Source organism: Ylistrum balloti, unplaced genomic scaffold, assembly GCF_031769215.1.
Source record: "Ylistrum balloti isolate Yb309-2 unplaced genomic scaffold, AGI_CSIRO_Ybal_v1 Utg369980, whole genome shotgun sequence".
In the NCBI taxonomy this organism is placed as follows: Eukaryota; Metazoa; Mollusca; class Bivalvia; order Pectinida; family Pectinidae; genus Ylistrum; species Ylistrum balloti.
In genome coordinates, this window is record NW_026782068.1 from 857,317 (window position 1) to 929,405 (window position 72,089).

General features: G+C 35.2%; 1 protein-coding gene across 1 annotated transcript; it reads right to left on the minus strand.

Annotated features, from left to right (window-relative positions):
- Nucleotides 1-8,591: 8,591 nt before the first annotated feature.
- LOC132547822 (fibrocystin-L-like) lies at nt 8,592-53,412 on the minus strand. The gene is made up of 46 exons (XM_060211624.1): nt 53,333-53,412; nt 52,827-53,065; nt 52,464-52,652; nt 52,061-52,252; nt 50,125-51,609; nt 49,485-49,634; nt 48,533-48,704; nt 47,801-47,972; nt 47,390-47,552; nt 46,893-46,972; nt 45,912-46,041; nt 45,147-45,515; nt 43,475-44,952; nt 42,591-42,756; nt 40,587-40,820; nt 39,608-39,886; nt 39,013-39,261; nt 38,358-38,525; nt 37,753-37,986; nt 36,561-37,208; nt 36,100-36,262; nt 35,480-35,712; nt 35,137-35,382; nt 34,318-34,854; nt 33,630-33,937; nt 32,969-33,340; nt 32,322-32,721; nt 30,785-30,936; nt 29,973-30,024; nt 27,968-28,218; nt 27,451-27,502; nt 25,469-25,677; nt 24,951-25,002; nt 22,966-23,174; nt 22,448-22,499; nt 20,463-20,671; nt 19,945-19,996; nt 17,955-18,168; nt 17,437-17,513; nt 15,452-15,660; nt 14,934-14,985; nt 12,968-13,176; nt 12,284-12,335; nt 11,384-11,845; nt 10,964-11,169; nt 8,592-8,678 (listed from the first exon to the last, which is right to left on the minus strand). The coding sequence occupies exons 1-46, from the start codon at nt 53,410-53,412 to the stop codon at nt 8,592-8,594; spliced, it is 11,994 nt and encodes a 3,997-aa protein (XP_060067607.1).
- Between the last annotated feature and the right edge of the window lie 18,677 nt (nt 53,413-72,089).

The window sequence follows — 72,089 nt, forward strand, 5'->3', positions numbered from 1 at the left end:
ATGATATGAGGCATAGGCTTTCCATGAAATTGAGAAATACTGGAATTTTATTCTGGGATGCAGAGTAGCTATAATAAGTGATATTTGGGTACAGAAATAGCAATGCGTATAAGGGGAAAATCCAAATAAAAATAGACCCACTTACACATTCACTTCAGTAAACACACTCTAGGAACTATTTATCGCACATTTACCTTGATTTATAGCATGAGGTTAAAAAATAAACACTGATATTCAGTTTTGTAACGTACTATGATGATGTTGGACGGTGTGATCAAGAAATGACACATAACAGCAAATACCTTTACTGAGACACAATATTCGTTAAAATATACACATGTTATTACAAAGAGACATCGAAACAATATTACCCTGACTCTTCACGAGGCGACATATAAAACAAGAAATATACTGTGTTATAGATATATGTGAATCTGTCAGATAAGAATTAGTGCGATTACCATTAGGAATATTTGTGTATCGCTCCGTACAAGTAGATATAGCGCTAATATTTAATGAAATTTCGCATTCTAGTTGTTTCTAGTTAAAACCTACAGGCGTAACAAAATATTATGTTAAATGGGTTAAGTTTATTCACTTGATTCATTTTCAGTTTGAAATCAAACTAGAATATATTCATAATTTAAGTGTTATATGGATATTCCTGGTACCAGAGGTACATAATAAGGGCTAAATTTTGAAACCTTGGGGGCGACTGAGGAAAATCCATATTGACTTAAATGAATACCAAAATTATGTAGGTGTAGTGCGGTGGATGCGTATTACCATGTAATACGAAAGTCTGATTCATGTTTATATAAAAAAAATCTGAAAAATGGAATGAATTAAGGAATTTTCACAATGACAACAATTGTGATACATACAATATACACACGGTCTATAAATATACCTATCACTTTTCAATCGGGTGTTCCATCTTGTGAGATTAATTTCTAGTGATATATAAACAGACATACGGCTATCGAGAACAGATATATTTAGTTACACGCAGAGAGAAGACTGCTATGCGGATTTTGTTTAAAGCAAGGCTCTGGCCAAGCGCTAGATCTTCGATTGCAAGGTAAGTTAGTGTGTATCAGCCTGTCTGTCCTTACGTACCCACTTTTGTATACCGATATGTTTATAGGTAAATTTGTGTCCGTTTGTGTTTAAATAAAACTAACAGGTAGCTCATCCCAAATACACGTGTACTTGTAAATTAAAAACCTATCAATAAGCCTTTTACACATTTTTCCATAGTGTAACCTGGACGAGCACGACTTGCAAAGAATGGCTTAAAACAACCAAAATACAATATGTACAAGTTTATTACACTATATACACATAACAAGATATATCTCCATAACATCTCCATCTAACATAATTAAGCACACCTTACTCACTCACTCATAAACACTCTCACACTATAATCACTGGCGTAGGCAAGAGGGGGGGGGCAACTGCCCCCACCCAATTGTCCCAGAGGTGACTTTTGTGAAACGTGTAAATCCGTTGAGTGTTTTAAGGGAGGGGGGTTGCGAGACAGCTTTGAGCTTGAATATTATTGATCGAAAAGAAAACGCCAGCTAACTCTCCATTTGACCCTAACAAACTCGGTTTTTTTACCTGATCAGTAGTCTATGCTGATTTTTGATGTTTATGTATGTTGTCATTTACTGATATTTCTTATTGTTATGTACATGTAGTCCGACATTATTTTGTTTCCATTTGTATCTTTTCTAACTTTGATTTATTTCAATACATTATATCGACTTATCCCAGTATTATTGTGTCGTTATTTTCCTTTCAAAATTTTCTGGGGGGAGGGCCCCCAGACACCTCGCCAAAGCTTCGCGCCTTCGGCGCTCGCGACGCACGGCTTCGCCGGCATTGCCAGATTTTTGCCGCCCCCAACTTCAGATCCTGGCTACGCCACTGACTATAATTATAGAAATATATAATACAGTCTATAAAGCCAAGCATCTAGACATGTCTCTGGTAAAGACTCTGAAAACGTCTCTGGATGACCTGCTCGTGCACCGAATTGAACAAATGTCCTCCCTGTTAACAGATTCAATGACGACACCAAGTACTGTCCACAAAGGACATCTCAATAATTGTCCACGCAGGACATCTCAGGACTGCCCACACAGGACATCTTCATAATTGTCCACACAGGACAGCATATACAGCTGATAGGTCTGCCTCCAGACTGTATACAGCAACAGTCCACACCAGACCTCATATGATTACAGGACTGCCCACACAGGACATGGGATCAGGCTACACTGCCTTGCCCACACCGTACGTTAACAACAGCTGACTTGGCCAACATAGGACACAAGCATGTACCATCTCTGTACCAGTAGTATCATCATCGTCCTCACCAACATCATGGGGTAGAAATGTAATTACATAATATAACCATGTCTAACCAAATATCCCATTCCTATTACTAAGCTATACATATATTCATTTAGTATCTCATAATATACACAAATATTCTATTATTACAACCATATCATACTGTCTGCAGTTAATTAACTGATATAATTCCATTAGCAAATTCTAGTCTAAATTTCAAGTTTCTGATAAATAAACTGACTATTTCTGATTATAATAACTAAATACATAATGCAATTCACAAATATTAGTTATACTAAACCCATAACATATGTATCTTGAACTGTACTCATCGGCCGTTATAAGCATATATATATATCTCTTTAATATTCGGCCAAAATACCAAGCACAACAGATTCCGGGAAAACATTGAAATATAAGGGTGTTATGAAGGTTTAAAAACTTACCGCAAACTGTATTTTGCGCTGGCTAACGCCATACAAGCAATTATCGACCTGCCGAAATCTACACCGCTGCTCTCGCTTACATGTACATTTCCTTTCTCGCGAGACTAAATTAAAATATTAAGAACTCGGATCCGGAGAATCCGTAATTAAATCTTTTACGTGGAATTATTAAGAAAAACAGATAGACAGTATTTAGTTGATATATTATCGAAATTATTTCATTAAATTTTAAGTACGAAAGGTTCAGAATAACTGGGATATTATTTCATACATGTAAACAGATAAAATGTACAAAATTATGGTTTGGACTGTGACACATAGCAGTACTTGATGATTACGTTAAAGAAAATTATTTGTCAAAACATTCACGTGAAATATTAATAATCTGCCTCACCATATTTTCCATATCTACAGAGACCTAATCGGTGTCAGTTTCTGCTAACAATTTTTGGGATCACACTTAGCCTCAACTTGAAATCTTTAGCATATATTAAGCAGTCCATTATCTAAATTATGAAGTAAGCACTTGATTATTAAATAAGTGTTGTTATCAATGATTATGATCAGGGAGCTGAACTGTGAATTTTCATATCTAATTGACTCGAAACCAGTAAAATTCACTTCATTGTAGATTTTGGGAGTAAATTGTTTTTTTTTTTTTTTTTTGTGTGTGTGTTTTTTTTAACAAGGTTATTATCACGATCAATCGGTTATTAGAACTGTCTTATGTTAAGTAACCGTCTCAGAATAATACATTTAATAGGAGAACATTTAAATCAATATGCACGAGTGTTTGTTAGGCAAAGTTTCTGGCAAATAATGTTCAATCCGTAATGTAAATATATAATCCGTAGTATAAACCACGTGAATGAAGCTACAAACTATACACCCTGTATTGGTCCGCCCTGCCCCACGGAATTCACGTGCTTCCCGTCACACGTCGTGTACGTCCAATCCCCCGCCCAAAACTACACACCTGTGTATTCGAGCACCCAAATAACCCCAGTGATACCTTACCATTGATAAATATCTTAGCTTAATCTGTTTTTGTTTTAAGGAAAACTATTTCATTTATCAAAAATAATTATTTTATTTTTTTTTCAGTCAGTTATAAAATGACGTTAACAAGGAGAATAGCCTTGCAAACATAAAATCATGTAAATAGTTTAAAATAACAAAAAAATCAGAAGCTGAATTAAGTTGGTTACAGACCTAAACGATACAAATTGGTTGCCATATTATCACGACTAAGATTGTTATTACGTAAAAAACAAAACCCCCTCCCCCCCTCAAAAAAAAAATTAAAAAATAAAAATAAAAAAGAAATGAAAATAAAAATTGGGGGAGGGTTTATATGTAAAGTATTATCAGTAACTGTGGTAATTCACCATATCAACACAGTAACGTTACACTGTCGCTGATGTCACAAGCTATCCTGTATATGAAATTTACTTTCATGTGTGTTTGTAACGGCTACTAAAATACATATTTTGAAATCGATTTTTTTATTGGCAGGCTGTTCACTAGGTCTGGTACTAACTTCTGTGTGAGAGATATGGAGAAAGAAGATCTACCGAAGGTTCACGAGTTACTGACTGTGCTGGACTGGAACATGGAAAAGGCGTATCTAGACTGCGCAATCAAGACTGACCCCCGGGGATTCGTAGTGGCAGAAACACCATCAAAGAAACTCATCGGTAAACAATGATGATGATGATGATGATGATGATGATGATGATGATGATGATGATGATGATGATGATGATGATGGACACAAGAGTACATGTTTAAACACATAATATATAATCTAAATAGATATGTAGATAATTTGAAAAACGACATAGAAACAATCATCAACATTTAGTGTTACAAGGGAGACAACTCCAATTAAATTCTTATGATAAGTTTACTCACGACTTCGAATAACAGATCACAGGAATAAATAAAATCTAGATGAGTTATTGACTTTGGTTGAAGGATATGGGTCACAGGTCGATGGGTAAAGAACCCATGCAGACAGGTTTGATATAGCTGACCGAACACAGCTAGGAATTCCTTGAAAATGATATGGAAAGAAATATATAAATTAATTTTATCAGAAATGACATTATGTTTTATAATGAATAACGTATGAGGTACGGCTTCATGGGGAAAATTGATTACAATTAAATTTTCATATTTTCAGGTTGCCATGGTTTTCTTGCACATAATCCGTCCATGACCAACATGGGATTGTGGATAGTGGACAAAAGTTACCAGGATGATCAGGTGGGACATCAGTTGTTTGGAGAACTCTGTACCAGATTTCCTACAGGTACAAACATTGGTACCTTTATCTGGCCTCATTATGTTGATAAGATTAAGGAACGCTATGGTATTAGCGTCCAAAAATCATACATGACCTGGTATAATTACGGACTCATCAACCCCGACACTTTAAAACCTTGTACTGAGGAACATTTCCAAGTTCTATCTGTTTCGGATATCGATATGTCCGACCTTTTTTCTTACGATGCAGAAATCCACCAAGTTCCACGCGAGGTATATATAAGGAATTGGATTCGTCATGACCAGTCAAAGACCTACGTTGCCGTGCGGAATAACAAAGTATGTGGTTATGGTGTGCTTCGGTCTCAAGATTCGCACAATCAGATCGCTCCGCTTTACGCTGATGGTAAAGACATTGCTAAAGCTATCGTTCGCAACTTAGTCAAACATATACCAGGACAGATCGTAGGATTATCAAGTCCGCTTCAGAACTCGTCTGCGATTGAATTCGCCGCAGCCAATAATATGATGAAATGTGGAAAGCCTTTGTTGATGGTGTATTTAAGACCAGGTGTCTGTGTGAACACTGACAGAGTCTACGCTGTCTCCTCGAACTCGTTTGGAAACTGCTGATATCTGTCTCAGTATTTTGTCATAATGTATTTTTAACTTTGTGAAAATACTGTGACATGATCAAAAACATTTCGTGATTCAATATTCGTTATTTCGAATGAAAATGACAATCAACACTAATGTGACGTATTCATTTACACAAATGTAATTCCTGCCAGGGTAGAGTATCCCATACTGCCTTATCACCAAAGAATTACCTCAAGCGTTTGTCCATATGACGAATTTCTCGGATTCGAAAAAATGACGTCATAATTCATACTTAACGCGATTCATATATTTTTTTATTGCATTTAACATGTTAATATTTCAACTGCATTATTTATTTTTTTAAAAAAAGCATAAAAGCAGAGAGGGCCCACAGATATGATTCCAATCGATTGTCAAATGCTAATCTGATCCACCACTAGCATTCTATTGAGTGTCATCTGGTGACGCCGTTTGATGGAGCTTACAAGTCTAATGACCGTTTTTGAAACTGTTGAGATTTGTAAAATTCTTGATTACCTGATTGATGTTGGCTTGATTTATGGACTATGACTTTAAATTTTAATTTTTTGTGTTAATATACCCATTTAAGATTTTTAGCATTTGTGTTTTACCTTTTAGTTTGATGTTATTTCCTTTTGGATCGCTATGTGTTTTATCGGTTGATGGCCCTAATGACCTTTTATGTGTTGACGGGCCGTTAAGACTGTAATAATAATAATAATAATAACAATGATAATAAACAAACTGGATTCAGATCTTCAAAACACGTACAAAATTATAACACACTATTTCAACTGGAGTTACTTCCCCTTAAACCGCACACATGATAATTAGACATAACGTAGATTCAAGTGTGATGTCGGTGCTCATATCTTATGAACGATGTCTCTCACGACTCGTATTTTTCCAAAGGTCTCCCATCTGTTTCACGTCAGTTCTTACAACTCTGGATTGACAGATAGATATCTTGCGTGAAGGCTAGTTTACTTTAGAAACTGCCGCGGAAGGGGTGGAAATGGTGAAATGACGTCACTTTAATACTTTCAAAGGGTTTCTTAGCCTGCTGTTTTGATTGTTAATGCTACAGATAACATAAACGGGCCTGATACCCGGTAAATCTATTTCGATTGAATTAAGAATCTTTCATGGTCAAAGATGAACCCAAATTATGATGCATGTTGTCCTTTGTCATCAGGGACCTGAGGGGCGGGGCAAAAAGTAGTCAAAATGACTAAAATGTCCGAACACTTTTCTTCTTCTCAGCACCAATATATGGTTGAATCATGGGTGGAAGGATGTTGAGGTTAATTTAATTACCATAATGGTGAATTGTACACCTCAAATGTCGCACATTTCCCGTTGTGGAGGGGTAAAGTTGTCTATACTTTATATGGAAAAAAAACATTTACAAGTATAACGTTTTTGGTCGATAATAACATTTTCATTAAAATTGTCCAGCAACACAGGCATTGAGGTTAAAAGTCAAATCTATACTTCTCATCACATACAGCACGAGTCTGGCGTTCCGTTCAGGAATATATCAAATAATGATTTAGGTAACCAGTGTTAAACGAAATTCTTTATTTACTTAAATATGAAGTATATATGTAACAGAGATCATTATTCATTTCAATGCTTCCTCTAGGGTTCGAAAACATGAACTTCACACTTGCTAGTCTGAGACTCCGCTGATCAGGTTAAAGAGACATTTTCTTCAGCCGACCAATTGATTGCGTTAAGGATCTATATATACAGGAGCTGGAATGAAGTTTCATTCAACGTGAAATTACATGAAACGAGCTTTATATGGTTTTTTTATGCAATTACAAGGGAAATTTATCCGCTGATCTCTGACAAATTGGTGTGCAGGTACGTCGTAGAGTGATCGGTAAAAATGACCAGACAAAATGTCAAATTCACAGTAACTAGAATGTCAGGATATCCAGGGGTCAGATTACAAAGGATATCAAAATACTCAGAGGTCAGATTAGTCAGAATGTCAGAATATCCAGGGGTCAGATTATAAAGATACCAAACCACACGCGGTCAGGTTATCCAGAATGTCAAAGTATCCAGGATTCAGATTACTATGGATATCAAAGACTAGGGGTCAGATTAGTCAAAATATCAGGATATCCAGTAATTTTATTTCACAAGGTATAGAATATACAATTCACAGATTAAACAAGATGGAGGAATGCTCAGGAGTCAAACTATACAGGACATGAGAATATTCAGGTGTCAAGTTGGACACGTGATCAGAGCTAATCATCAAGAGATGGCAAATTTCCCATCCCAGGCGCTGTCCATTTATATATGTTTGTGAGGTTTAGGTCATTTATTGCTTGTAAACACAATATGTTGCCATAGAGCCAAGATCTTGTCAACAATGGCAATTATTAAGGCTTTTTTTTTTACCAGGGTATCGATTTCAAGGGACATAATCTTACAATGCAGCAATTATTTTTAGACCGATTTTCAGGATATGTATAATACCAGGATGTACATTTACATGGATACAATTCCAAATAAGAGGCATGATATGAATATATATATTAAGTTTCTGGTTTGGCCCAGTATATTCGGTTTATCACCTCCTGGAATTTTGCGAAATAAATGAGGTAAAAGTGGGGCTTTGGGGTACTAAAAGGGGGCAGGGTAAATCACAAATATGATCTGTTGTTTACAGAATTAGAAAACGATCAATATAATGCAATTTAGATAGGAATATAAAAAATGTGAAAGTTCAATTGTCACTGAAGACATCATTTGTATATAATGGTGTATTAAGTCAGGAGATTATTTAAGATCATCTTCAGTTAAAACATATATTGTCTACTCAATCATTTCCTTTCTGATTCATATATGATTTTAAATTGGCAACTTTCCATATTAGCTACACTGTTTCTTTGTATTGAGTTTTGACTTCTCAAACATCTCAAACTTGGTAATTTCAAATGTCACTGCACCTGAAATGGCCTGAAAGGCGCAGGACATCCGTTTTATGTTATTAGTGTAAGATTTAGTATCAGTAAATAATGTATAATATACGCGTATCATTTGTTCTGCACCTGTGGCTGCAATGTGTTTCATGTCCTTATTTGTTTTAAAAACCTATATCTTATAAATACAAAGTTTACAACTACAGTGGAAAGATAAATTTGATATGTCTTATATGCAGGTAATTTAAGTCTTCTAGCCATAAGGAAATAATTTGTTTTAGTTGTTAATGTTAACCCGTCTCATCGTCTCCATGTTGATGCCTTTAATAAGCACACCGTTTAATACAGATTTTGGAAAACGTGGCTTGGAGTGCATGTCCTTGCACAATACCAAGTATTTCCTTTATATTATCTAGATATTACATATAAATGTATGTACACGTTACTGAAACAAGTTCAGAGTGTAAGTATAGCTTGTTTACATGACCAATATTAGGCATTGGTACTACTGCTTATGTAAAGATTTTTCAAAGTTGAATTTGCACTTTGCTTTCTTGGTCACTATCAGCACTTCCGATAAATAAACAAAAGACATTGCTATACTGCCATCTACATCCACGGTTGACAGTATTAGTAAACTTGCTTTCATGGACAACATTGTCAAATTGCTTTCTTCCGTCCCATTGATAAGTACGAAAGCAATTACAAATCATCCCAATATGATTGCTTTGCAGTTGCCTTCCATGATAGTATGCTGACAACGATATTTTATGTTGTGAAGTTATACTGGATGAACATTTAAGCATTGGTCTTTGTTTACATTGCTCTCGTTTGGGAAAGAGACATTACTTAATTTAATTGACCAATATTTACACAACAGTTGTCGTCGAAGAAGTTGAAGACGCTTACTTTTCCAGATCACCTGGTCTTAGTCTCCTCGCCCTTTTTCGGAAGTCTACATGTAAGTCTTTTATATTTTGCTCTAGTTTCAACGAATTTAAGTTTAAGTTAACATTTTGTTTTACAGGTTGACATTTTCTGTCTTGTTTTCACAAAATAAGAGGAAAAAGATAGAAGATAATTTTATTAGAAATACAATAATTTAAACAGTTATAAACATAGATAATCCAGTTCAATTTATTATCAACAATGATTTCCATGAATGCTGCTTGACATTTGGCAATGGGTTCTAGAAAGCATGCCTAAAATCTTCATAACAGTATTAACAAAACCAGATAAAAATTGATCTTTCTTCGCTACATAACACGTGGTCAGTAGAAAGCAGTTACTTAAAATTTGTAACGTTGATATACAAATAATAATATATGAATGTATTTATATATATCAACCTACTCTTCTTAATTGCACATTTTTCAGACAAATATCTAAAACTTTAGTAAAAACATTATCATATCGTGATATACCTCCATGGTGTATATGAGTCATTATAGAAATACAGAAAACAATTGGGTATTTTTTAGATTTCTTTTTCGTTTTCAATCACTGAATGAGGGATATGTTATGACACATTTTGTTATTTTTGAAAGAAAAAAAAAGAAAAAAACCATTTTCGAACACCAACAATTGGTCCCTTCCTTGATTCTTCGTGCTTTTGCAAGGAGGCATGCTATTAATCCTAGAAAGTAATTAGATTATCGCTCACAAATTATCAGAGAATCATGTCAGTTTAGGTTTTCTAAAAAGTTTTATTCTAAATTTTACATACAACTATTTTTGAGCAAATTTGACCAATCAAATACAAAAACTGTTTCAGGATTAGATCGATATAATTTTGTCTTCATTTCAAGCTCAAAGAAGAAAATAAGAGGTTAAGATTATCAATTATCTGGAAATAAATTACATTTATGTTTGAATTCGTATCAATTTAAGCAAAAACTATATTGTATATTTCTGCAACAGATGGAAACTGATCAAATGTTCTTTATATATGTGCATAAACTACAAAATTAAAAAAAGAAAGCATCTGAATGAAAACAGCATTCGGCAAATAGTTTGATCTTGCTATAAAAAGAATAAACACTTCATTTCTTTTTCCCAGCACCATAACACTGTTCCAAATATTCCAAATTCAATGGGAAGCACTCTAAACGTATGAATTCTTAGATATATGTATACTACAGACAAGAAAACAGTATAAAGATATAACACATCCATTACGAGGGATGAATGTCATGAACGAGCCGTTTATTTCCTTTTGCCGGTGTAATATGTTAGTGACGAAAGCGTGTCGTTACTGATCCAATGTGGTTTGTCACTGGCGGAAAGTTGATACAGCCTATTGTTATATGCCATACTACCCACCATGGACGAAGGCATTTGGTTTTCACTTTCAAACGTCGGTGTTGATGTCCTCATATCTCCAGTGGTTTGTAGTCGTGGGATCAGTTGCCGAGGCTTCATTTCATTTCCAGACTCCACATGGGTCAGGGATTCATATCTGCGCCAATTGTTTTCGCCTGTTCTCGTGGTACAGTCATCCGATCCCACTGAAGTTTTCGTCAGATGTTCTGATGAAGTATAGAAAAGCAATATATAACATTTGTAGGTTTACATTTGTAAGAAAAGGAAACAATAGGTATCGTAAAAAGATATTTATACCTGATAGCTCTTGTTTCCGTATCTTCCAACATTTACAGACGATGACCATGAAAATAATCCCAAAAAGAACGACAACAGGAGTCACCACTATCACAATAACCACGGGAAAAGATATTCTCTCACTTTCCGGTGAAGATGTCGTCTCTGTAGCCGCTTTGTCGCTCGTCGAAGACGATGTCGTCGTGTACGTAGCTGCTTTGTCGCTCGTCGAAGACGCTGTCGTCGTGTACGTAGCTGCTTTGTCGCTCGTCGAAGACGCTGTCGTCGTGTACGTAGCTGCTTTGTCGCTCGTCGGAGACGCTGTCGTCGTGTACGTAGCTGCTTTGTCGCTCGTCGGAGACGCTGTCGTCGTGTACGTAGCTGCTTTGTCGCTCGTCGGAGACGCTGTCGTCGTGTACGTAGCTGCTTTGTCGCTCGTCGGAGACGCTGTCGTCGTGTACGTAGCTGCTTTGTCGCTCGTCGAAGACGCTGTCGTCGTGTACGTAGCTGCTTTGTCGCTCGTCGGAGACGCTGTCGTCGTGTACGTAGCTGCTTTGTCGCTCGTCGAAGACGCTGTCGTCGTGTACGTAGCTGTTTTATTGTTCACTGAAGGAAAAAGTCATTATGACAATTTCATAACCCTAGAGGTAGTATAACAATGTTAAATGGGAGGTGAACTGGCCATATCATTCAGTAAATATCATAAATTTCATATACCTACTAACGACGATTATGTACGTACGTGTGTAAATGACAATGATAACCAAGTCAAAGTTAAATTGTTATGAGGTTCTCTTCATAATCATCATACATTCAGTCTTGTGCCACGAAAGTGTTTTCGCTCATTGGATATACTTATTTCTCCTCAACACACGTTTTAAAAGATATCTTTATTTGGATTACTTCAAAAAAGTGAGATATTTCTATAAAAAGGTTGATAAGTTTCTAGAATGTTTTTCAAGCCTTTTATTACATTTTGGAAAGGAAATAATGTTAAAATTATCCGAACAACGTCATTCAGATAACTCAATGAAAATGGCCTACCTGTGGTACTTGAGGATGACGTAGAAGGAGTCGCATCGTTTCCCTTAGTTTTCTGGTAATTCATATCAAAATACATGCTGATTATGAACATTATATGAAAATATGAACTTTTTTTCGCGATGACATAAGGAAATATCTCTCATTCCATTCCGTAAATGATATATTAACTGAGACAAAGTTTTTTTCTTATCATTATTTTATTTCAACGAGTCTTTGTTAATCTACAGATCAAATATGAACTGTTGCGTAAATCAAATATCAAATGGAAATGAAATAAACATACTTATCCTTGAATTATTAAGGAAAATATTTTATCAATTTCTGAATATATACATATATGGTCTCCATTGCTACTTTACAATGCAATGTGTAACTATGTGACGTTATTCGATTATCAAAAACTATCATAAAAATATGGAAGGTTATTAGATACATGTGAAACACACAAACAATATATATATGGGAATATTCAATGAACAACAAGGCAAGCAAGTGATAAATGTATATTTATACTAGACAATATCGTTCACTCCATGATTTTATATATATTTTATATATATAGAAGGTTATTAAATACATGTGTAATTCACTAACAATATATATGGGAATATGGGAATATTCAATGAACAACAAGGCAAGCAAGTGATCAAATGTATATACTACTGTAACAGGGTTGTCACTCACTGAATACGATGCCGTTGACACCGTAGCAGTTTTGTCACTCCCTGAAGGCGATGCCGTTGTCTCTGTAGCAGTTTTGTCAGTCCCTGAACGCGATGCCGTTGTCTCTGTAGCAGTTTTGTCGGTCCCTGACGGCGATGCCGTTGTCTCTGTAGCAGTTTTGTCAGTCCCTGAAGGCGATGCCGTTGTCACCGTTGTCGCTTTGTCACTGACTGAAGGAGAAAATCATTACGACAATTTCATAACCCATAGAATTGCAAATATATAGAAATATGTAACCGCAATGGCACACATCATTTTTTTCAATTGTTACTAGTGACGACAAACGATTTATATGTAAGAGTACGAGAACGAAAGAAACAAAGAAATACATAGAAAAACCTACCTACAAAATGGTAAAGACATAGAACATATACAAATGACATTTCATATCACTGACGACAAAGATATGACCAGCTTGGACTTTTCAACATACGACTTGTGTTAGTTCCCTCTCGGTTTTGGATACCGCAATTCACTTATATTTCGCTAACTTAACTCTTCCTTCGAACATATTTGCAAATACACAATTTCTTTGCCGTTGATCTAGATCTGGACATTTATTCGAGAATGATTCGCTATTAGAGACATGAACACTTTAAAACTCCAGTGGTGTTATTCGAATCAACACCCACACTTATTTTCATACAAATAGGTTATTTGAATTCGCTAGTGACTCACTTCCCATGCGAAATATTAATGATTAACAGTAGTGCATTTGAAATCTGTAACATACTGGTAGATTTCACTTTGAACATTTGGTGCTGTAGGAAACAAATACGAGATACAGTATATTGTAAGTACATATAGATTGTTGTACACATATAACTGATGGAATAGGTCATTATTGCCAATGCCGTAATTATATGCATGGTGACTTTATTTAATTCAGCGCGCTACTCACATAATCACTTACCTTTATCAAAAATATCGTTGCTTCAGGAGTATGCTTACCTTTGTAACAGTATGACCTTCCAAATTGAATTTCGTTATAAGTCTTTTTGTTATATAGAGTTTATCGCTCTTGCATTTAGCAGGGTAAGACATAACTGAGTACTTGGGGGAAACATCAGTAAGTTATGTCAGGGCAGATGATTGGGGAAAACAACAGTAAGTTATGTTAGGACAGGTGATTGGGGAAAACAACATTATCAATGTTAGGACAGATGACTGGGGAAAACAATAGTCAGGTCAGGGTTATAATATAAGGGGTCTATTGGGGTGAAGGATTAGCTTAAATCGGGTGTCTGGGGTGAAAACGACTTTTACATTTATGTAGATGAGACATAAACATCCTTGTTGTTTCAAGGATAACGTTTTTCTATTTTCGTTAATAAAAAGACGATATTTTATTTGCAACTACATTTCATACATTCAGTAGCACCTGCATGGTATTGTACAAAAAGACACAAGCAAATGAAATCTTTTGATATGAATTGATATGAGATGAAGTAGAGCTTAACAATGAATCAATCTGCATCATACAACTGTTTCGTCCTTTTACGACTCGTCAATGACAATAAGTTCCTAAATGTTGAAACCTTGAAGGCAACTGAGGAAAATTGAAAGACCAAATCTATTTTGGGAGGTGAACTGGCCATATCATTCAGTAAATATCGTTAACTTCATATACCTACTAACGACGAGTATGTGTATACATGTGCAAATGAGAATGATAACCAAGTCGAAGTTAAATTGTAATGAGGTTTACTTCATAATCATCGTACATTCGAGCTCAGTCTTGTGTCACGAAAGTGTTTTTGCTAATTAGATATACTTATTTGGATGATTTCAAAACAGGTAAGTTATTTCTTTAAACAGGTTTTTCAATCTTTTTTTATATTTGTAACCGCAATGGTAATGTGTGAATGTTGGTAAGGAAATATTGTTAAAATTAGTCGAATTACGTCATTCAATGAAAACGGCCTACCTGTGGTACTTGAGGATGACGTAGAAGAAGGCCCATTGTTTCCCTTAGGTTGCTGGTAATTCAAATGAAAATGCATCCTGATTATGAGCATCAGATGAAGATATGCAACTTTTTTTCGCGGTGGCATAAGGAAATATCTCTCATTCCATTCCGTAAATGATATATTAACTGAGACAAATTTTTTTTCTTATCATTATTTTATTTCAACGAGTCTTTGTTAAGCTACAGATCAAATATGAAATGACAATGAAGTAAACATACTTATTATCGAATTATTAAGGAAAATATTTTATCAATTTCGGATATATACATATATGGTCTCCATTGATACTTTACAATGTAATATGTAACTATGTGACGTTATACGATTATCAAAACCTATCATGAGAAATACAGAAGGTTATTAAATACATGTGTAATTCACTAACAATATATATGGGAATATGGGAATATTCAATGAACAACAAGGCAAGCAAGTGATCAAATGTATATACTACTGTAACAGGGTTGTCACTCACTGAATACGATGCCGTTGACACCGTAGCAGTTTTGTCACTCCCTGAAGGCGATGCCGTTGTCTCTGTAGCAGTTTTGTCAGTCCCTGAACGCGATGCCGTTGTCTCTGTAGCAGTTTTGTCGGTCCCTGACGGCGATGCCGTTGTCTCTGTAGCAGTTTTGTCAGTCCCTGAAGGCGATGCCGTTGTCACCGTTGTCGCTTTGTCACTGACTGAAGGAGAAAATCATTACGACAATTTCATAACCCATAGAATTGCAAATATATAGAAATATGTAACCGCAATGGCACACATCATTTTTTTCAATTGTTACTAGTGACGACAAACGATTTATATGTAAGAGTACGAGAACGAAAGAAACAAAGAAATACATAGAAAAACCTACCTACAAAATGGTAAAGACATAGAACATATACAAATGACATTTCATATCACTGACGACAAAGATATGACCAGCTTGGACTTTTCAACATACGACTTGTGTTAGTTCCCTCTCGGTTTTGGATACCGCAATTCACTTATATTTCGCTAACTTAACTCTTCCTTCGAACATATTTGCAAATACACAATTTCTTTGCCGTTGATCTAGATCTGGACATTTATTCGAGAATGATTCGCTATTAGAGACATGAACACTTTAAAACTCCAGTGGTGTTATTCGAATCAACAACCACACTTATTTTCATACAAATAGGTTATTTGAATTCGCTAGTGACTCATTTCGACTTAATGAAAATAATTCCCATGAGAAATATTAAGGATTAACAGTAGTGCATTTTAAACCTGTAACATACTGGTAGATTTCACCTTGAACATTTGGTGCTGTAGTAAACAAATACGAGATACAGTATATTGTAAGTACATATAGATTGTTGTACACATATAACTGATGGAATAGGTCATTATTGCCAATGCCGTAATTATATGCATGGTGACTTTATTTAATTCAGCGCGCTACTCACATAATCACTTACCTTTATCAAAAATATCGTTGCTTCAGGAGTATGCTTACCTTTGTAACAGTATGACCTTCCAAATTGAATTTCGTTATAAGTCTTTTTGTTATATAGAGTTTATCGCTCTTGCATTTAGCAGGGTAAGACATAACTGAGTACTTGGGGGAAACATCAGTAAGTTATGTCAGGGCAGATGATTGGGGAAAACAACAGTAAGTTATGTTAGGACAGGTGATTGGGGAAAACAACATTATCAATGTTAGGACAGATGACTGGGGAAAACAATAGTCAGGTCAGGGTTATAATATAAGGGGTCTATTGGGGTGAAGGATTAGCTTAAATCGGGTGTCTGGGGTGAAAACGACTTTTACATTTATGTAGATGAGACATAAACATCCTTGTTGTTTCAAGGATAACGTTTTTCTATTTTCGTTAATAAAAAGACGATATTTTATTTGCAACTACATTTCATACATTCAGTAGCACCTGCATGGTATTGTACAAAAAGACACAAGCAAATGAAATCTTTTGATATGAATTGATATGAGATGAAGTAGAGCTTAACAATGAATCAATCTGCATCATACAACTGTTTCGTCCTTTTACGACTCGTCAATGACAATAAGTTCCTAAATGTTGAAACCTTGAAGGCAACTGAGGAAAATTGAAAGACCAAATCTATTTTGGGAGGTGAACTGGCCATATCATTCAGTAAATATCGTTAACTTCATATACCTACTAACGACGAGTATGTGTATACATGTGCAAATGAGAATGATAACCAAGTCGAAGTTAAATTGTAATGAGGTTTACTTCATAATCATCGTACATTCGAGCTCAGTCTTGTGTCACGAAAGTGTTTTTGCTAATTAGATATACTTATTTGGATGATTTCAAAACAGGTAAGTTATTTCTTTAAACAGGTTTTTCAATCTTTTTTTATATTTGTAACCGCAATGGTAATGTGTGAATGTTGGTAAGGAAATATTGTTAAAATTAGTCGAATTACGTCATTCAATGAAAACGGCCTACCTGTGGTACTTGAGGATGACGTAGAAGAAGGCCCATTGTTTCCCTTAGGTTGCTGGTAATTCAAATAAAAATGCATCCTGATTATGAGCATCAGATGAAGATATGCAACTTTTTTTCGCAGTGGCATAAGGAAATATCTCTCATTCCATTCCGTAAATGATATATTAACTGAGACAAAGTTTTTTTCTTATCATTATTTTATTTCAACGAGTCTTTGTTAATCTACAGATCAAATATGAAATGACAATGAAGTAAACATACTTATTATCGAATTATTAAGGAAAATATTTTATCAATTTCGGATATATACATATATGGTCTCCATTGATACTTTACAATGTAATATGTAACTATGTGACGTTATACGATTATCAAAACCTATCATGAGAAATACAGAAGGTTATTAAATACATGTGTAATTCACTAACAATATATATGGGAATATGGGAATATTCAATGAACAACAAGGCAAGCAAGTGATCAAATGTATATACTACTGTAACAGGGTTGTCACTCACTGAATACGATGCCGTTGACACCGTAGCAGTTTTGTCACTCCCTGAAGGCGATGCCGTTGTCTCAGTTTTGTAGCAGTTTTGTCAGTCCCTGAACGCGATGCCGTTGTCTCTGTAGCAGTTTTGTCGGTCCCTGACGGCGAGGCCGTTGTCTCTGTAGCAGTTTTGTCAGTCCCTGAAGGCGATGCCGTTGTCACCGTTGTCGCTTTGTCACTGACTGAAGGAGAAAATCATTACGACAATTTCATAACCCATAGAATTGCAAATATATAGAAATATGTAACCGCAATGGCACACATCATTTTTTTCAATTGTTACTAGTGACGACAAACGATTTATATGTAAGAGTACGAGAACGAAAGAAACAAAGAAATACATAGAAAAACCTACCTACAAAATGGTAAAGACATAGAACATATACAAATGACATTTCATATCACTGACGACAAAGATATGACCAGCTTGGACTTTTCAACATACGACTTGTGTTAGTTCCCTCTCGGTTTTGGATACCGCAATTCACTTATATTTCGCTAACTTAACTCTTCCTTCGAACATATTTGCAAATACACAATTTCTTTGCCGTTGATCTAGATCTGGACATTTATTCGAGAATGATTCGCTATTAGAGACATGAACACTTTAAAACTCCAGTGGTGTTATTCGAATCAACAACCACACTTATTTTCATACAAATAGGTTATTTGAATTCGCTAGTGACTCATTTCGACTTAATGAAAATAATTCCCATGAGAAATATTAAGGATTAACAGTAGTGCATTTTAAACCTGTAACATACTGGTAGATTTCACCTTGAACATTTGGTGCTGTAGTAAACAAATACGAGATACAGTATATTGTAAGTACATATAGATTGTTGTACACATATAACTGATGGAATAGGTCATTATTGCCAATGCCGTAATTATATGCATGGTGACTTTATTTAATTCAGCGCGCTACTCACATAATCACTTACCTTTATCAAAAATATCGTTGCTTCAGGAGTATGCTTACCTTTGTAACAGTATGACCTTCCAAATTGAATTTCGTTATAAGTCTTTTTGTTATATAGAGTTTATCGCTCTTGCATTTAGCAGGGTAAGACATAACTGAGTACTTGGGGGAAACATCAATAAGTTATGTCAGGGCAGATGATTGGGGAAAACAACAGTAAGTTATGTTAGGACAGGTGATTGGGGAAAACAACATTATCAATGTTAGGACAGATGACTGGGGAAAACAATAGTCAGGTCAGGGTTATAATATAAGGGGTCTATTGGGGTGAAGGATTAGCTTAAATCGGGTGTCTGGGGTGAAAACGACTTTTACATTTATGTAGATGAGACATCGACATCCTTGTTGTTTCAAGGATAACGTTTTTCTATTTTCGTTAATAAAAAGACGATATTTTATTTGCAACTACATTTCATACATTCAGTAGCACCTGCATGGTATTGTACAAAAAGACACAAGCAAATGACATCTTTTGATATGAATTGATATGAGATGAAGTAGAGCTTAACAATGAATCAATCTGCATCATACAACTGTTTCGTCCTTTTACGACTCGTCAATGACAATAAGTTCCTAAATGTTGAAACCTTGAAGGCAACTGAGGAAAATTGAAAGACCAAATCTATTTTGGGAGGTGAACTGGCCATATCATTCAGTAAATATCGTTAACTTCATATACCTACTAACGACGAGTATGTGTATACATGTGCAAATGAGAATGATAACCAAGTCGAAGTTAAATTGTAATGAGGTTTACTTCATAATCATCGTACATTCGAGCTCAGTCTTGTGTCACGAAAGTGTTTTTGCTAATTAGATATACTTATTTGGATGATTTCAAAACAGGTAAGTTATTTCTTTAAACAGGTTTTTCAATCTTTTTTTATATTTGTAACCGCAATGGTAATGTGTGAATGTTGGTAAGGAAATATTGTTAAAATTAGTCGAATTACGTCATTCAATGAAAACGGCCTACCTGTGGTACTTGAGGATGACGTAGAAGAAGGCCCATTGTTTCCCTTAGGTTGCTGGTAATTCAAATGAAAATGCATCCTGATTATGAGCATCAGATGAAGATATGCAACTTTTTTTCGCGGTGGCATAAGGAAATATCTCTCATTCCATTCCGTAAATGATATATTAACTGAGACAAATTTTTTTTCTTATCATTATTTTATTTCAACGAGTCTTTGTTAAGCTACAGATCAAATATGAAATGACAATGAAGTAAACATACTTATTATCGAATTATTAAGGAAAATATTTTATCAATTTCGGATATATACATATATGGTCTCCATTGATACTTTACAATGTAATATGTAACTATGTGACGTTATACGATTATCAAAACCTATCATGAGAAATACAGAAGGTTATTAAATACATGTGTAATTCACTAACAATATATATGGGAATATGGGAATATTCAATGAACAACAAGGCAAGCAAGTGATCAAATGTATATACTACTGTAACAGGGTTGTCACTCACTGAATACGATGCCGTTGACACCGTAGCAGTTTTGTCACTCCCTGAAGGCGATGCCGTTGTCTCTGTAGCAATTTTGTCAGTCCCTGAACGCGATGCCGTTGTCTCTGTAGCAGTTTTGTCGGTCCCTGACGGCGATGCCGTTGTCTCTGTAGCAGTTTTGTCAGTCCCTGAAGGCGATGCCGTTGTCACCGTTGTCGCTTTGTCACTGACTGAAGGAGAAAATCATTACGACAATTTCATAACCCATAGAATTGCAAATATATAGAAATATGTAACCGCAATGGCACACATCATTTTTTTCAATTGTTACTAGTGACGACAAACGATTTATATGTAAGAGTACGAGAACGAAAGAAACAAAGAAATACATAGAAAAACCTACCTACAAAATGGTAAAGACATAGAACATATACAAATGACATTTCATATCACTGACGACAAAGATATGACCAGCTTGGACTTTTCAACATACGACTTGTGTTAGTTCCCTCTCGGTTTTGGATACCGCAATTCACTTATATTTCGCTAACTTAACTCTTCCTTCGAACATATTTGCAAATACACAATTTCTTTGCCGTTGATCTAGATCTGGACATTTATTCGAGAATGATTCGCTATTAGAGACATGAACACTTTAAAACTCCAGTGGTGTTATTCGAATCAACAACCACACTTATTTTCATACAAATAGGTTATTTGAATTCGCTAGTGACTCATTTCGACTTAATGAAAATAATTCCCATGAGAAATATTAAGGATTAACAGTAGTGCATTTTAAACCTGTAACATACTGGTAGATTTCACCTTGAACATTTGGTGCTGTAGTAAACAAATACGAGATACAGTATATTGTAAGTACATATAGATTGTTGTACACATATAACTGATGGAATAGGTCATTATTGCCAATGCCGTAATTATATGCATGGTGACTTTATTTAATTCAGCGCGCTACTCACATAATCACTTACCTTTATCAAAAATATCGTTGCTTCAGGAGTATGCTTACCTTTGTAACAGTATGACCTTCCAAATTGAATTTCGTTATAAGTCTTTTTGTTATATAGAGTTTATCGCTCTTGCATTTAGCAGGGTAAGACATAACTGAGTACTTGGGGGAAACATCAGTAAGTTATGTCAGGGCAGATGATTGGGGAAAACAACAGTAAGTTATGTTAGGACAGGTGATTGGGGAAAACAACATTATCAATGTTAGGACAGATGACTGGGGAAAACAATAGTCAGGTCAGGGTTATAATATAAGGGGTCTATTGGGGTGAAGGATTAGCTTAAATCGGGTGTCTGGGGTGAAAACGACTTTTACATTTATGTAGATGAGACATAAACATCCTTGTTGTTTCAAGGATAACGTTTTTCTATTTTCGTTAATAAAAAGACGATATTTTATTTGCAACTACATTTCATACATTCAGTAGCACCTGCATGGTATTGTACAAAAAGACACAAGCAAATGAAATCTTTTGATATGAATTGATATGAGATGAAGTAGAGCTTAACAATGAATCAATCTGCATCATACAACTGTTTCGTCCTTTTACGACTCGTCAATGACAATAAGTTCCTAAATGTTGAAACCTTGAAGGCAACTGAGGAAAATTGAAAGACCAAATCTATTTTGGGAGGTGAACTGGCCATATCATTCAGTAAATATCGTTAACTTCATATACCTACTAACGACGAGTATGTGTATACATGTGCAAATGAGAATGATAACCAAGTCGAAGTTAAATTGTAATGAGGTTTACTTCATAATCATCGTACATTCGAGCTCAGTCTTGTGTCACGAAAGTGTTTTTGCTAATTAGATATACTTATTTGGATGATTTCAAAACAGGTAAGTTATTTCTTTAAACAGGTTTTTCAATCTTTTTTTATATTTGTAACCGCAATGGTAATGTGTGAATGTTGGTAAGGAAATATTGTTAAAATTAGTCGAATTACGTCATTCAATGAAAACGGCCTACCTGTGGTACTTGAGGATGACGTAGAAGAAGGCCCATTGTTTCCCTTAGGTTGCTGGTAATTCAAATGAAAATGCATCCTGATTATGAGCATCAGATGAAGATATGCAACTTTTTTTCGCGGTGGCATAAGGAAATATCTCTCATTCCATTCCGTAAATGATATATTAACTGAGACAAATTTTTTTTCTTATCATTATTTTATTTCAACGAGTCTTTGTTAAGCTACAGATCAAATATGAAATGACAATGAAGTAAACATACTTATTATCGAATTATTAAGGAAAATATTTTATCAATTTCGGATATATACATATATGGTCTCCATTGATACTTTACAATGTAATATGTAACTATGTGACGTTATACGATTATCAAAACCTATCATGAGAAATACAGAAGGTTATTAAATACATGTGTAATTCACTAACAATATATATGGGAATATGGGAATATTCAATGAACAACAAGGCAAGCAAGTGATCAAATGTATATACTACTGTAACAGGGTTGTCACTCACTGAATACGATGCCGTTGACACCGTAGCAGTTTTGTCACTCCCTGAAGGCGATGCCGTTGTCTCTGTAGCAGTTTTGTCAGTCCCTGAACGCGATGCCGTTGTCTCTGTAGCAGTTTTGTCGGTCCCTGACGGCGATGCCGTTGTCTCTGTAGCAGTTTTGTCAGTCCCTGAAGGCGATGCCGTTGTCACCGTTGTCGCTTTGTCACTGACTGAAGGAGAAAATCATTACGACAATTTCATAACCCATAGAATTGCAAATATATAGAAATATGTAACCGCAATGGCACACATCATTTTTTTCAATTGTTACTAGTGACGACAAACGATTTATATGTAAGAGTACGAGAACGAAAGAAACAAAGAAATACATAGAAAAACCTACCTACAAAATGGTAAAGACATAGAACATATACAAATGACATTTCATATCACTGACGACAAAGATATGACCAGCTTGGACTTTTCAACATACGACTTGTGTTAGTTCCCTCTCGGTTTTGGATACCGCAATTCACTTATATTTCGCTAACTTAACTCTTCCTTCGAACATATTTGCAAATACACAATTTCTTTGCCGTTGATCTAGATCTGGACATTTATTCGAGAATGATTCGCTATTAGAGACATGAACACTTTAAAACTCCAGTGGTGTTATTCGAATCAACAACCACACTTATTTTCATACAAATAGGTTATTTGAATTCGCTAGTGACTCATTTCGACTTAATGAAAATAATTCCCATGAGAAATATTAAGGATTAACAGTAGTGCATTTTAAACCTGTAACATACTGGTAGATTTCACCTTGAACATTTGGTGCTGTAGTAAACAAATACGAGATACAGTATATTGTAAGTACATATAGATTGTTGTACACATATAACTGATGGAATAGGTCATTATTGCCAATGCCGTAATTATATGCATGGTGACTTTATTTAATTCAGCGCGCTACTCACATAATCACTTACCTTTATCAAAAATATCGTTGCTTCAGGAGTATGCTTACCTTTGTAACAGTATGACCTTCCAAATTGAATTTCGTTATAAGTCTTTTTGTTATATAGAGTTTATCGCTCTTGCATTTAGCAGGGTAAGACATAACTGAGTACTTGGGGGAAACATCAATAAGTTATGTCAGGGCAGATGATTGGGGAAAACAACAGTAAGTTATGTTAGGACAGGTGATTGGGGAAAACAACATTATCAATGTTAGGACAGATGACTGGGGAAAACAATAGTCAGGTCAGGGTTATAATATAAGGGGTCTATTGGGGTGAAGGATTAGCTTAAATCGGGTGTCTGGGGTGAAAACGACTTTTACATTTATGTAGATGAGACATCGACATCCTTGTTGTTTCAAGGATAACGTTTTTCTATTTTCGTTAATAAAAAGACGATATTTTATTTGCAACTACATTTCATACATTCAGTAGCACCTGCATGGTATTGTACAAAAAGACACAAGCAAATGACATCTTTTGATATGAATTGATATGAGATGAAGTAGAGCTTAACAATGAATCAATCTGCATCATACAACTGTTTCGTCCTTTTACGACTCGTCAATGACAATAAGTTCCTAAATGTTGAAACCTTGAAGGCAACTGAGGAAAATTGAAAGACCAAATCTATTTTGGGAGGTGAACTGGCCATATCATTCAGTAAATATCGTTAACTTCATATACCTACTAACGACGAGTATGTGTATACATGTGCAAATGAGAATGATAACCAAGTCGAAGTTAAATTGTAATGAGGTTTACTTCATAATCATCGTACATTCGAGCTCAGTCTTGTGTCACGAAAGTGTTTTTGCTAATTAGATATACTTATTTGGATGATTTCAAAACAGGTAAGTTATTTCTTTAAACAGGTTTTTCAATCTTTTTTTATATTTGTAACCGCAATGGTAATGTGTGAATGTTGGTAAGGAAATATTGTTAAAATTAGTCGAATTACGTCATTCAATGAAAACGGCCTACCTGTGGTACTTGAGGATGACGTAGAAGAAGGCCCATTGTTTCCCTTAGGTTGCTGGTAATTCAAATGAAAATGCATCCTGATTATGAGCATCAGATGAAGATATGCAACTTTTTTTCGCGGTGGCATAAGGAAATATCTCTCATTCCATTCCGTAAATGATATATTAACTGAGACAAATTTTTTTTCTTATCATTATTTTATTTCAACGAGTCTTTGTTAAGCTACAGATCAAATATGAAATGACAATGAAGTAAACATACTTATTATCGAATTATTAAGGAAAATATTTTATCAATTTCGGATATATACATATATGGTCTCCATTGATACTTTACAATGTAATATGTAACTATGTGACGTTATACGATTATCAAAACCTATCATGAGAAATACAGAAGGTTATTAAATACATGTGTAATTCACTAACAATATATATGGGAATATGGGAATATTCAATGAACAACAAGGCAAGCAAGTGATCAAATGTATATACTACTGTAACAGGGTTGTCACTCACTGAATACGATGCCGTTGACACCGTAGCAGTTTTGTCACTCCCTGAAGGCGATGCCGTTGTCTCTGTAGCAGTTTTGTCAGTCCCTGAACGCGATGCCGTTGTCTCTGTAGCAGTTTTGTCGGTCCCTGACGGCGATGCCGTTGTCTCTGTAGCAGTTTTGTCAGTCCCTGAAGGCGATGCCGTTGTCACCGTTGTCGCTTTGTCACTGACTGAAGGAGAAAATCATTACGACAATTTCATAACCCATAGAATTGCAAATATATAGAAATATGTAACCGCAATGGCACACATCATTTTTTTCAATTGTTACTAGTGACGACAAACGATTTATATGTAAGAGTACGAGAACGAAAGAAACAAAGAAATACATAGACAAACCTACCTACAAAATGGTAAAGACATAGAACATACACTAAATGACATTTCATATCACTGACGACAAAGCTATGACCACCTTGGAATTTTCATCATACGACTTGTGATAGATCACTCTCGGTTTTGAATACTGAAATTCACTTATATTTCGCTAACTTAACTCTTCGAACATATTCGCAAATACACAATTTCTTTGCCGTTGATCTAGATCTGGACATTTATTCGAGAATGATTCGCTATTAGAGACATGAACACTTTAAAACTCCAGTGGTGTTATTCGAATCAACAACCACACTTATTTTCATACAAATAGGTTATTTGAATTCGCTAGTGACTCATTTCGACTTAATGAAAATAATTCCCATGAGAAATATTAAGGATTAACAGTAGTGCATTTTAAACCTGTAACATACTGGTAGATTTCACCTTGAACATTTGGTGCTGTAGTAAACAAATACGAGATACAGTATATTGTAAGTACATATAGATTGTTGTACACATATAACTGATGGAATAGGTCATTATTGCCAATGCCGTAATTATATGCATGGTGACTTTATTTAATTCAGCGCGCTACTCACATAATCACTTACCTTTATCAAAAATATCGTTGCTTCAGGAGTATGCTTACCTTTGTAACAGTATGACCTTCCAAATTGAATTTCGTTATAAGTCTTTTTGTTATATAGAGTTTATCGCTCTTGCATTTAGCAGGGTAAGACATAACTGAGTACTTGGGGGAAACATCAGTAAGTTATGTCAGGGCAGATGATTGGGGAAAACAACAGTAAGTTATGTTAGGACAGGTGATTGGGGAAAACAACATTATCAATGTTAGGACAGATGACTGGGGAAAACAATAGTCAGGTCAGGGTTATAATATAAGGGGTCTATTGGGGTGAAGGATTAGCTTAAATCGGGTGTCTGGGGAGAAAACGACTTTTACATTTATGTAGATGAGACATCAACATCCTTGTTGTTTCAAGGATAACGTTTTTCTATTTTCGTTAATAAAAAGACGATATTTTATTTGCAACTACATTTCATACATTCAGTAGCACCTGCATGGTATTGTACAAAAAGACACAAGCAAATGAAATCTTTTGATATGAATTGATATGAGATGAAGTAGAGCTTAACAATGAATCAATCTGCATCATACAACTGTTTCGTCCTTTTACGACTCGTCAATGACAATAAGTTCCTAAATGTTGAAACCTTGAAGGCAACTGAGGAAAATTGAAAGACCAAATCTATTTTGGGAGGTGAACTGGCCATATCATTCAGTAAATATCGTTAACTTCATATACCTACTAACGACGAGTATGTGTATACATGTGCAAATGAGAATGATAACCAAGTCGAAGTTAAATTGTAATGAGGTTTACTTCATAATCATCGTACATTCGAGCTCAGTCTTGTGTCACGAAAGTGTTTTTGCTAATTAGATATACTTATTTGGATGATTTCAAAACAGGTAAGTTATTTCTTTAAACAGGTTTTTCAATCTTTTTTTATATTTGTAACCGCAATGGTAATGTGTGAATGTTGGTAAGGAAATATTGTTAAAATTAGTCGAATTACGTCATTCAATGAAAACGGCCTACCTGTGGTACTTGAGGATGACGTAGAAGAAGGCCCATTGTTTCCCTTAGGTTGCTGGTAATTCAAATAAAAATGCATCCTGATTATGAGCATCAGATGAAGATATGCAACTTTTTTCGCGGTGGCATAAGGAAATATCTCTCATTCCATTCCGTAAATGATATATTAACTGAGACAAATTTTTTTTCTTATCATTATTTTATTTCAACGAGTCTTTGTTAAGCTACAGATCAAATATGAAATGACAATGAAGTAAACATACTTATTATCGAATTATTAAGGAAAATATTTTATCAATTTCGGATATATACATATATGGTCTCCATTGATACTTTACAATGTAATATGTAACTATGTGACGTTATACGATTATCAAAACCTATCATGAGAAATACAGAAGGTTATTAAATACATGTGTAATTCACTAACAATATATATGGGAATATGGGAATATTCAATGAACAACAAGGCAAGCAAGTGATCAAATGTATATACTACTGTAACAGGGTTGTCACTCACTGAATACGATGCCGTTGACACCGTAGCAGTTTTGTCACTCCCTGAAGGCGATGCCGTTGTCTCTGTAGCAGTTTTGTCAGTCCCTGAACGCGATGCCGTTGTCTCTGTAGCAGTTTTGTCGGTCCCTGAACGCGATGCCGTTGTCTCTGTAGCAGTTTTGTCGGTCCCTGACGGCGAGGCCGTTGTCTCTGTAGCAGTTTTGTCAGTCCCTGAAGGCGATGCCGTTGTCACCGTTGTCGCTTTGTCACTGACTGAAGGAGAAAATCATTACGACAATTTCATAACCCATAGAATTGCAAATATATAGAAATATGTAACCGCAATGGCACACATCATTTTTTTCAATTGTTACTAGTGACGACAAACGATTTATATGTAAGAGTACGAGAACGAAAGAAACAAAGAAATACATAGAAAAACCTACCTACAAAATGGTAAAGACATAGAACATATACAAATGACATTTCATATCACTGACGACAAAGATATGACCAGCTTGGACTTTTCAACATACGACTTGTGTTAGTTCCCTCTCGGTTTTGGATACCGCAATTCACTTATATTTCGCTAACTTAACTCTTCCTTCGAACATATTTGCAAATACACAATTTCTTTGCCGTTGATCTAGATCTGGACATTTATTCGAGAATGATTCGCTATTAGAGACATGAACACTTTAAAACTCCAGTGGTGTTATTCGAATCAACAACCACACTTATTTTCATACAAATAGGTTATTTGAATTCGCTAGTGACTCATTTCGACTTAATGAAAATAATTCCCATGAGAAATATTAAGGATTAACAGTAGTGCATTTTAAACCTGTAACATACTGGTAGATTTCACCTTGAACATTTGGTGCTGTAGTAAACAAATACGAGATACAGTATATTGTAAGTACATATAGATTGTTGTACACATATAACTGATGGAATAGGTCATTATTGCCAATGCCGTAATTATATGCATGGTGACTTTATTTAATTCAGCGCGCTACTCACATAATCACTTACCTTTATCAAAAATATCGTTGCTTCAGGAGTATGCTTACCTTTGTAACAGTATGACCTTCCAAATTGAATTTCGTTATAAGTCTTTTTGTTATATAGAGTTTATCGCTCTTGCATTTAGCAGGGTAAGACATAACTGAGTACTTGGGGGAAACATCAATAAGTTATGTCAGGGCAGATGATTGGGGAAAACAACAGTAAGTTATGTTAGGACAGGTGATTGGGGAAAACAACATTATCAATGTTAGGACAGATGACTGGGGAAAACAATAGTCAGGTCAGGGTTATAATATAAGGGGTCTATTGGGGTGAAGGATTAGCTTAAATCGGGTGTCTGGGGTGAAAACGACTTTTACATTTATGTAGATGAGACATCAACATCCTTGTTGTTTCAAGGATAACGTTTTTCTATTTTCGTTAATAAAAAGACGATATTTTATTTGCAACTACATTTCATACATTGATATAAGATGAAGTAGAGCTTAACAATGAATCAATCTGCATCATACAACTGTTTCGTCCTTTTACGACTCGTCAATGACAATAAGTTCCTAAATGTTGAAACCTTGAAGGCAACTGAGGAAAATTGAAAGACCAAATCTATTTTGGGAGGTGAACTGGCCATATCATTCAGTAAATATCGTTAATTTCATATACTTACTAACGACGAGTATGTGTATACATGTGCGAATGAGAATGATAACCAAGTTTAAGTTAAATTGTAATGAGGTTCTCTTCATAATTATCGTACATTCGAGCTCCGTCTTGTGTCACGAAAGTGGTTTCGCAAATTAAATATACTTATTTCTCCTACACTCACGTTTTAAAATATACCATTATTTGGATTATTTCAAAACAGGTAAGTAATTTCTTTAAACAGGTTTTTCAATCTTTTTTATATTTGTAACCACATTGGTAAGTGTTAATGTTGGTAAAGAAATATTGTTAAGTTAGTCGAATTACGTCATTCAGATTACTAAATGAAAGCGGCCTACCTGTGGTACTTGAGGATGACGTAGAAGGAGTCGCATCGTTTCCCTTAGTTTTCTGGTAATTCATATCAAAATACATGCTGATTATGAACATTATATGAAAATATGCAACTTTTTTCGCGATGGCATAAGGAAATTTCTCTCACTCCATTCCATAAATGATATATGAACTGAGACAAAGTTTTTTTCATTATTTTATATTAACGAGTCTATGTTAATCTACAGATCAAATATGAACAGTTGCGTTAATCAGATATCAAATGGAAATGAAGTAAACATATGTATTATCGAATTATTAAGGAAAATGTTTTATCAATTTCTGAATATATACATATATGGTCTCCATTGCTATTTTCAATGCTATATGTAACTATGTGACGTTATGCGATTATCAAAACCTATCATGAAAATATGGAAGGTAATTGAATACATGTGTAATACACAAACAATATATATGGAAATATTCGATGAAAAAAGGCAAGCATGTGATCAAATGTATATTTTTACTAGACAATGTCGTTCACTCCATGATTTTTGGGAGGACAATTGCCATGTATTGATATCAAGTTATAAAAGTGCTAGATATGTTTCCATACCTGTTGACTCCATGCATTGAGGCGGGCCACAAACTCGTTTAAATGAACGTACACAAATGAATCTTTAATTTTCTGCTTTTCGGGGGTCATTTTGGCATTCGTTATGATCTTTCATCCTCTTATGTGGGATATAGTCGTTATTCTCGCCTATATCACAAATTCAGAAGGATGAATGAGGCGAAAACAATGATAACTTTTCATGATCTTGTCAATACTCACCACAACCTTCCCATCTTTGATCACTTCTGGTTTCTTCATTCTTTTACCTTTATACTTGAATTGCGTTTTTTCTACAACCTCAGCCAGGGACTGTGTTATGTCATTTGTATTGTTTGATGTAGATACCAAATCTGAATCGACCACTATACATCCTGTATATTCAAATAATGGAAGATATTAAAATCAACGTACACAAATGTATAATGAAATAATGGAAATTATTAAAATGAACGTACACAAATGAATACTCAAATAATGGAAGGTATTGCATGAATGACATGTATCGATAACTAAATCGTACCTAAGCTAGCTACCACTGGATCGTTCTGCCATTATTCTAAATATATTATAATTTTATTAATTGTCCAATACGTACATGGGGTGACACTGAAGATGCAGAAAATGCATAGTATTACGGAACACTTCATCTCACTCGTTTTAGTCTAGAATCTACGTGCAAACCGTTATTTTGTTAGTTTTTCCCTAGTTCCATCGAACACGATATGTGGCTTGTTTAGGATGTTGGTGTTTTCTTTTTCGCTTTTGTCATTAGATGGTTAGTGTATTCTCCATTAACGTATGCCATGAATTATTTATACAAGTGCTAATCATTAATGATGTTTGGCTGCTCTACCGATCAAGATTTATTTCCTTTTCTTACATCTAGCATGGAAAACCATTTCAGCATAGCAGTACTTGAAGTAACAATTACAGGTTCTCGTAGCAACGTAACGAATAAAAACAAATTAAGACAGGTATCACGAAGATATGCTATCGATGTTATGATAAAACAGAGGATCATTTGTTGAGAAGTTTTTTTAAATACTTTGTACATAAGATATCTATTTAAAAAGAGGTCAAACAAATCCATTGAAACAAACCTTGACTGATGATCAATGTCAATCAGTTGTAAACTTGATGATGAGATATCAGAGTGTGAATATGATCTAAACTTACCCAGGATATATCTTATATCTGGTTAGTAGGAATTACTGTTTTTCAAAATCAAGGACACTACAGACTCTTCTACATCAGCCGCTTATCTCGATTATTTCCTTAAACAAAACCAAGATAGGCTGCGTTCCACGACGCTGTATGATAAGCGTGATGATTCAATTTCCCTATCCATTTCTGTATAACAACATTCCTGCATCCCCAACATATGAAGTTGGAAGTGTTTGATATTCGTAAATATGTTTGTTTGATGGTTATGTTGTTGGAAACCCTGATCTCATTAGAGAATGTGACATTACTTGAATTGACCACGGTTTACATGGCGGGTGTCGCCGATGAAGCAGTAGACGCCTTCTTCTCCGAAATAAATGGTCTTATTTCTTTTACATATTTTGCATTTGTTGGATTATGATTATATGGAAATGTTGAAAAATTCCAGATTTTTTTTTATATACAAGCTTCGAAGTTTTGAACGGAGGGATTGACTGACACACAATATGGTTACTATATAATCACTCTTATGTGAGTTGGACTGGGGGAGGGTGAGAGTCGTTTATAATGACATACAATGATGCTCTATTACCTCTTTTCACTGTCACGTTGTCGAAATATACACCAGTAAAGTTCTCTGTAAGTCTGTTGACGACCATGTCTCCAAATTCCTCTTCCTGTTCTCCTACAACATCATCAAAACTTTCGTTGAAAGTCAGAGATATCTTCGTGGTGACAGATGTATCATCATTAAGCAGGCTTATCTGGGCCTCATTTAATACTTCAACTCTTAAGTCTCCATAAACGTCATACTCTTCTGGTGATGACTGCACATGGAATCTCAGAAAGTAGATTCCAATCTGATCAAATGCCAAATCATTAAAGATGGCTTCCCCTGTCGAATGATTAAAGTTCGTGTGTTTCAATCCTGTCATATTTCCGGTTGTATCCAAGGCGTTGCTAAGGTTAACCATTGCTGTCCATGTATGACCCTGCAAGGGATGGAATCAATGCTTAATTCTACAAGCTGTATATTATAAGGCACAAACAAGATACAAATGCGAATAAAGATCTTACACGCAAATCACAATACGATTATCACGAGGTTTCTATCAACATGTTGATGACATATTGTATGGAAGATGAATGATTTTCTTTTTTTTTTCAATATCCAAGTGTCTATCATTAGATATCCTAACAGGATTTTTTTAAAAATATTATCAACTCTTTTATACTTACTCTCCACGTGATGTTGTTGATCCGTTGTTGAGTGGCGTTATCCAGTAAATCTACCCTGAATTTTGTGATGTTGTTCACAACCGATAAATCGGTTGAAATACGAGCTCTGAGACTGACAACAATTTTATCTACGTCAAAGCTCTCTGAAATCACATCCAAATTTACTTCATTTTCTGGATAAGTCTTGTTAAAGTGAATGATAAAACCATCCCCGAATTGTGATAATTTGAGATCGGTGAAGTTGGCCCATCCACTGATGACGTTAACAGTTGTTGTTCCATGTAACTGGGCAGACGTGTGTACCGCTGACACTAGGTGAGCTGTGATGCGCCATGGATCAGCAATGCTGCCTAATTTCGACATTGGTTCGTCCTTGAAGGAAATAACATCACAATATATAAATGTTTTATAAAACTTTACTAAATCAAACGTATTAGGTTAAAAAGATCTGTCAGTATCGACGAAAGCCTAGAAAGGTAAAATTTCAAAAGGAAAAATATAAAATCGCGTTATTTTGATTTCAATACATATATCAAATAATCAGAAAAAAGAAAATAAATGTCTGGTAGTTCATGATTTAGCTTTAGGGAAGAGCTCATTGTGCCAATCGATTTCAATACATATAACTAACGTAGAAAACTAGACCTTAAACATCGATTACCTGTACATCAAACACGCGCAGACATGGTTGTTTGGGGAAGGGTGCAGTTTCATAGGAGGAAGCTATATGTTTAGATATATTTATACGCTTTGGAACGTTGATCTCCCCAGCAGAGTCAAGTCTTGGCGCGTCGAGTCCGTGGTCAACAACAGGCTCACTTACAGCAATACGTCTAACAGTCAGATTTAGCATTTTGCCTATATCTCCTCCACCCTGAACTTCATTAATAAACTTTGATGAAAGGTTCAACAATTTTTCAGTGGTCAATGATTCATTTGGAATTGACGCATTGGCCGTGGTATTCGCACCTGAAATAGAACGATAAGGGCCTGAAATCGATGTCATTCAGGAAATAAAACAAACAATTGTAAAATAAGCTTTCCTAGTAACAATTTCTCGACTCTTCCTGGCTAATGAAAATTAACCGTTATGGAAAAGTTTCCTCTTCTTTTGATAAGATATTACAAGAGTTTATTATGTTGACATTGATTATCTGGATTGCTGTATATTCGACTATTAATTGTCGTAATGGTTTCCTCGTCGACTTTTTTTAGGCATTTTTTGTGAATCTTATTATTTGATGATTGTGTTATCAAGTTAACATGATGATTTGTTACGCAAACCCTTTATAGTTTTCTGATACGTCATACAAAGAATAGCTGAACACCAAAACTTGAAGGATTATTACTTTCGATTGGGTTATTGGATATTTCAAAAACGACATTCTTGTAACCATCTGCATCTCGTTTCCTCCTTCCAGACTCTCTAACGACGTTTACAACTCTGATCTTCTCCGGAGGCACATCAAAGAATAATGCTAGATTGTGTACCAATGCTTCCCCGTAGAACTCCTCAGGCGTAAGTGCAGGTATTTGAAATGACACAATAAACGACGGATTTGTTACTATTTTAACTGGGCTGCTTCCTCTGAGTAATACATACAACACATTGGAGTTCCGGTCAAAGAAATTCGTTCCCGTTCTGTCATTTGATTTCTCATCAGGAACGAATTCACCAGGTACAGATGGTCGATCAACGATGTATTTTTCATTGACCATTCTGGCGTTCTTTGCTAAAACCAGATCTTCCCCAACATACACATCTCGGCGGTTGGATTGGGAGTACCATATCTTTAAAGTCACGGCCTGGCTATCGTTGGAGTTTAGCAAGAAAAGCCGTAGGGTCTGAGGACTTGTAGTGGAGAAGAAAACTGAGTATTTGTTCCCTGAAAACATTCATTCATAGATTAAGATAAATCACACTTCTTTAGATGAGTGCAAATAGATGCTAGACTTTGCGAAAACACTGGAATACTAAGATAAATCCATCAAGGCCAGGCAGTTGACTGAGGCATTTTTACAGTTGCCAGGAAATCGAACCACTGCCACCTGAGTGAAATTGTGTTACCACTGCGCCGACCGAACATCCATTCATATGTCAAACATTATTCAAAAGACAATATTATTAAGTTTTAGTCACATTATGAATCATTGTCCAGAATACAAACCTGAGGCTACAATAGCCATAAAAGTTGACAAACGTTTCCTACAGTAGCCTTGACTACAATCACTGTGGTCCTGGGGGCCGTTAATGAGGTCCAGATACCCGTCTCCAAGAATCGCCACAGGTGACAGACGCCGGGTTTCCGTGTCCGCGTCCAGACTCTCTATTATCAGCATTTCGTAATCAAGGTCGTGACACTCATAGGCTTGCCAGACAGGTCGGTAATGGCAATGGTCGTTTCGTATTATACCTTTTTTTCAATAAAAGAAACTATATGAGTATACAGATATCTCATGAATATTTCTGATTCTGACTTTCAATAACTAGGATTTGTTTCGAAATCATACCTTTGTGCGGTGCTATAGTACTAACGTTGATACGTTCTCCATTTAGAGTTGTCAACATTTCCTTAGGTATCCTGTAGTCACCTAGACCTCTTCTTGGATCACCATCCCACTCCCATTCCGACTGAGATATGACTGCTCCCTTTTCGCCCAGAAAGGAGCCATCTTCGTCTTTTATAAGGGCCTTTTTCAGTCCATCACAGTCCATGTCAACACAGTCTCTTGGGTTTATTTTACTGTTTGTATAGATGATATTTTATTAATAAAGGGATTTTAATTTCTTTAAGTTTATATACAACATACAGTATCTTTTATTTCAAACAGACTAGTTCTATCAGCAATCGTTTGATATATTGCAGAAAAAAATAAGTGCAACATAATTTATTCCATTAATATTTATAATATTTTTTTAAAAGTTTCATTGAAAATATACTAACTTATACACCTAACATTGATGTACAACGGCAGACCAGCAACAATGTAAACATATATGACATCATGCTTTTTATATAGCAATAAAAAGTCTATCATAAAGGACGACAAAAGGCAATATGTCCATCCAAACCTCTATATTTTCGAATCTAAACAGTTGTTTATAAACGACTTCATGAAGATAGACGTACTCAATGTTAGGTCGATGGATGAAGAAATATGAATCGTTATCCGAGCTGAATTTCATTATTTTACTGGTTACCACAGGGTGTTGTCCGTCATCATTCCATTTGTTTGTAGTCAGCATGACGTCTTTTGCACCACATACCGACTTAAAATGAGCAAAAGTCACACCTTGAAATAAAGAATAAATGCAAAAGTAAGGCAGAAATATGTTCAGTGCAACACAGAAGTTCACATAGAAATATAAAGAAAAAACCCTTTTTTGCCGTAGTTAGTGAGCGTTCGGCCCTCACAACTTCTGATATTATAGAGATAGATAGGGATAATGAAGACAAAATAACTCAATCTACCTTGAAGTGACTTTGTGCCTGGCAAATCCTTATTATTGTATAAAGTCTTCATCGTAGAGAAAGAAGCTTACCATTTCCCCAATCTTACAGCGTTTCAGGTAAATCAATACCATACTCACCCTGAATATTCGTCACTCCCATGATTGCAGGGTAGGTCTCAATTCTCGTTAGTCCGTAAAAGGGATTCCAGTTACTTCCTCCCAAGAATGAGGCAAAAGTCATTCCCACGTGACCTCCATCGACTTGATTTATTATACCAGACGATTTAGCGCGATCAGTTGTACAGTTGTAGGACGATGTTGTACCTATGATGAGACTGTCCTTAACGGTACAGGATTTCCATGTGTATAAATGATCCACGGGACTAGGGCCTATCACTTCAGTGTATATTCCTATATTATTTTCAGCCAGAACATTACCAGCAATATTTACTGACTGCATATTGTTGTAATATATTCCCATGTTACTACATTTCCAGATGAAATAGTTCGATATTTCATTACACCTCTCATGACCTTTATTTCCAGGAAAAACAGCCAACCCTATTGACGAACTATGGGCTTCATTTCCAGATGGACCGGATGATAGACCACATTTTACACCAGGAACATTGAACGCTACACCGTCAGTACCACTTACTGTATTATTTATGAATGTTAGCTTACTGGATAGCATGCCACTGATCGCCCCAGGGTAGGAATCTTCAACACGGACTAGTACGATAAGGTTTCGTTGTAGTGTCGTTTTCAAAGATTGAGTTTCAATCGCTAAAATGATACAAAGCGATTATAGATAACAATGTTGATATTTTGATTCATAGAACTGTATGTCGCGTCATTAAAATGAAAAAGAAAAAAGAAAATCTGATAAGAATGAAATGAAAAGCATTGTAAGTTACCTACATTAAGAGTGGGATTTATCTTCGCGTTACACGCGAGGAGAGTTGATCATGAATTCAAAACCCCCGCTATTACTTGTAACTCTGTATGGCATTCATTTCGACTTCCTTACTGATATCGGAGTCTCGAGATTCCATGTCTGTAATAGCTCATTATTCACAAATCTAACGTTATTCTTCGATCAACGTTCTCAAAATTATGAGTTCGTATATATGCCTGAAGCGGTAAGTCCACGAGTTGGGGATGGGTGTTTTTACTAAATTTTAACTTTATATGCATACTTGGTGGCATAATTATATAAATGAACTGACATTAAATTATTTGACTGAATCAAACCTTCTTTATGTCAGAGTATGTGACAACAGTGAAAGTGGCAATTGCACTTTGTGATAATCTTGTATCAAGGACCTACCAACAGATACAGAGTGGTGGATAACATTGTCGCTCAGTACAAGACCGGTAGTTCCGGATACATCTATCGCAGACGAGAAGCCGTGATGGAAGGCACACTTAGTTACAGACGATGGCTTATCCTCCGTCACTGTCTCGGCATTAGAGTACGTAAGAGAATATTCACGCTTAATATAGGATTTCCATTTTCCCTGTCCAGTGTGGATGAATTCAACATTACTAAAGCGGGCATAACCTGTGATGTAAGTGACAAATTAGTTGGTTTAGGTTAGGTACATATACAGATGATACGTAAATCAAATCTGAAAAACTGAGAACATTAGTGAAGTGTTTTTTAGTAAAAGCAGCGATATATTTTTTTTACTGATAGTAAGTTCATTTTTGTTTTATTGTTTTTTTTTTCAGAGATATAATTTTACATCGTCATGTTAATTTTGCTTTACTATGAAGTACAACTAGCAGAAGACAAATGTTATTTCCGTTTTTAAATCAATATTAGTTTTCACATCATCCTTGATTTAAGATTTAATCCCATTAGGTAGATCGTGCAATCAGTGAATCACTGTTTAATAGTGAAATAATGATTTCTTATTCCACCGAAATAACCTTTGACAAGCTGGTGGTTAAACAAGGTCGCTCCCACTAATATTCGTCCTCCGTAACTTTCGTGGTGCATAGGTTCAGTATCTTCGCCATATATACGAATGTTTCTGGTAAGAAGCCCTACCTCCGCCGCGATATTTATTCTTCGGCCGTTTATTGTTTCCTTGTGAGCTGCAACATAATACCTTAACGTGTTTCATACAAACATGGACATAATGAATTGAATAATTCAAAGTAAGGTCGATTAAAAAAATATGAATAGAATAACAACAATAGAATTGCTTAAACGTCCTAGACGCCTGTTCAACAGATTACAGGTCAGGTGACTTGTAACTTTTTCTCTATTTGATACACCTATCTCGATTATAATTTACGAAAGACAACCATAGTAACAAACACCTTCAATACAAATTTAGAAATAAGTAAAGTAATGCTACTAATTAAGCGGCATCATACAATGGTTTCCTCTTTCTAGGACTCAGCACAGACGCTAAGGGCATGAAATCGAAGAGGCTGCCGATGAAAATTGAAACTGATCGACACGAATATCAATCAACCCAAAAATTAATCAATTTCATAATTTGCCACCTTGATCAAAAGAGCGCCAGATCCTTGAATATGCACATGAAAGGGACATTCAAGTTCTGCATGTACGTACCAATATGTCTGAATTGTAGAGAACTATTCAATGTTAAAGTCAATCCGTCTTCGGACACATGAGTAATCCTGAATATCTCTGTCTCCCACATGTCGTAGCTAGTTGGGCCGATGACTATTTCTGTCCCGACTCTCCAGGTCACGTTATCAGCTAGAGTAATTGAGGACTCCCCAGGGTTCCCTGTCTCAGCCAATCTCGTCCATGGAACGCCAATATCTTTACCATTAATTTCTAGTCCTCCATATACAGCTTAATGAAGAAAGATGTGCAGATTAATTCAAAATACGATATCACTGATTTATCGTTTAATTTCAAGGGCAAATAAGCCAGAATTTCTATTCATTTTTACTGCAAATATTTGATGATTGCTATTGATAATTGAAAATGTTAAAATATGTTAATCAGTTCAAAACACTGAATGAACATTTTCTTACGTAAACATTTCCCAGTATCTTTGAATGATCCTGTCTCTATCATAATTATATTGTTTGAAATAAAACGACGGCAACTGTACAATATCGAGTTGTCGTTAAAAGATAACAATAATAATAGAAAAAAATGAATAAAAAAAATTAAAAAGGAAAAACAACGCTACCTATTGTTTTTGCGTTGACAGGTATTTGTGTAAAAGGTAGGTAGTCTTCAGTGTCCAGGTCTCCAAGCCGGCGACCACGAAGTACAATGTCTATTTGACCAAGGAATGGGTTATTTGGTGAACCAATCAAAAGTCTTCCTCCAATGATTATGATATCAGTTACACTCAGAGTAAAGTTTCGGTAGGAATTATTTACAGGACTAATGTCGAACTCAAGCACGCCATAAATAATGAGTTTGTTTAGCCTCGGTATCACAGTGTCCGCTACCATCCAATCGTCTGTGGTTAGAAATATGTATGTGAAACAGCAAGAAAAAAACAATACGCAAACAAACAGGAATTTAAAAAAAAGATTTGAACGTTAAATGATGATATAGTATACAGCGTGACGGGGTCTACTTGAATGGGGTAAATCTATCAAACAATACAATATTAAAAAAAGAAAGATTTAGACTCCTGATAAAGTACATGAAGAATAAAAACGGTGTTCCGATAGGGTAAGCGCCTTCTGCTGAATTGATGAAAGTGCTTAACACAGAACTTGAAATAATCAGGGATTGTATGAAATAATCACAATATAAAGCTCCTATGTTTTGAAACCAAGGATGTGACTGGAAAAACCCCAAAGTACATGTGTTTCAAGCACAAGTTTTTAAATGATCGATCATTTTTGGCCCATATCACTTTTACATCATGTCGAAAAGATTGTGTATTTGGAGTCCGCGTAAAATCTAGCACAACACGAGGAAAATTGCCGCGGGAAAAACCATAGGTACAAAATGAGCAGAAATGCAGAGTAAAGCAAGAAAAAGACGAGAGTTACAGTGCTGCATTGGGCTGAAAAGATTAAACTTGGAATCCCGATTGTATAGTAGACCTAAAAATTAGTCGCTGCCCACAACATCAAACAAGATAGAACATGTGTAGTATTCCCTTGTTCACAAATAGCTTCAACAGTATTGCATTAAAATCATACAACCTTCCGTAATGATGACGTCATCACCATCAACAGGAAGCGAGGAGTTAGGCCATGATGTAGGCGAGGACCAGTAGATATAGGCAGGTGTTCCGGGTGAGGAAGTCTCGTAGGTGGAAGGCGCAAGTGTAGGAGTGATGCATCCCTTGAAGAAGCATTTTCTAACACTGAAGTAAACAGAGATATCTTGGGTGCCATAATCATATCCGTCTGTGTGACCCCGTCGTCTATAGGAAACTGTAAATATAATTGTACACATGAACTTATATATGTACATAACATAGAAGATATCCAGGAAGAAAGCTGATATCAAAGTTCGTATCATCAAATGGTTACCCATGGCAATAGATCATGCTTTTACTTCTTTCAGTGGTGTATTACAATAATGTGACGAAATAGATAAGCTCTTCTTCCCTGGTCTACTGAGGAGTTCATCGAGGGGTTTATAGGTTTAGGTCATTTTTATTTCAATACCCTTTCAGGGTGACATTTAAGCTTGACCAGCGGTCCATGACATGGTAGTGTGCTGTTTATTTGTAACTATTAGTGTTGGCCTTTACTACACATCATGTGTAATATTGTCGCTAAGGCGGATACAGAAATAACTGATAAAAACTATCGCAGGGTCATTTAAGTTCATGCAAACTAATTGACCTGGGTTATTTCAAATTTGAAAAAAATACTCATGACGACAGGACAGCTCAGGACAGCGGTCATAATGGTTTTTAACCATTGTTTATTTATCGATTATCTTCGTTGTTTTTTACTGATTAGCATAAGTATGTAAGCCACACACATGAAGCAAAAATGATAACATGCATAATATTTTAATTATAGAATTTCGACATACAGACATTCCATTGATCGTTTGCAACTTACAGAGTGATATCTTATTTGTACCAGAGGTCAACAGAATGTCCGTGTATCGATTTATCATGCAATTTACATGTGTATTGCATAACAAAGAGAGTATTACAGATAGCTCTTACAAGCACCTTTCATAACAAATTTAGATTCAGATACAGTGGAACTAAACAATGAATAAACCTGCATCAAACAGCCGTTCTTCTAGGACTCGTCAATGATACTAAGGCCCTAAATTCTGCAAACCTGAGAGATAAGTAGGGAACATCCAAGTTGGCCAAGGGCCAGTATTCATGAAATGGAACTCATGTGCAAGCATAAATTTAGCATTCACCTAAATCATATTCAATGATACAAATGTCAAATATAAACATTGAAACATTCATATAGCATTTGAGCTGAATTCCTTTCAATATATTTTCAAATCTTTGACAAAATCAGCTTTATTTATCAATGTTTAACTGAAACAAGATATAATGTTTGAGCACAAAATCGATGCTAGATAATTAGAACGATTTCGTGAATACAGCGCAAGATGAGAAGATTAATAAAACCTATAAATTATAGATTTCATTATACAATTAATAACTTATTTCAAAAGAAGCTCAGGGTGTATACTATTATCTGAATGAATGAAACATTGAATGCAGGTTGCGGCCTAAATGTCCACCAGTCGCAAACTACCACGCAATCAACTAGCAATCTTAACGACAGTTCAAAACACACAAAGTAAATAACACTAATCATTACACATTAAGAATGAAATACAGTACTGTCAAAATTAAGATCCAAAATAACTGTATCATACAGAATTTTCGTCCTTCATGTTGAAACAGGACCAGGGGAACTCAAAATTGGTTGCAATGCAATAAATTTTACGATTATCAATATTGGTTTAATTCTAGAAGGAGAAAACAGCTGTATAATGCTGTGTACTTCATTGTTTGACTCAACTATACCTAACTCTAATTTATCAAAAGATGTTATTCACTTGTGTGTCTTTTGTACAACTATTGAATCTTATGAATTATATGTGTTATGATTTAATTTGTTTTCCTTACCTATTCATGCAATATCCCGAATTCAGATAAAAGGAGAAAAGTCAATAAATATTGAAATCAGAACAATCAATTAATCACAAACCTAAGTACGTGATAAAACCAGATGTCTCATTATATTGCCAGTCGCCATGGTAATGTGTTTCTGGGTCAAGGGTTTCATTTGTTGCAGGAATCAGACTGTATCCATCTATATGAACTTCGTCAGGTTCTCCAGTCAAAGCTTGGCTTATGATTACATAGTCGCCGAACTGTAATGAAGGAAATTTGATTTCAAAAACAGATTGATGTAATCGTTCTTCTGATCTTCGACTGACAAAGCGATGATATTATTATGTTTTGGAATTACTCTTCAAATACATTTATATGCCACAAAAAACGAGTAGGACCGCCGATTGAATGAATGTTTGATGTAGTTCTAATATAACCGAAAATTATACTACAGATAGGTAACACAGAATAGATAGAGGAATGCAATAGCTTGTCGTTGTAAACAGCCTCAAGTCTGGAAAGTACGCTGCAACTATCTTGATGAAATTGTAGAAAGAAAAAAAAAACTCATCAAAGGACATTATCATGACCCTTTGGCTCTTAGTTACTGAGAATAGTTTACTTTGATATCTTGAGATGCAACATATGACCCCGATGACCTTTAACGTTGATAAAAAAAAAATATTTGAACAGACATGGGAGTCTTATATAATTCGAAAGTATTCTGAAGGCCCAATATGACGACAATATGTCTTTTTAATAAAAAAGTTGCTAAAATGGATAAATGATGTATGGCGTCTAAGCTATCTTACCCATTGGGTGGGTGAGCAAATAATCTGATATTCGACCATGCATGACCCACCAAACTTTGACCTCAAAAAATATTTTTTCCAATATTGAGAAGACGCGTTTAATACCAGATATTAGCTAATACTAACTCTTATATTAAAGCCATACTCGATCTTGTACTTCACATACCTGCATTCTGTAGAAATAGCCATAGTAGCTGAAATTAGTCAGCATGTAGCCATCATCAAATTCCCAGACATAAGAAGAACCGGCAATTAAGTTCGTCATCCAGCCGCTTGACGGATATATCGCTCTGTAACGATAATGGTGTGGAGTAGATCCATACTTGTTTGTTAAAACGAGATTCCAACTTGAAGAGGCGTATGATTGTGAATATGGAGCGAATCGGATTAGTCTGACATCTGCCGGGCAATTACATAAAGGAATGTTTGAGTAGTTTGAGAAAAAAGTACACTTTGGTGGTAAAGTTCCGGTACAGGGTACCACTTTACATGACGGAGATCCACAAAGGGAACCATCCATGTCTTCGTACACTGATTCCCAAATCCATTCGTTGTAAATTCGATGATCAGCATTGATAAATGTAAGATTATCTGTTCGGTACGTGTATCCACCACAGTTATAACTGCATCGCTTGGGAATCCTTGTAATCCGTAACGCCGAACTGTTTGATTGATTAAAGTTGACAAAACTAACATTATGAATACTGAATCCGAACTTGTAGGGCAGTACAACTCCTCCGTTGGTACATTCTTGTGGTGGGATACCTGACAGGTAGCCAACGATCATGGAATCTTTCAGAAAAGGACTGTAATCATTATACAGATTTCCCTCGTAGATAATTTTACCCTCATAACCAGCATCAACGTTATTAACAGCGGTAAGACCAAGTACATGTACTGCTCCCATTTCATTTACTTCGATTCCCTTACGACAATTCCATACATACATATCTTCAATCACCGCAGCTTTCACGGTTGATGAGTATGAATACATTACGTGCGGAGTATATTTCGGGTAGATCCACAAGCCATACCATCCTAAAGAGTGTGCGGTATTGTTGTTGAATTCTGTAATAGGGGTATACTGAGGTCTGTAGCTGCCAGTTACATCAGAACGTACACTATCCTCCAATCGGAACCAATATCCAAAATGTGTGCCACCGGCCGCCACATTATGGCGCAGTGTATTGTTTGGATTTGTGATCCAGAACGTTGCTGGTGAGATATCGCTATTCAGTAGTTGAGAACTGCCTTTCACATCTATACCAAGGTTGTACTGGAATACATTTCCTGTCTCAGTTCCATCTTCCAGAAATATCGCCACACCGTTGACGTTGTAGATCACATTGCGTTCAATAAGAAGGTTGTGTGTATCACGAATGTTGATGGCTCGATTAAACGTGTCGTGTATTCCACATCCACGTACATACGATTTAGACATGTCACCAGTCTTATAGAAGTTGATTGGATGACGGCCAAGACGGAAGGCTTGTCCGACATGGTAGAACTCCACATACTCAATACGGCTTCTTGTTACCTGTTTCTTTGGGTCTGTTGTGTGAATTATTACTTGCGCACCGAACTGGTCGCTTCCCATTTCCCCTCCGGACCGACCACGGTTACATGTCTGGACAGCAAGGTTACCTATAATGCAAAATTTCGAAACATATTAGCTGAAGGTGATTATGTCAAAAAAAGATGATCAGAGCAGTTGATTATTAACGAATTATTTTAAAGAGGTACAACCAACAAGAGGGAGGTTAAATAATGAAACAACAGTTCTGGAAAAATCATTGAATAATTGTCTCCTTTTATTGCGATAATTGATAAGAACGAACCTGGATCTAAACCATCTGGACATGGTTTGATATTTTCTTTCCACTGTGGGTCGCTTTGCCCTCTTACAACAACGTTTCGAGTAAGCAAGCCAACTTCCGCACTGAAATCTAATCGCCTGCCCGCCACTAGTTCAGATCGTCCAAGATGTGAGTTGGCTAACTCGCTGCCGAGTGTGATTGTCTTGTTGTCTGAAGAGACTGATTCTATCGTAACAACCTCAGTCTCTGTCTGAGAATTTACTCCTCCTGTCGTTGATATGACTATCAGGTCACCTTTCTGCCAAGTCACCTCATGCTGTAAATTCAAGTGTTTGTCGCCAGCTTCAGCGGTGTGTGCTAGCTTCGTCCACGTGATGTCTCTGTGTAATCCTGTATAATGATAAATAGGACATCGATGTAAACTGACAATGAAATGAATAACTGAAGTTTTGGTAAGGAATATTCTGATAGTAGTTAGATTTACAAATGTCATACAAAAGGAAGGTATACCTTCAAATTTGAGGTTAAGAAAATATGATTATTAGGCGATCTCCCGTAACAATTAAATGCATCTCTATGTTTATCAAGTACACTTAACAGCCAAGGTCAAATGAAGACGGTGGGAACGATTGATGAGACTTTTTAAGACCAACAATAATGTTCTAAACTGTATGATGCTGGTAATCCGTAAATACTGCCAAATAAAGAAAACAAAGATGATAGCACTTAATTTGAAAAAAAGAGCTAAACATGATTGTCCTTTTCCTCAATAATTGATAGCATTACCATGTAAGTCCAATGTCCCTTCTCGAACGGCCAGTGATTTTGTCCCATATATGGGCAGCTCCTTTGAGCGTTGGTGTCCATGTAAACTTATTGTTGCTCTGTGTTCGAATGGGTTATCTTCAGTTCCAACCTTAAACAAACTCACATTCTTCCATTCTATGTAAACTCGGTTATTCGATATTCTCTTCTGTATATAACAAAATACTATTTGTAAAATTCATAAAGTTTAACCGTACCATAACTTCAGAAATGGATAGTTTCTTATTTGCAAGAAGCTGTTTCATAACGCTTATAACTCAAAAACATATAAAACAAAGTTTTGTGAAATGTAGAAGTGTTTGAGTATATATACCTGCGAATTATGCACAATTAAATTGTGCAATGAATAGCAAATGATATTTTGGAAATTTTGTACCAATTTGTTATGAAGGGACAAGTATACTCCTGTCGTCAGTAGTTACTCAAATTGGGATACCCCCGAAAAACAAAATGACATTACTGTATCTTGTATGGGACTTCTTGCACGTTTCCATTTACAGATTCTCCTATGCATTGAATTCACGAGAACATTAATTCACCTTTAAAATGTTATTCCTTTCTTGTGTTAATGTTGCGTTGCGATTGTGGGGTAGGGGGTGATGTTTCATGTTTGTTCAGACATATCGGGGCTATATTGGGGTCATTACAGCGCCTGAGCGTTGTTTGCGGTGAGAAAATCAATAGACTACTGCAGGCGTACTGCAGGGTGGGGGACTACGTGCGTTTCTTTTTTTGAATATATATTGATAATTAGCGTTAGACAGAGGGGGAAATGTTATGAGGATGTCTTAGATTGGGCCATTGATCGAATTAGTTCTCGTGTACAGATAAATATGCTGACTTCAGTTTACCCCAAGTTTAAATATGTGGTAAATGGGTAAATATATATTATTATATGGTTTTTTTACACAACATCTTGATTATTTTCTTGATGTTTTTTACCTGTAAAAGACCACCATCTGTAATCAGTATGTTTTCAGCGTGCAGTTCAACATCTACTTCGTCAAACACAAGCTCTCCTCCTACAAAGTAAGTATCAGCTATATCTTTTCAGTTGTAGCAAAAATAAGAAAAATGGTAATTGAGGATATTTGTACAATGTTTTGTGGAGATCTATTAAATGGTTTTCGGATTGTTGTCCGGACAATGTTTCCGTTCAGTTAATTTAATATTAATTACTTTTTGTTTTCATGGCAATAAAGACCTATCCAAAAGTCAGACAAAAAGCAAAAGGCAAATTTTGTAGGGATCAGGTAACCTATTATCAAAATGTAGCCCATGATGACGGATGCATATGTACGTATACACACGCGGAACCTAATTCAATTGTCCCCGCAAAGGCATTTCTAGGAAAGTAATATCGCTATCAAGGCATACTTAGTAATTATATTCAAACAAGGAAACAACATGGATACATGCAATTGTAAACTGTATCTTGCCTTGTATTATCAGCATCTTCAGGATAGGTGAATCCGTATCGAATAGAATAGTCTGACCCTTTTGAATGACGACAATGTCCCCTGCTGTGGGCAAACCGGCTGCTGCCCCACCCCAGGTATACACAGATGACCAAACATCCACAAAGTGGAATCTCGCATTTTCCTATAAAAAATCAAAGTTAATAACTATTAAAAACGATATTTAGATATTTTGAAATATTGCATTAATTTTTTTAGAGGTTGGTTGGTTGTATCCCCACGGTACTTGTGTGAATGCGTGTCTTTGTGAGGAAAGTTGTGTGACTGTGGATATGTTTGTGTCTTCGCAGATATTTTGGAAGAAGTTTAGAAATGTATGAATTGACCAGAACCATTACCTTATTAGTATGTAATCATCTTTAATAATTGTACCTCATTTGCCTTTCCATTACATCCTGTTTCTAATCGGACACCTGCTCTTTCAGACTTCGAATGGGCCTCAGTCACACATTCTATGCTACTATTTGTCCATTTGGTGATATTGCACAAAGTTCCACCAATGGTTACTTTCGATACACATCCCGCCGTTGTTACTTGCGATAACCTGAAATAGATATATAATATGTGTATATTTTAAGCAGACTCTTGTTACCTTTAACTGTAAAATGCAATGTATACATTCATATTGCTTAATCGTCCGTGTAGAACACATCAGTTATAATTTCATTTCAATCACATAACATATTTATGCAATATACAGGGATTTAAGGATATAATTGATTATAACCAATGGGTCCAGTGCATAGAGGCTTACATGGCTAATGGCGTCATATAGACTGGATATACCATATCGATTTTTTTTAAAGTAACGTCACAGACCTTTACATCAAAATTGTATGAAAAGCACAAATCGGCCGCTAAAACGTGACCGCAGATGATGATCAGAGGTACAAGTGTATGACGAACTTCACCCATAGTGTTTGTGTTTTTGCAGAAAAGTGACAATGGGTCGATCTGTTCCATACTTTATTCCGATTACCCTATATGGCATTGGACGGGTAAAAAACAAGACAGGTTTTGTGCTTGGTTTGAAATAGCTCCAATTGCCTTTATGATTTCAATGGGTGTTTACAAATACAAATTAATGTAGTTCATTATAATTACCCGAAATTTGATCCAGATATCGTAAGTTTAGTTCCACCTTGTGTACCTCCACGCTTTGGTGTGACATCGTCAATGACTGGTGTGAGAGCAGGGTCGTAGGTATAAGCATTTTCTAGTGTTTCAGTAACACTGTTGACTATGATCTTCACGTCGCATTGCTGAAGCGCCAAATCTGTGAAATTAAGAACAGACAGTTACCAGTTTGTGTGAGTTGGTTAAATCAGTTTGCATGTACCGATAAATGGTCAGCAACTGTCAGTCGATTGAACAAAAATCAAATAAATAAAAAATGTTGCATATAAATATATTGAAACAATACCTCAAGTTTGATGTACTTGATATTTTTCACATCTTGCGTTTATCAAGTGGAATATATTACTGATCCCTACTTATAAGATATTGATTTTTACTGAAATTGATAATTTCCTTCACTTTTAAGGCTAAGAAGGAGAAATGAATCAGAGAAAAAGTGTCTCAACGGAAATCTAAGATACCACTGCGACCGGTAGTAGATGCCTCACAATAGGTCGACGCTCTGACTTACAGTTGAGACACGGCGATGTCTCTTTGTAGTTGCTGCTAACTACTTCAATAAACAGCATACAACAGATGCGTCGCATATAAATTATGTTAAATATCGTGCCCATAAACACAACTTCGACAGCACAGATCTGTTCGTTTCTTAGAAACGCAAACCGCCACATGTAAGGAGTGTCACTTTTCACACCTAAGCTCTCCATCAGAGATTACTTACGCCAACGCTTTTCAAACGGAATCGTTGCGGTTTCTAAAAGACTAAAACACTTATCAAAATCACCTATACAGACATCGGAATTCACATCACATTAAAGCAATGGACCCACTGAGTAGTTCTCATTTGCATAATCGTTTTGCGTTGTTGAACCCATAAAGACTGAGAGATCTACTTTTGCACACCGAAACAAAATATTACCTGACGAAGATGGTGTATCACAAATAAATTGAGTTGGATCTGCTAGTTGACTCTTCGACATGTTGCACATACTACCACAAATGGTCACCACCATATCACTGTCGAAACCTGATCCGAGTACAGTGACTCTCTGGTCTCCAGCTAAACTACCTGGAAAACAATATTGAAACTTGGTATTTAAACTTCAAAGATACTATCATTTTTCTACATAGATATACGTTTCTGATAATAGTAGCAAAAGTCTCAAGAAAAGCTGATGAATGCTCCCCGAGAACAGTTTTATTGGACACAAACTTTGAGGAAAGGGCAGCAATTCTGTAATCAAGGGTTTTCAGGCACTACGCATTATGTTAGTATGACCAGTGTATACACAAAGGTTTCTTTTCCTAGAGGTTATGCAGTGGACACAAAAGGTCATATGAATGTCCGCAGGTCCTGAATTTGATTCTTTGCATATTGCCTTAATATTACTTATGTATACACAATGTTTCATGATCCTTACGTAAATGTGGGCAAAGTTAAGCTCTGGATACAATAGCACGAACAGAAAGATGCACGTACATTCGTAAATGTTCACGGAACATAAAGACTATATTATCCCTAACGAACTAGCTGATAACCGGTAGTAAATGCTTCTTACCTGAACGTGGTTTGATGGCGTTTACTGACATATTAAATGTAAATGTTTCATCTGCATTTGAATTCCCAACACCATATACACTAACATGCATATTGTATGTCCCCGCGCGTTGAACTCCGACTGTACATTTTAAGTCTGTTTGATTAACAGCAGTCACTGTACAATTACTATCTCCGATGAAAACGCTGGTCTCATTCAGTCTTGTTCCTAAGTTGTAACCGGTGATTGTTATATTTTGTCCATACGTTCCGGACGAAGGATACACAGCTGATACTGTAGGAGAGATCTTCTCAGTAAAGTTAAAGTTTCGCTCTGGATATTTGACCCCATTTGACTGGATATTCAACACTGCCATACCAGCTGTATGCTCCCTGGTCGTAAAAACCAACGACATCACCGTTCTATATTTCACTGAATATTGAAATCCGTCGACTTCAACAGACACATCAGAAAGAAAACCATTTCCGATGATAGTGACGTCAGTTCCACCGTGAACACTTCCTTGTTTCGGAATGATATCTAATATGGTTGCTGTACTAGTAATATTGACATTTCCTTTGTTCGTTGCTCTCCCTTTACTGATTATATCTACCACAACCTCATTCTGACCCAGCGGCAAACTTTTTATCAAACATGTAATTTTAGAATTCGAAACGCTTTCCACTAAGCATTTGTGGATTTCCGAAGACCGCATATTCACCGATACTTTTGTTTTATCCTCTCCAAAGCCTGTTCCGGTTATTGTGACTGAGGTAGTGTTTTCACCTGTTATCGTTTTAGGAGTAACATTAGTTACTGTCGGGGTCATCTGATCGTCGTACAAAAACTGACATGATGCTGCACAGACCGCCGGGATTTTCTTATTTCTGGTTACTGGGATAATTACGGACACGTTCCGATTTCCAACGGAGGACCGCGGTGTTAAGCAAATGATTTCTGTGTATGAACTCGATACTATATCACAGGGATATCCACCTATATTGACTTCTGTCGATACATTGCCTTTCCCTTCTTCAAAACCTGTTCCAGATATTGTTAAATGTGTGTATCCTCCTCGAGAGCCGTTCTTAGGGGATATATTATCGACTACAGGAAACAGCGCAAATGTTTTTAAAATATCTGTATTTATGTTGACATGGGCGTAACCCACATTGTTAACATAAAAGACCAGATACTGCGGTCGACCTATTCGTGGTTTGTTTTCGGACCCAATAGTACACGTTATAGATGTCAATGAACTGCTGGACACCTTACAAATATAGTCTCCAAACGTTATATTATTTGAACCACTTATCTCGGAGAATCCGTTACCAGATAAACGTATCTGATCATTAGTGGTACCGTTTTGTCGGCTTATTTGGTTAACGACTGGTGATCGGCATGTCCAGAACGCAAATTTAAACTTTGTGGTATCTGATGAATCGAATGGAAAAGGATCAGAGCAGTTTTCTCTATGTACAGATGCATCACAGCATTTCGTTGTGTCTGAAAATAAGTAAAAACACTTCGATTGTGTATGCGTTTAACATTTTAAACCTGTAAATGAATTCGGGATTTTAACCAATTCATTCAGACACAAGTAAAATGTTTGAATATCTTATGTCCTGTCACTTGTTTGTAGACATCATGTAATATCAGCGATCCATACACCAAATGAATGTGTAAAAAAACAGTTCAGCCATATAAAAAGATGTTCCAACAAGATGGCGTGTTGCCATTGACTCCTCGTTATTGTTATCAAGTTGGCGGAGCTAAATGTTTCATTTCTCAGCAGAAAGCTGCTTTTTGCATTTAAACAACAACACATTATTATAATGTACTATATAACTAATAATGTTTAAATGTGCAATCATAGCAACACATACGGGGATGGCGATCGTTTATTGTATGGTTAAGATAGTTCCAAAATGTCCAAGTAATTACCACCTATACAAACCTGCGGTTGGCAATGTCTTCGCTAAGTTATACTTAGCTTCAAATCCTTTATGTGTAACTGTGACGTCAGCCAGGAAAGATGCTCGGTCTATGACCTCCACAGATCCATGGAACCACGTGGTACCGTACTCATCAATAACACCACTCCAGTAGTAAAATAGGCCGGCTCTACCAAACTCATGGGAATACCATCCTGTATTTCACGTGAAAATGACAATTTTCTTAAAAGGATGTCATACCATGAATAAGAGAGAAAATCATAAATCTCCAAAGACATAACCAAGATCATGAAGAAAACAAAACCCCAAAAACAAACAACATAAGTTGTTCACAAAAATCATATAACATATAAATTGACACAGATTATATCAATGTGTTAACCATAAATGACAATTCCTTAATACCTGTTGATGTACCAACATCGCCATTAGAGAATCCCCCTGGCTTGCCGGATTTTGCTGTCATGTTGTACGTCTCCTCGACCCTCGGTTTCATTTTGGTGATATAAAAAGGAAAATCCCAATCCCAGCGTACGACATCCCCGACCTTGACCTTGATATGCTGAGGGTTCCAGTAGTAGTACTTTCCAAACGCTTTAATGATATGATCAATTTATACACAGTTGTTATTGATATCAGCTTTCAGTTTGTAAATATTTCTCTACGAATTACTAATATTTGATTTTATACCGACATATTATTTCCTGATTTATATATTTATTGTTATTTAGCATTATTGTAGGTGATCGTGATTGTTTTACAACTTACATGGATGGTAACCATGGTTGTTTACTCTATGGATTGTTTGTGTTCTTTCAATCCTGCATATGACCAAACTAATGTTTGCTGCTGTGACATCACAGTCGTAACTTCCAACCTTGACCTTTGTGTCGGATGTGAATCCTCGTCCTTCCAAAGTGAGGCTTGTGCCACCAAACAAAGAACCTCCAAGTGGCTTGATACTGTTCAGTTCTAGGTTGCATGTAATAGATGGTAACTGATTTTTCCTGTGGAGACAAGTGTAATTATCTTTATTTGTTTTTATATTTTTCCTGTTATATGAAAGATTTGAATTTTACAACTTTTTGTAATGTAATACAGGACATGGTTTGTTTATAAAATAGTAGTCTTATTTTTTATATAGTACCTTATGAACTATAGAAAAATGTGAGAAGATATAAAAACGGTAATATCATGAATGACTTTATAAATGGCAAACGTCAACATTTTGTAGAACAATGTAAACTAAAAAATCTGTAAAAAAATTTTCGTACGAGTTCAAGCCTGCTCCATGGCTCCCAGCTATTACTTTCACATGATGACTTCCTGCGGAACAGGGAGGTAACTCTGCCATAATGTAGGTGTCGTTATAGATGGTAATGTTTATTTCACTTTCGCCAATCATCAACGTCAGATTTCCCTCTGTCTGAAATCCGTTACCAGTTATGACGAGCAAGTCTCCGCCTGTTAGTTAAATCAGAAATTTCAACTTTTCAGGAAAACTAAATTAGTCATTGATCTAAAAAAATTAAGCACATTATATCGTAGACAAATTCGAAACTGAATACCAATCTCTTAATGACAATGCGATCCGAGATGTCTGATCTCACAAGCAAACCATGAATACTGACATTTTAATTTGATTTTATAACCGTCGCATTTACCTTGGCTGTACTTAACAAATTGCTGCTTTTGTGTTTTTCATTTTTTTTGGTCGTATCTGTTGTAAGTGTTGTTAGCACTTAATCGATATTAAATATTGCGATATCACAAATCTTGAAAGCAATCGCCTTGCATTGCAACCAATCGATTGCCTCCATATAGTTGCAATACAACTCATGATCAGAGTGTTTTAAGTTTGTTGATACCCTGTTTTATCAAAATTGATCAAGTTCCCAACCAATCAGACAAACGGCACAAAGTGGTACGTGAATGCAACTATGTCGTTAGGCAATAAAACATCAATACATCATAATTATGTAGATATATATGTTGTTAAAGAATAAATACAATGATTTCCAGCTTAAGTGTGTAGCTTTATTATTGATCGGCTGAAAGAATAAAAGAAGCAAAACCTGTTACTCCAGTTGACGTTGGTGATATATTGGTAACTTTTGGCGTCAACGATTCTTTATAGGTAAAATTGGTATCTGCTGTAACAGGGAGTTCTCCAGTCTGTTCCAGCGTGACAAACAAAGTCTTGGGTGCATTCTGAAAACGGTAAATTTAAGGTCATTTTTTACCATTTGTTGTTTCTTCACTTGTTTAAATTTGATTTGTTTTCCGCTTGTTCCTGTTTCATATACATTATAAAAAAATGTTGTTTCTAAATTGAAATTTAGATTAATGTCCCTTATTTACAATATATGCTCAAACAAAATTGTTTTAGAAATCATATAAATATTTTTCTAATATCATTAATTGTGAAGAAAGAGTGTTACCGCAGTTGGTGCTAAACAGACAATTTTGGTCGATGAAACAGATTGAATATCGCAGGCCTTAGTTCCCACTGTTACTGACGAGTTTGTATTGAATCCACTCCCGACAATGGACAATTTCACGTTACCTAAATTAGAAAAAAAGATAAGTTCTGGTTATTTCAACGACAACAAAGCAAAAATAATATTTCAAAACAAAACCAAACATTTCAAGTCAGAAAAAACGGTATTGTCATGAACTGATTGCAAAGATATATTTACCACCGAGTCCACTTGTAATAGGATTGATGCTGTAAATTGATGCGCTGAAGACCAATGTGACATTGCCGTCTCCATATTTTGCTAATCCACTGCCAAGCACATTAACGACAACTCTGTGCTTGCCACTAGGTACATGCCCTATATCGCACGTGATCGTCTTGGTCGTTGCCATTGTAACGTTACACACTATCCCACTTATCGTAACATTATTATCGCTTGTTTTGTCGCTGAATCCGTGACCAAATATTTGTATCTTCCAAAATGAACCATCTGCAATCATATGAAATGGTTTGTTACTGATCATTTATTCTAGTTTTCTTCGTTGCTCAGTGAAATGCAATTACTCTTTGTTGTTTGAAGTAAAAGTACAAAACAGTCCTATACATAGCGACTGTAGTCAACTGTTATTTTAAAGGATTTTGTAAATATTTCTTAAGCCGCTTTTAGTCTGCCTCTATCATTTTCAACTAAATGTTACTGATTTGGTATCATGTTGATTATTAAACTTTCGTTGTGTAAAACGGTTGTTCTGTCGATGCTGGCTGGATTTGGAGTTCTTTCTTCAAAAGTATTTTTAACTGAACATTGAACAGAGCGTGACAAAGCCTGTAACCGTCCACGTTTTGACAAACAGCAAATACTTATGGAGAAAATATTGTGGATGAAAATAACATGTTTCGGTAATCTGGTCTTTGTACAATATCTGCCTTTAAAAAAGATAAAACTGCCATAAAGATCTATCATTTACGATGGACGGCAAAATGTGGTATTTTGTTTTGACGATCTACATATCTGCCCCGGAAATCTTTATAATAACTGTATTAAAGGAGATTTAACTTGTAACGCTAAATCTGCATAAAATACAATATTGAGTTGTAATGATATTTATTACTTTAAAGCATAAGATCAACTTAACCTGTTTCATAGTAAGCATTTCACCTTGCAGACTACCGTCATACCAATCGTAACGATGATTTTTCACCCTTTAATAGCGACAGTCTGGATGGAAAATGTACACAAATTCTACCTACTTATGAGCAATATTGTATTCCTGGGTTAAATCTCTTTTACTCTAAGGTATAAATAAATCTTCTTTAAAACTGTATAAATAGACTTTCCCACTTAGCTCGAATATAAACAACATTACATTGACATCAATGTTGACATGTCAACATTGATGGTAATTCTCAATATTGTTCTAATGAAAATACGCCACCTTTAATTCTATATTTTGTTTTTTAAACGTTCTTTTCCTGTACATATTTCAGACACAGACATAGCTACCGACATGTAGGTGGAATATTTCGATTGACATTGGAATTTAGATTTTTATTACTTATCATCTCTATTAATGTCTCGGTTTTTATTATTCCACAAAGGTTTCATATTTGTACTTAATATATTCATAACTATTTTATGCTACTACTACACGCGGTCGTAACAAAGCGTTTAAACAGTTGCTTTTAGTTGCGAAAGAAAAACATTCCAAACTCTATATTTGATCACATTTTGAAGAATATCTTTTGAGATGTGATCGTGCGACCGTCACAGATACGTTGACAAAACATGTCGCTTCTTAAACACCGTTGTATTATTATCTTAAACATCTGTTACATTTCATGAATATGGTTATGAGTAAAGTTTCAGAAAGCATCATTAAAAACGTGTGTAATTATTTGCAAATAATTAGTCTTTTAATAAACTTTTTCAGTCGTTAAATTTTTCATTGTATACCTTTACCTCGAACACGTGTAACGTTGTTAACAACGGGTGTACTGCCACGTAACCACTCATAGGTACAACTTCCAGTACACTTTGACGGAACATCATTTATCAGAACAGTGACCTACAATGACAGCAAAATTATGTTGTAGGTGTGTCTTCGTATTATCTTTCTAAGATATGAAGGTAATTGCAACATAGATTATCACAAATTACTATCCGTTAATATCACCCCATTTCAAAACACACATACACTTTGAACAGAAAACAAACAGGCAAGATTCAATAAAGCAAACTAATGAATCAAACTCCACATAAAACATTTGAGTTATCCTCTTGAAGTTCTTCAATGAAGATAAGGATGCAACTTTTTAAACCTCGAAGGCGAATGGGGAAAATCAAAGTATATCGAAAGAAATGTGCATATTTTGAACTGTGCCACTCATAGTTGTTAAATGGTGAGTGTTAATTCGCATACAAATAGCCTTTTCCAGGTTTTCTTACAGTTCTTCGAATCATAGAAGAATTTTCATTAACACAGAAAAGAAGTGTCACAATCACATTTCAACGTTGTTTACACGAATAACAGTATCCATCAGGGATCGTTTTACAGGAGTGTTAAGAAAAGCTGATGCTACGATGATAAATTATATTTAACATCATCTAAGAAGCATATATTAAATTTTTTCTGTTAATTTGTCTATACTGTACCTGTGGTGTTGTGTGAGCCGTCTGAAGCATCTCTCCAAACAGTGGGTCTATTGTGTATTGTCCGTTAGTTATTGTTCTTGCGAAAGAACGGATATTGTCACCAGTGACAGAACTAGCATTAATCTGAATAAAAAATATATGTTATAACTGTAAAATTCATCAATAATTAACACAGAATAAAAATTTAAATACATTGAAAACATTTGAACTTATTATATTTTACCTATCGGGTGAAAATGAATAAAAATGAGACATTAATAACAACAACAGAAGTACAAATCTTTCTATCATAATTATCTCTTCAGTCAATGAGAACATATTCATAGGCTCTGGATCAAAATTACCTGAATCTGTTCCAGATTTCCAGGAAACGTGTCGAAGTTGAATCTCCATTTCATTGTATAGAAATTGTCTCCGTGGGAATTGACCACAACGAAGCCAATGTCTTTGAATCTTTGTACGATTGCAGTCATACCATTACGTCCAGTCCAAACTGGTATAGCTGAAATTAAAACAATCATCCCTGTCATGAAATATCTAACAGACCCCATTTTATTCATTCCAACATTACATTATTTCAGTAGGTGGTTTCCTTCCTGAAATGATCCTATCAAGTTGTTATCAAATAATGTTTTACAAAAGTCACATTCTCAACAATATATTCTAAATAAAAGACTTTGCATAGAGTGTTGTGATCGCTCGAATAAATCAACTTACCAAATGCGAAATATAAGACTTGTGAAAGTCATAATGATAATCATTAAGTAATGTGAGTATTTATACTTACAAGTGACGGTTTGTCCTCTCAGAGTCAAATCGAATGTTCCCTTCAAAGGAGGTGAAGCAGCCACAAGTCTTTGTATTGATATGTTGGTGCCTGGTGGTACCTTTACCGGACAGGAATAAATATAGTACAAAAGAGACAGAAGTGAAAAGCACCTTTTCAAACAGTAAACCCAAACACTGAATTAAACTACATCATACAGCTGTTTCGTCCTCATAGGACTCGTCAGTGATGATAAGGGCCTAAAATGTGTAGCCTAGGAGGCGACTAAAGAAAAACCAAAGTGATCGAAAGAAAAGTCAAAATCTAGAGGAGGTGCAGCAGCCCCATAATAAGATAAATTTTCATACAGCAGGCAATATCATAGCAATATAATGTTCACGATGTAGAATACGTATACAGACAGAATTTGTGACGGAAAGATAATGACATTATATCGATCGAGTCTATACTTGTTGTTTTAACTGATTTGTATCGGAGAGAGGTTATCAATAAGAAAAAGATTATGGAAAACAAATAAAACTGTAATGTAAATCAAAACTTGAATTCGATGAATCTAAAGCAAAATAAGAATAATACGAAAGTTTTATGAGGGGAATCTCCGAGAAGGACAAGGGGTATAAAACTGGAAGCTCTGTGTTTAAGTGGTATGTTTTTGGACTTACTTACGTGTAAATAACAATAGAAATGCCATGTTTTGTTAGATGTTTTAAATCATCCCAACAGACACATAACTACGTCACTAATTCTACGAAGAAAATAGGGAAACCTTAAAATTCTCCTCTATTATAGCTTTGCCATCTAGTAATTTCACATGAATATAATCAATATATATATATATATATCCGATGAATGGTAAACTTAGCAATTTAGTCTTTTTATAAATATGGTTAGTGCCACGTTACGTCTTATTGTTGTAAACATTTTACCTGTGTATCATTTACACTAAACAATGGAAATCCGTGTCCTCCTGGTACTGAAGTCAGTTCTATAGTGTAATTATCTTCAGACTTCGTGACATTCACGCCGGTAATTTTGTATCCTTTTGGAGAGCAAACCAGACGTCGCAGGTACGCATCGTCTAAAACACAATACAAAGTCATAGTTACAACAAAAGAGAGATCAACATGTAATTCTAAAAATATACGTTAGGTCGCATTTTGCATACAAGATAATAAACGATACAGTGTATTTTTTCACGGATACTCATTTCACGCTGACGCGTTGCTGATAAGATGTATTTAGTAAATATCTTTCAATTAAACACATATTCATCACCCAACACAAGAATGTCATAACTAAAATGTGTAAAGATAACATTTTACTGTCAGAACATATCTCCATATTGCAGTCCTAACCTGTATCTGACGTTGTAACATCCCTTCCGAAGTAAATATCATCGATAAGAACATCTCCTATACGACCTATTTGTAGTTGTCGCAGTTTCAGATTTGATGCCCCAGGAATACGTTTTGCCACGGTGCGTTTTAAATCATAGCAGCCATAATTCCATCTGTGGTATACAAATTTAAACTTTGAAAATTCAAGCAATATTTTTTTCATGATTAATGTGGTTGACATCCTTAATACATTGAATATTATAACTGGTCACTGTCTAACATCATACCAAAACGAGTTTACCAAATTACGGTTATAATGCGCGTATCACACAGGTAGTCCAAATTATTCTTGGATAGTGTGTTTTACACTCAAAGAAATAAAATGTTAAAAAATGTATGATGCATTTGTCTCATATTCAAAATCAAAATCTCGGTTGAGCCATGTTGCCATGTGGCAAAATAAGAGCAGTGTGTACCGGGAGGCATGAGAATATAGCTTCAAAAGAGAAAAATAATGTTTACTCTTTTAATACAATGTAAATGAGTTTGAAGGCCCGATATCCTGACACAGTGCAATTGAGGTGTCAGTTTTACTTACGAGGGGTTAAAGTCACTAACACCCTTAAGTTGGTAACATTCAAATATACAACATTCCCAGACAGTATTAAAAGAACGTTACATAGTAAATCTAGTGGAACAGTACATACTCGTTACTATCCGATGTTCGGATGAGATTGTCGAAAGTATAAGTTGTTGTCTTCTTGCTGGTTCCGTTACTATAATTAATATCAACAAGGACGAAATCGATGTTTCCTTTAAATGCCATGCAGAACTGTCAAATGAAAATAGTATTGACAAGTCAATTAACACTTTGTTTATCGATGACTACGAAAACCTGCTTATGTATGTTTTGAATTTGATATAAACTATCAATTAGGTCAGAATGGGCAGATGTAATTGGGTCAACAGGTGAACAAAATCATAATCCAAACACAAATTAAACATCTAGATGCACAAGAGAATTGTTTTAACGGAGACTCCTAACGTGGAAGGTAAATTTCTTTTCATTTAGCGATAAAATGTCATCAATATAGCAGATATCATTTCAAAAGTAAAACAAAGACAAAACATATAAACAATATTTACCATTGGAAACACATCAAGATAAATGTCCGTGCTATTGTGGAGCACACGCGGATTCCGTAGCATCCAATTTCCACAAAAAGCCTCGTACTGATTTGTTCGACAAGACCTCATATGTGACGGCAAAGAAGAAGAATTCTCCATGTCATGATATCTTGCAAAATTTTTGGGGGATGCCCAGTATCTTGGGCATCGAGCCGTGAATAAGCGTCCTAGCGAGTTTGAAATCTAAAATGCGAAAAAATATCATATAGATCATATCTCTTACATATACCGACAAAAGCGTTATAGATAGATATTTTCATTTATTTTTTTGTGAAAAAAGAAAATGCCATACAAGACCGGGAGTCAAATGAAAACCAACCAAGAACCTTGCACATAAAAATCGCAGGCATCAAAGAAAGGAAAACACAAGAGGTTTAAAATATTGCAGTATGGGTAATATATACTTGTGCCCAAAGGAGATAACCTTGAAGAATTCCTTGATTTTACAAGCCGCCGACTTCTTGATGTACATTTTCCAAAGTTATACTGTCTTTTGACAATACAATTATAGGGATAAAAAATACCTGGGTCAGTGATGTATCGCTGTCGATCAGTGGTGATGGAATATCAGACATCATGATCCCGATTTTTTTCCCACTAGGTCTGCCTTGTTGTATCTTTCTTATTGTGACAGAAAACATTCCGTGTATTTTCCTCCACTGGAGTATAGGGAAGTTACCTTGAAATAAAGTTGGGAGCCTATTAATCTTTGAAACGAAATTGATTTCATCTAAGTGCAAAACGTCAAAACAATATTTCAGTTTTATCAAATACAATCATTTGATTAAAAGTGACTGCGTAACAGACTGCATAGGTTCAATCAGTATATCGGTGTATATGTACTATTTTTGTGTCGTGACACTATACAGAATGTTAAGAAAAACCTAACGTCAAATGTGTTGTATATACCTCTCTCGGATTTGAAAGTAACAGTGTACTTGAATCTTTCACTATGGGAGGTCATGTTGACGGTAACAGTTTCTGATTCATCAAATAAGGGAAGGGCTTGAATAGCATTCTCTACAACTCCAGCTGAGGCACCGACACGGATGGTCTCTGGAAAATCATTAAAAATATCTAAGTGTACACAAAATGATAATCCTACCTCAAATTGATTATAATAAAACAATTAACATTAAAATGGTTGAGAATGAGAAAAAACTCACATGTTTTCTAGATGACACCTTCCGGTTTATATTTTTGAAACCGCTTCCACTGTTGGCGCTCTCAAAGAACTCCAGAAGATGACAATTATAAAATAACCCACTTTGTCCTTATCCCATTATTCCATAAAGTATTCACACTATGACGGAGACTATAGGCCATGGAGATCAAAGCCCACCGTTAAGGTTACCTTCAAGCAATCTTAATTGAATATTCAAATATGGTACACGTAAATAACATGTTTCAATTCCCATTTAATAACGGAGAGATTAAAAAAACAAAACGACAACGAAAACTTCATATATATCAATAGGCTAGTCAGATTGACGTCCAATGTTCAAAGACATTGCAAACGCACAGTGGTCTTCTATAAAGTAAGACAAGATATCATTTACCTGTATATACGGAATACAATTCAAGGCGAAATGTGCCATCTCTTGATCCTTCTACCACTATCTCTTGTTTCTCGTAAATGGCGTTTACGTAGGTGATATTTGTAAATGAAATAATTTGTCGTTCATTTTTAACATCCGATCTGATCTCTATTTCTTGTTCTTCTTGTTGCACGTTCCCGGCCATATGGTGGTTGACTTTGCTGTCCAAATATCGCGCTGCCACGTTTACTGCCCGCATGTTAGGTCTTTGTCTGAACAGTACCTCCATGTAGTAACTGTTGCAATGAAAATAGCAATATTCAAACATCTTGATTCCAATTCCAAATTGATAAATTGAAGATCTTAAGAATTGATTAAAAGGAAAGATTTTTCCAAATACCCTTTAAAAAAATCGACTAAAGCTTTGCATTTGTTTTCGGTCCATGAAAGTAATATCACGCTGCGTGGTCGAGTGGCGCAATGGTAACGCACTCGCCTTTCATCCGGGTCAAAACGAGTTATTTATATAAGTTGAGAGTTTGTTTCACAATTTTTGTAAACTGATTAAAGTTTATTTCATGACGACCATAGAAAAGTCATCATAGTCTTATCAACCTGAATCTCTAGACAATTGTGTGATGATTGTATCTGTCAGCTATCGACATCTTCCACAGAAATGACATTTACCACATACATCGCCTACGTTGTGTAGTATAATTACGGGAGATGCCGTTGATGCCTGATTACAGAAGCAGATTCTATCTATTTATACCCAACCTGGTTTAGTGGTAGAAAACTTTAAATCGACTACGCTTTTGGGATGTTCACATGCTTAATATCAAGGACAAATGTGTTAAGAAGCCATAGTAATATTTCCATCACAATTATTTCATTTCTGGGTTACAGGCTCTCCCATTAATATTTTGATGTTTTTAATTTAGACCGATTTGAATTTTCTCCATTAGTGCCCTAGACGTTAACAATCGAGGCTCTAGGAATCACCAAAAAGTCCTTCAATAATCAAACAGCTCTATATTCCAATTCATTATTTGGCTTTACTTAATAATGATAATGAAAGACTGCTTTTTTGATTACACATTCAGTCAATGATTATTCTGACGTGTGGTCGAAGAAGAACGTCAAGTTTTCATTCAACAAATCTTACCTGAGGGATGTTTTAAGTTGGCCAAAAAACTCAAATGAATTTATATGATAACGATTCTACTATGTATATATGTTCTAATAAACGTTTAACCAAGCAGGGAATTCTTTTTATAATTTGACATTTTGGCAGCCATAATCCACGGTAAATTATTTTAAAATTGAAAAAGTGAAAGAACAATCACATGAAACTAGCTATCCTGACGTTATGTCTCATGGATATTCAATGGAAGTCATCACTGCTGTTTCCATTTCAGTAACAAATGACATACTGACCTTTGATTTGATTGCAGTATTGTAGATGAACTGTAACCATAAGCTTTTACCAGTAATTGCTACAAATTAAACAGAAATATCTTTAATGCATGTAACAACGTTGTATTTACGGAATGTTCATATTAGAGTGTATAATTGATCATTTTGTTAAAAAATTATCAAAACTTTAAAATTATTGTAAACGGTAAACGACATACACTATGCCAACCTGACCACAACAGCAAATTTCCGATGTGTGACGTAGTAACTGCAACATTTTAGTTTTCTCGCCCAGATGTTAAACAGATGCATAACAGATATGTTACAAGTTCCTACAGTATGTTACAAACGTATACCATGACATTTACAAGACAGAACATCAACGTAAAGAATCAACACTGAAGCACCGTAAAGGTCTAACGGTTGGCTTTGGAGAAATATTTCTATTCCCCCATCACAAGAACGTTCATGTAAAATATTTACCCATTAACATCATTTCAACGAATACGTGTAAATTTAGAGAATTATTCCTACAACTTTATGTTTATAAAGCAGACGGAAAAATATGCGAACATAAACGGTATTTCTTAATACGTCCGTTAATGTAAAGCATGTACAATGGCATTGAAACCATCACAATTCACAGGTTTTGAAATGTAATGAGAATATTCAATGTTATATAAGTCCCTTCTGTTTTAAAAAATTTACCATTTCCTTTGGATCGCTATTCATACTCAGGTACAACTCGGCTCCCTCAGACGCTGTGACAATGAACTGGTATTCACCGTCAAACGGAGGCAGGAAGAATCCTTTTAGACGGCTAGCATAGTAAGCGCTTTGCCCAGTTATGCGTGCTGTATCTGATGAATTCATCGTGTAATCCGGCGAGCTTTCATTAAGGCTTTTTATCGTATCAAAATTTATTCTACTGTAGTAGGAATCCTTCCACGATTCCACTGCCAAGCCTCTGTTTCCTGGATTAGAAAACAATGTTAACTCAATTAATACGACGTGCTGTTCTGCTGACGACTGACTTTCCTGCGTTCGATTATTTAATGAACAATAGAGCAAACGATCAAATTTTAACCTGGTCATGTACAGACAATAGACCATGTTTAGAAGTCCGAGAACGACCCTTTCAACAAAATTGTTTCTTTTTCCCCTTGCTTTCGACCAAAACATAACAATTTTAGGAAAAGTTGACGGACGGATGATACGCTACGTCACGGGGGACCCGGATAGCTAAAATAATCAGAGGATAGCAATATTTATGCATGTTAGAAGGAATTATTACGTATTAACATTTGCCAATACATGTCCTATGTTAATTAATACTTATATACTCAACCGGGATAGAGTTCCTTGGACGAATTAGGTTCTCGGTCAGTCCGACAGATAATGGTTGTATCATTTATACGCATCACGTCACAATTAGATCCTGCAAGTGTAAGTTGTAACTCATTTTATATCTAGCTACATTATAGTTTGCTTTTTGTCATACGTAAACCGAAAATAACATGTGCTACTGATGTCCAGAAGTATCCATGTTTTTATCTCATTTTTCTTTTTCTTTTTAAAAGAAAAATAGATGAAGGTGCCAGTGCAATGTTGGTGACACAAAATAATTCACCTGTATTATACAATTGTTTCCGGCTTCATCATTGATGTTAAGGGCCTAAATTTTGAAACCAAGGAGGCGACTAAAAAAATCTAGATATCAAAAGAAAAAGAGATGCATATGCCCTATTTTTCAATTAACTTAATATTATTGTCATACATAATTATAGAAGGACGTCAGAAGTACAAGTGTATATTCTGAGCGATGTCATTATGATATGATATATACGAACCACCAACTTTGACAACAGCTTTAGACCTGGTCTCGTCAAAAAAATTCCCAGATATGGTGATCATTGTACCTCCCTCTGTACTTCCGGAAGAAGGAGAAATAGTTTGAATTTCTGAAAAATAAAGAATACAATTGGGATAGAAAAGTCTTGACTAGCTTATTTGAGGATTTATCCAAAGTTTATTTAAAGTTCGGAAGTGAATATTTTCTGATGAGATTATACTATAATGGCATAGTCATGAATCGAATTGAAAATGGCCTAGTAATAGAAAGGAATTCTGAAACTTACATCAGTAAGGGAAAAATGAAGCACAGAGTAAAATCATAAAAAATCTAAAATCTACAAACCCGCATGACTTTGGAACATGAATATCTGTCCATTCCTTGAAACTTTGTAAAGATTCACATCCGTCTTTGCCCTGTGGATGTTTAAGATAAAGAATTAGGCATTTATGTTACAAAATAATAAATGATAACGTTACTTTGCAACATTCATATTCTTAAAGTAATACAATGTAAGAAACAGCATTTTATTTTCCCAGTTTTGTATATCTGTATCTTCGTTGTTTTCTTTTGTATTACTTACTCTTGGCTTTCAGAATATATTTAGAATTTGTTTTGTATTATATTTTTACTAAACCATTACGCAAGTGCATTCTAAGCATGTTTTGTATTATAAATAATAACTTAAACGAATTAAATACAATCCGTATAATTAATAATGGATTTATCCTTTGATATTTCGTACCTCTGCACTGTGGCCAATTAAACGTCGATTTTTTATGCTAAAAGGCAAATTACTTAAGAAACTATTTCCAATTATTTTGAAATTGTCAGAAAAGTAAAACATGTATTTCAATATCTTTGTATCGAAAAGTAGGGTTAATGAAACTTTGTCTTTAATATCTGATGAAATTCTCTGTGATTTTTCTGATTTCACCAATGAAAACTTTTTTAAATGAAAATTCGTCCGGTTTTAATTAAAAATAATAAGTAGTATTCCGCAATATAAAGCAACGTAAAAACATTGGCGCCATTCTTTATATCGATTCGCGCTAACATAATATATATCATAAACTTATTTGATGAAGTAATTGCCATAAAATTTAATCATTGTACCCATGTTATGTTTCAGCATATAAACTCATGCAATATAGCATAAGCTTACAAGCATATGAAGTTTGTACTTCTGAATTTGTTTTCAAACTAACAGAGACAATAATAACTGTGACATCAGCTGAATATACAAAGTTTTGCAAAATTCCTTTTCTGATAATTTTCAAACTGTATCCCAAAAAGTCCTAGAAGAACGAAATATCTGTATCAATTCATGATTTTGATCAACTGTATCTTATTCTATACTTATATTAAAAGGTGTTAATCACTTATTTGTCTTTTGTTCAATCTTTATACATAGTATACTAAGTGCAGGTTGATCTAAAATTAAAGAGAGTACTTACCTGCCGCCAGGTATCAATGTATAACTAGCATTGATATTTCCTGAAATGCAATACACGTACAAATATATGATAAATCACAAAATATGGTACACCTAAAAGAATAATAAGAAATGATACACGTACATATACATTGAAAATCATATAACACATACGGATGGTTATATAGGCCACTCGCTATTTCTAAACCAAACGAAATTAAATGTGGTATCGAACCTTGCCAAAAATAAATTAGAAAATTGGTAGAATATGGAAACTTTGGAAACACCTGCAAGGACATCATAACAGTCGCTTTAACTCGTTATTCGAAATCTTACACCGGTATTCGTTTAACTCAATAAAATGTATTTCATATTTGCATTTTTTAGATCTCGAAATAGATCGTTTTATGTTTGACATGCTTAAAATCATTATATTTAAAAAAACTGCAAATACACCTTACCTATCTTTGATCCTATCGCATTAAGTTTGCAAGTCATGGAACCATCATGTCCACTGTCCAAGCTTATTCCATAACTTAGAAATAATGAAAGATGTAATTGTTTAAATCATCCAGATCTACGACTGAAGCATACATTAAATTGTTGGACAACGTATATGCCATCATTAGAAAAATGACAAATTGCCATTCGCGATTGAAAATGAGTTTTATTAATCGTTTCTCATTTATCGCCATATCTTACTAAATATAAATATGTTTACTTACATTTGACCTTCAGGAGACATCAAATCACACATATCTCCGCCGGCTATTACTCTGAAAATATCAATTAACCATTAAAATAATGGAATTGCATGTAGATATGACATTCAATATAACTTAAAATGTATTCAGATATAAATTATGCTACGAGTAATCTTTATAATCAGTGACTTATCTTGTTGACAATCTTGCTTGAATAACATAAGCAATTAGCGAGACGTGTCAAATTCTGTTTTCATAATATTATAATTGTCTTTATTTCATTTTTTTTATTCTCACACAATGCATTGGCTTAACAAGAAATAATAAACATACCGTGATATTTCGTTTGTGTTTCCGTCTGAGCTAGGATCTACCCCATATTTGGAAGTAAATATTCGCCCTTTCAGAGTCAACATTGTACCTATATAATCATATGATAAAATCCGGTAGCGAGATTTTTTGTTAGATATTCTGACGTATATGTATAATAAAGTGGAATATCAACGATAATTAGTTGTGATTCAAAATAGAAGATACAATGTCAAATAGAAACAAGACTTTCCTATCAAGATTTTTTAAAAGCCAATGACAATAACTGCTCATGTTGAAGAGAATCGCTTTTATTAATATCGTCAACTGTATATCAGTCATGATTGTACCTCTGCCCATATAATCATAGCAAAAACAAAGATAATAAGACGTGTTAATGGAATAATAATTCAAAAACATACTGGGTACAGCATTTACTTGGAGACTCATAAAAAAGTACAAAGAAAATAAGACCGCGTGTTCCGAAATGGTAAGCGTCTTCTGCATCTCCGGCGACACCTGTGATATTAACCTTCTTCAACCCAAGTAAGTGATGACACTGTCTCAAAGGAGTACAATCTATACAACTTTACGGAACCACCAGGTTGAATAACAAGCATCCAAAAGAAGTTCATATCATGCCAAGATTAATAATTTTTCAATGAGATAGCTATGATGAGCGTTAAAAACAGAACAAAGCATGAAATGAAAAATAACCTTATTAATTATATTTTAATGCTTTATCAAAAGTCTATCAAATAATTACTTACCTGGTGGACCAGACGAAGGCGATATTTCTGTAATGGTAGGTGTTGATGATTCAGTTGGCTAAAATAGATGAAGAAGTGAACAATTTGTATCCATTTTGAATTTCCAATTCACATTATCAATATTAATATTTCAACACGTCTTGCATTTAGATATTTTGCATGAACAACACTTTAATTTGTTCACTCTTGCCCATAACAGGAAACAGATGCATTTTTGATGGAAGTCTGTACAGAATATACCTTTTGTCGCTATTGGTATTTTCACGGTATCTACGTTTTGGGATTTCCTTAAAAACTAACAACCTTTACAAGTATTCTTTACTGACTTTCTTCCTAGTTTCTGCCATAGTAAGTTTATTATTCAGTTTAATCTCCACAGAAAGAATTTCAAACACCACACTCACCTGGAATATATAATATTTATCTGGAAAATCAACCCCATCCACAGTAATCTTGACTTTGTAAGTATCTTGTTCCATACCGGATCTGACATAGAGTGTATAGTTTTATGAAAACTGTAAACTCGACTGAGATGCATCGACATGGTTTACCTCTTAATTTAGAATAAAGGATTGTTTAAGTTGAAATGGATCAACTAGGGAAACATTTTAAGAGAAAATTCCCTATGATGGCCTTTTGAAAGCAAATCTGGGCATCATCGCTCCTTGTACTGTATACTCCGATCGGAATGAAACACTTTTACCCAAGAAACGTTCACCGCTATTATAGGAATCTAACCAGATGCATTGGCTCTTTACTTCAGATTTCAATTCATGATGCTCTCCACTACATAATTCTAAACCAAAACTCCTAGTGAGGAATTGTTTTTGTTTTAAAAGCGAATAAAGCCTCGTACAAACCAAGCTATTGGAAATCCAACATACCTAAATTTGGCCTGAGCAATACCATGGGAATTAACTCGATATAATACAGCAATACCGGGTATTGTAAAAAAGTCAAGAGAATGTTTAATTCGATAACGTATCATATAGAAGAGTTGTATGGCCAAGCTTGAACCGCCGTAGCTGGCACTGATTAAAAATGATTTAATATATATTTTCTTAATTTCTGCTTCCATTTGGGTAGTCAAACACCTTCAACCTACCTTGTAACACATGTTATTCGTGACGTGTCCGTTTTTTCAACAATAACATCACAGGGAAACTCTTGGTATCTGCTTACGAAAAAGACCTTGTTACCCAGGTGCTCCGTTCCCGGGAAATGGTTAAACTGGTTGCTTGAAAATCCACTTCCTTCAAAAGTGAGCTGTGTACCGCCTTGTACACTACCTTTATAGACCTGAGGTATTCGACCTTCAAAGTTAAGCATTAGCTAATAAACTGCAGTGTCCTTCAGAGATAAGATATATGTCAATATAAAAAACCCATAGTTAAGTCATTGAGACAATATGTGTTATTATTATGCCATTCATTCAAAGTGGTGATACAGTATACACTCGAAACATGTTGCTTCCTTCCAAATATCATGAAAATAAGCTTGTAGGTATTTGTTAGATAAATAATCCTGGACTTGCTTACTGTGAAGGAAAATAAGCGGCGACTTATTTACGAGTTTCGAATTATTGGTTTGTGTTAAGAGTAATTAAATATACAAATGTATCAAGAAAATAACAAAATATTATGATGCAAGCATATTATTCCGTAGTTATCAGTGACCAATATACTGGGGATGAACCAATATTTAAAGCAAAATACCGCGAGTCGGAGAAATATACCCCCGTTCCGGGCATATACAATGTTCAAATATACAGTATAGAAATGAATAAAAATATCTGATCAAAATATCAAGACAGAAAACAGTCCTGTAAGTCTTGGTGATAAAGTCAAACATACCAAGGAATGGGTTGAAAACTGCGAAAAAATGGACAAAATTCTAATGGTGAAAAATTATTCTTGAATCAATATGCTGTTTATGAAAACATAATCTCATATTATGGTTTTATTGTTAAAAAAATTCTTAGTATTTGATTATGACTTGAGGAACGAGATTTGCGTAAAATATTTAAATGCTAAAAATTCTGAGGACAAAACTCCTTGAAATATTTTAAAATTTGATAAAGAAAACCAAATTCCATGTCATAACTATCAATCCTGTTTGAAAGTAATCAGCTGAAAACAGATAGGGAATTTCCAGAAGAATATCCAAAAACAGTGATTATTCCAAATCAAATCAAACTGTCATTAATGAAAACAAAACTCCATTCCAAACTTATAAAACCTACAATTTTTTTTTTCAAAATCAAATGAAATTGCCATTCATGAAAACACAACCTAATTTGATATTTATAAAACCTACAAATTGTTTTTTCCAAATCAAATGGAATTGCCATTCATGAAAACACAACCTCATTTGATATTTATAAAACCTACAAAGTGATTATTCCAAATCAAATCAAACAGTCATTCATGAAAACGCAACCTCATATCTTGGTTCTTTATTTTACATAATTAGAAATTAAGAGAGATCGATCTTAACAAATAAAGTTTGAGACAGGCGGACGACGGACAACCCCATACTACAGTAAGTCAATGTTTTGACTGGCAGATAAAAACAGAATTACATGGAGTATACTGTTGACTCTTATTGAGAAAATAGGATAATTCGGTTACTGAACAGATGTGTTTGACAATTGCGTACTGCAGAAAAAGACGCTTTCAAATACAATATGAGCAGGTTTTAGCTCGTAGAGAATAGGGCTTATCTCTTTGTTTGTTTAGGCGATCGATACCTCTGACGCATCTGGATCAGATTTGTAGTTTCAGTTGGTAGTAGTAATCGTAATGCACTTTCAAAAACGCGACTGAATTATCACATTCAAAAAATCCTAATCGCCCAACGAATACCATCGCGTAGTTATCAAAAATGTTTTATCGATTATAATTACAAAAATGTAATCAGTAAAATGTAGTCAATAAGACGAGTTATTTGAGTAGATAACATTTAATTCCGATAGATGTATTCGGGCAATGGTTTCAGGCAGGAGATAGCGAATGTGAAACCTCAACAAGCACAAGAAAAAGTCAAATAGATTGTTACTATACTGGTAAGATATCTCTAGAAATCTAGATGCGGAAGTTATCAGTTTTTTCAATTGATCCATATTGAGAGTATTATCAAAATTATAAAAAAAATCAGACAGGTAGATATATAATTCTATATGTTGCAAAACATGAATTCAAATGCAGTAAGATATTGACCAAGTCTAATATCAATCGATATTTCCACTTACCTAAGCAGATAACGGACAAGTCTTCACCATGTCCACAGTTGTGTTTACCCCAGCCATTGAATGAACAAGCGTCCAAAGATAACTCTGTGCCACTGCAACTTACATCATCTAACCAGATATGACCAGTGCCTGCTCCGTAATATGCAGAATCTTTCACGTAGCTAACAGTTCTATGAAACGAGAGAAGGTGACATTATAGAAAGTCTTATTTGTGAGCGATATGATACATTTTGTTTATCATATGCTTAACACAATACTATACCTCTAATTCATTGTTCGCCTTTTTCAGGGTATGTGATTGCCTAATAGAGAC

What these genes read in the sequence shown, in the direction of transcription:
- LOC132547822 (XM_060211624.1), bottom strand. Translation starts at nt 53,412, where the DNA reads ATGGCAGAGTTACCTCCCTGTTCCGCAGGAAGTCATCATGTGAAAGTA. An exon ending in CGATGTTGGTACATCAACAG is followed by an intron (nt 52,253 to 52,463) that starts GTATTAAGGAAT and finishes CGTGAAATACAG; the next exon opens with GATGGTATTCCCATGAGTTT. An exon ending in ATCCATCGACCTAACATTGA is followed by an intron (nt 35,713 to 36,099) that starts GTACGTCTATCT and finishes CTATACAAACAG; the next exon opens with TAAAATAAACCCAAGAGACT.